At 41.3% G+C, this 71,092-nt stretch overlaps 4 protein-coding genes and 1 non-coding gene across 14 annotated transcripts in view; 4 read left to right on the top strand and 1 right to left on the bottom strand.

Annotated features, from left to right (window-relative positions):
- Positions 1-13,005, top strand: part of LOC135263003 (endoplasmic reticulum membrane adapter protein XK-like) — a 15,557-nt gene extending 2,552 nt beyond the window's left edge. The window contains exons 2-3 of the mRNA XM_064350526.1: positions 11,370-11,629; positions 11,748-13,005. Of these exons, the coding sequence (XP_064206596.1) occupies positions 11,370-11,629; positions 11,748-12,559 (1,072 nt within the window). The 3' untranslated portion in view covers positions 12,560-13,005. The remainder of the gene's footprint in view (positions 1-11,369; positions 11,630-11,747) is intronic.
- A 3,479-nt stretch (positions 13,006-16,484) lies between these two features.
- LOC135263002 (cytochrome b-245 heavy chain-like) lies at positions 16,485-22,937 on the top strand. Of its 2 annotated transcripts, XM_064350525.1 has the most exons (13): positions 16,485-16,953; positions 17,372-17,467; positions 17,580-17,690; positions 18,284-18,368; positions 19,057-19,184; positions 19,328-19,509; positions 19,609-19,732; positions 19,897-19,989; positions 20,128-20,369; positions 20,738-20,900; positions 21,131-21,277; positions 21,386-21,510; positions 21,766-22,937. In XM_064350525.1, the coding sequence occupies exons 1-13, from the start codon at positions 16,909-16,911 to the stop codon at positions 21,890-21,892; spliced, it is 1,668 nt and encodes a 555-aa protein (XP_064206595.1). In that variant the 5' UTR covers positions 16,485-16,908; the 3' UTR covers positions 21,893-22,937. The 2 variants fall into 2 exon arrangements, with proteins under 2 accessions (XP_064206595.1, XP_064206594.1); XM_064350524.1 differs by having other exon boundaries at positions 16,485-17,467.
- Positions 22,938-30,981: 8,044 nt separating this feature from the next.
- si:dkey-251i10.3 (uncharacterized protein LOC553498 homolog) lies at positions 30,982-43,942 on the top strand. Its single transcript, XM_064350523.1, has 15 exons — positions 30,982-31,169; positions 33,011-33,098; positions 33,249-33,319; positions 33,679-33,743; positions 34,078-34,223; positions 34,299-34,454; positions 34,852-34,971; positions 35,076-35,170; positions 35,634-35,757; positions 35,872-35,949; positions 36,126-36,528; positions 37,025-37,464; positions 42,072-42,256; positions 43,238-43,337; positions 43,450-43,942. The coding sequence occupies exons 1-15, from the start codon at positions 31,117-31,119 to the stop codon at positions 43,765-43,767; spliced, it is 2,442 nt and encodes an 813-aa protein (XP_064206593.1). The 5' UTR covers positions 30,982-31,116; the 3' UTR covers positions 43,768-43,942.
- An 893-nt stretch (positions 43,943-44,835) lies between these two features.
- Positions 44,836-44,908, bottom strand: trnav-uac (transfer RNA valine (anticodon UAC)). The gene has a single exon. It is a non-coding gene; the product is annotated as a tRNA-Val (tRNA).
- A 2,710-nt stretch (positions 44,909-47,618) lies between these two features.
- On the top strand, positions 47,619-70,656 carry LOC135263000 (BCL-6 corepressor-like protein 1). Of its 9 annotated transcripts, none has more exons than XM_064350517.1 (14): positions 52,104-52,244; positions 53,129-53,207; positions 54,515-54,689; positions 56,084-56,168; positions 56,469-59,045; positions 61,226-61,346; positions 61,614-62,075; positions 62,501-62,709; positions 62,956-63,225; positions 63,708-63,874; positions 65,694-65,839; positions 66,282-66,359; positions 67,852-68,011; positions 68,632-70,656. In XM_064350517.1, exons 3-14 carry the CDS (start codon positions 54,604-54,606, stop codon positions 68,906-68,908), a joined length of 4,638 nt encoding a protein of 1,545 aa, XP_064206587.1. In that variant the 5' UTR covers positions 52,104-52,244; positions 53,129-53,207; positions 54,515-54,603; the 3' UTR covers positions 68,909-70,656. The 9 variants fall into 9 exon arrangements, with proteins under 9 accessions (XP_064206585.1, XP_064206590.1, XP_064206587.1 ...); XM_064350521.1 differs by having other exon boundaries at positions 52,140-52,280; positions 61,229-61,346; XM_064350513.1 differs by having other exon boundaries at positions 52,140-52,280.
- Positions 70,657-71,092: the final 436 nt, after the last annotated feature.

Raw genomic sequence — 71,092 nt, 5'->3', positions numbered from 1 at the left:
CGTGAAATTTTCAATCAATCTGGTCACATCATACACAGTTTGAAAGTGTTAAAACTCATGGTTCTATGACTATAACTATTCTGTGATGCAAGTGTTTTAGCAACAACTGTTGCTTATTTTGTAATGTGTGGGGTGGCAAAACAAGCTTGGGGGGTCCTCACCTTTTTTGCGTTTTTTATGTTGTCATCTCCGGTTTGTATAGATTCTCTGTAACAAAACAAGCTCACCCATCATCCTCTCTGACCAGTACTGGCTAAGCAGTCCCTTAATATAGCCAATGGGACCCACAACGACTCAACATGGATAGTATAACTTCTCCTCAGTACACTGCCAGTTCGTGAAAAGCTATTATAGTGACAACTGAGAAACATTTTAGATAATGAAATTATGTTTCTAACCGTGTATTGGTTGTTAGGCTTGCATAAAAGGACACGCATAGATTTTCCTGCGTAAACAAACCATAACATTTTCAGTGTGCAAGCCTACAAAGGTTGTTTTACAACAAACAAGACTAGGAAACCTAGTATATGGCTGGACCTAACACACGTGATCCGTCCGACCAATGGTGTAACTTCATAACTCGGCTGACCAATGATGTAACTTCATCACTCAGTCACTCAGTCAGTCACAGACATTCGCGTTTGTAGGGCTGGCCCCGCTGTTGCGGTCCAGCCAAAAATTATTTTGCAATTCCTAAGTCTAAACAGAAAACTCTGGATTTGGCAGTCTTGGAAGAAAACACTCATCTGAGTGAATAGTTCTGAGGAGGACAGTGAAAACGGCTTTGACTCCACAGCATAGGCCATGTCCCATTTTATATATTGGTGAGCATCTAAATACATTCTCAATATATATATATATGTTTTTTATTCAGTACTCTTATAAATAAAGAGTAGGCATACTGAAGAATAATAAAAAATATTTAGAGAATAGTGAGAATTGAGAATATTTTGACATGTTGATGGGGTTGGGGTATTTGTTGTAAACTTCAATCAGTGGACCTCAATCAGTGGATTAGTAAACTAGTTAGCTAGTGTGTTTATTTTATAATAGCTTCCAGACCTGCTGCTGCAAGAGGTTGCGAGGCAAGAGCAAGGAGAAGGAGGTGGAGAGGGGGGAGAAGGAGCGGGAGAGGGAAGGTAACAGGCAGGGAGAAAGCAAGCCACTACTTCTTCCATGAGCATGTAGTGTAAAATATACATGGAATTTTACACCGGTAATAACCCATAATATCATTTGGTTACCAGGTGTCATTATGAAGTGTCCAAGTGGCTTTTTTAATGGATGGGGTTAAAGGGAGGGTATATGTAGAACACGTCTCCTGTCTGTTCTGGCCCCACGATGGTGGAATGACCTCCCCGTGGAGGTCAGAACAGCTGAGAGACTGACCCATTTCAAACGACGACAGAAGACACACCTCTTCAGGTTGCACCTCTCCCCATCCCTCCCTACCCCCCTGTAAATGACTAAGCTTAGGGTTGTAACTAGGCAGCTGTTTCGTAGGTGACTTAGGTGCATTAACTGTCTTAACTACTGCTTGTATTTTTTTCCATAGACTGCGTTGTTGCCATTCTCGTTGTGTTAGTGTTAATCAGTTTAACCTTCAGGGTCCAAGTTGAACTATGCGGTTGTTCCCTGCACTTGGACCAGTACTTCTCTCTAGGGGTTTCGTCATACTTGTTCCTGGTTATGGTTATACACTTTGTTGTACGTCGCTCTGGATAAGAGCGTCTGCCAAATGCCTGTAATGTAATATGTCCTTAAAGGAACTAGGCCAATTAAAAAAAGAAATATGCCCAGATCAGAGCATTGGCTAAATGACTAGCCTATATGTGAATGAGGACAAGGCCTTCTGTATAATAGCCTGTTGGCCTGGGTCCATGAAAATAGCCCACATGTGAATCGTAAGTGGTCATAACTAGCCTATATGACGGTCAGAGTCTACTCAGTTAAATATACACTTAAGCACATCTCTTTTGTCAGTAAGTGCTTTCAGCCATTTATTGCCAATGGTAAAGGGTTTCCTTTAAATGGAGAACTTGGAATGGAACGCTGCAAAGAAGAAAAAAAAAACTAAAATGCATAGAATGCATATTTGATTAAAAATCAAGACATTTATTTGTTGTAGTTCTTGCCCCCTGCCAACTAGCGGTGTGGGCACTGGCACCCACAGAATGGGGACAATGTAAAGGTCCACAATTCATTAAAAAATGCCGCAAATTAAAGCTCAGTAGCTGCAGACTCCTTTCTGGCCAACAACGCAACTTGTTAGTCATTATCAGTGCTCAGGGCAATAGCCTAAATGGCAGTAAAATAAAAGGAGCCTCCCCATCCCCAAATCACTTATTACACACAAACACAAATCTTAACCCATAGAAAGTATATTTAAAAAGTTTATTTGGTCTCCTTAATTTTTGCATGAAAAAATTATATACCCATTCAGCTTTCAGAACAGTACCTCAGATTAGCGAATAAATTATTCAGAAAAAAGTTTTAAATGTCCATGTGTAACACACTGCATTCACTTGCGGTATAGGCATTATGGATTACAGAAACATTTACTTAGACGAAAGAGCCATACCGATGCAAGTATTGGATACACCACAAGTGAAAACTGTTAGCTTGGTCAAGTGCTATTTTCAAAATTTAGAACATGGCTGGCTTATCTGACCACCCCATGCTTTCTTTAGTACAGTAGCATTTTGTATAGCAGGTGTGTGTTTATCTGAACAACTATAGGTTTAATTTTAAGCCAATAAATTTATGGAATGAATTAAACAAGACTGTACCCTTTCAGGTGATCAAGTGAGCCCTCATTGGTGTTAATGGGTCCAGCCATTCACTGGGGGGGGGGGGGGGTGTGGAGGGGTGTGTGCGTAACCTAGCTATATTGTGCTGACAAGTAGGGAGTGTGCACAGCCTGGAGCGAGCTGGGTCTCAGGACAAGTTACTAATGTGCTGTAAAATGTGTTTATAATTATGCCGGATCAGGGGAAGAGGTTTTACACTGTGACAGAACTAACTGAAGAGCTTGAAAAAGAGGATCTCGATTACAGGCTTTATTTTCATATGTATACAGTGGAGATTCCCTTGAAGAGGGGATGCTAGATAAAGTGATAGCCCCACTGGTGGGCATATGAGTTCACTGAAAAAGCAAGTTTAGTGTTCTCCTTATTATTTCCTTTTATGCCACACCGACATTCTGTACGCTACTCCCCCTTCAGCTTTTTAGCTAGACTTAGTTTGGCAAGTAGCTTCACTTAGTTGCTTGTGTTTCTTGTGTCAATGGCACGAAAATGTTAGTTTCAGATTTATGATTTCACATCGAAAAGTTTTCCATTGTTTGACACTCATGGAACGTTTGGAAGGTGAACAACACTCACAGCTGCAAGCTACAATCTGCTGCTGCAGCTGCCACAGATACAGACCATCTCTTTCTTTTGTAAAGCTTCTAACAGACTGGCAATGTGAGTAACATTCGCAGCAATAACGTTAGCAGCAGCAACACAAGTTCAACCCAAACTAATATTCATTTTCTGTTAACTCCTGCTAACATATTTCAGCATTCAACAATGCGTCAACAGAATTATTCTTGCAAGATATTGACACTGAAAAACATGTTAGAATTGATTATCTGTAAAAAAAAAAACAAAAAAAAGAAAAGTGATTTTGAGTGACCTGTTTTGTGGTATAGATAACGTGTTCAAAACATTATCCGAAGTGTGCAGTGGGGAGAGGTTTTGGGACATCTTGGAAAAACCCTGAAAAAATTTCACTGCACAATTCTTTTTGCAGTGGTGGGAAATAGGTTGGGGGTGAACTTTGTTTAATCATTTTGTCACTAGCTCATGTGAATTTCGTGAAATCAACCGTAGAGTTTCATTTTTATGTACATTGTGTGTATACCATGAATAATTCTGCACATATGTCCTAACAAAGTCATAAGGCTTTATTTAAGAGTGGTGCACCCAGATAGAAATGGCCTTTTTAAATGCATGGGGTTGTAAACTACACATTTCATGTTATTGTTAGATCCTGAGGTGCAACATTGTTTACCGAGATCTGGTTTAGACCTGTTCAGCTTGTCTTTTTACTAACATTTTCTTACTGCTTTAACAAATTTCCATGTCAAGAACCTAAGGCATTTTAAGGCTAGATTAACATTGGGTTTTATGAGCAAAGGGTTATGTACAAAACAACACTAAAGCAACCCTGTGACAGAATCATTATTTAGGTAAAGAAGGGATTATGTTATTGGCTGGTCCTTGCAAACATGTTGTCCTGAATTAAAACAGACTGATAATACAGGTGATTATGAACATTTAGCCAAGGAAATTCACCCAGTATGGAACTGCCAGCTTATGGCTGAATAATGTCCAGAATATTATCCCCTGATTCCACATACACTGTAGTGTGTAGACTTTGGTCAACTGTGAGCAAACAACTGTTTAACTGAGTCAGTCAGAGAAAAGGAGGGTGCGACCTCTGGACTATTTGCACTTCTGTGTAAATTAAACAACAGTGGTCCCAATTACTATTTGTGGCTGCAGGACAATTTTACTCTGCTGGGAGGGTGGACTGCTATAAGATAAACCAGCAGGAGTCATGGGACTTATTACTAACTTAGAACATTCATTGATCGATTTAAACATCAAAAAATTATGTTCTGTAATCTTGTTTCTTTGGATCCATTTTCTCACTTCTCTGACCTAGCCTATGTCATGCAATATAATGCACAGGCGGATGCAGTGGTGTTGGCTGTTAAACATGACGCCGCCCTTCTGAGTTATCTACAGAGTTCGGATCAAGGGTTTCCTCTTATCAAGCCGCAGCAGTTAATTCAGCTGCTTAACATTAGGGGTTACATTGCACGGGGAATTCCCTGACCCTACTGATGTTGTCATTAAGGGTGGTATCATATATTTTTTATATATGTATATAAATATGGTGCAGAGAACTAAGCACATCCAATACCTACCCTAATTTGGAATGGCCAATCGCCTGCGGCTGCAGCCATGTGCAAACCCCATTGCCGATTTGGAATAGTGTAGAAATCCACGGTTCTCCACTGAAACCTGCAGTAGTGCCAGCTGCTTCTTTTCACAATGCTTGCCGAGAGTGGAGTTGGAGGAAGACCTTTCATATCCGGCTTTGACTGCAATCTAGGGGCGCCTGATTGACTAGCAGAGGATGCAAGAGAGCGAGGAAATGTGGACCTCTAACTGACTGAACCCCCACATACCGTGGATAATGCAGTTACCAATTGTGTGTCACCCTATGGAGTCGACACTAAGGCTGTCAAAAGGGCCATGAAGTTGAGTTCGAACATTAGCTTTTGTAATTAGTTAGAGTTGGAATATATTCGAGTATCATTTGCCTATAATTCACAAAAATAAGCGGCTTGTTGTCGGGCGCAATATGCACGTGACGCTCCCTCTAAACTGGCCTACGCGTTATTTTCCACAAGCGGGCAGTAGAATAGAGGACATCGGTGAACTTTAATACTAGGTTACTACATCTGGGGCCTTATTTATAAAACGTATTTTAGACGTGGGGCATGCGTATAAAATCACGTCAAAGTAGTGATTTATAAAATTTTAACATGACTCGATTTGACCGAGGAAACGGTCATGGCTCTACGTCTGGTCTTCACTTGACGTATGCACACATTTTATAAATGAGCCCCCTTCAGTTTCTATAGCCTAATGCGCAAATGAATAAAGTACTTTCTTGTGGATGTAATTTGCCACAAATCGGCATTTATTAATCACAGGGAAATGATTGTTTATAGGAAATCCCTGTTTATTTCTTAACACAAAAACTATTCAAACGGCTAATACCTGTAGCCTAAAACAACATAAATTACTTACTCTGTTTAGTTTGTTTAACTTCTTTCATCATCCAGTTTTATCAAAATCTTCAGAAAAGAAAGGAAACAGCCTGCCATGGGAACATTATTTAGCCTAAATTGTCAGCTGACCAGATCTGTTAACAAAGTGAAAAAAGAGACTCACGAGGCTAGCTGACTAGTAAACCAGACGATCCACTTGCCCTGACAGAGGAAGTAATGTTAACACAGGAAATGAACTTTGCGTGCATGAACCAGAGGCATGAACATGATTCGCCGCATGAAATTAAAGCCTGCATGTTAATTACAATATGTGGGATCCAAAACTAATATTCGAATGCTCAAATTTAGGTTCAAACTTTAAAAAAAAGAAAGATTTTCGAATAGTTTTCAAACTTTAATATTTTTTGACAGCCCTAGTTGACACTGTCACAGACTGGATCGGACCACAGGCTGTGAGGTTCATCCATGCACCACAGTGTCGTGCCTTAACCAAATGAGCCCTCCAACAGCCAAGAGTGGCATCATCTTTAATAGCCGATACCACTACTTGTGGTAGCATGGCAAACTCAATAAAAAAGGACTTTTTATGAAATATTGCAACTGTGGTCAGGGGTAGGATCTGATGACACAGATACAGGCAGGCATGTGATGAAATGTGGCAAAGTAGCATTGCATAATTTATAAAGTTTGGCCAAAATAATTTAAGGAAAAAAAGGACATTAGATCCTTAGATTGTGGAGATCAGAGAGAAAAGAATTAGCTGATTTGCACTTTGATGTGATTTCACTTTGGAAACGGCATGTCAGGCCAGTGTATCTTATACTGTATTGAAAAATTTGGCCTGACATCCAAGCATCACCAAGCCTTGCTTGCTATAGGAATCAGGTTATGTGCACAGGCCTACACATGCAGGCATATAGCATATTCTCTGTGACCTTGATAATTCCTTAAACCAGGATTTTCTGAAAATAAAATATCTGCACTACTGGTAGGAAATTATTGGCTCCTAGAAGGATTGTGGTCAATATCTTTTCAGTTCAGTTAATTCAGCTCCTTTATTTAAAAATCCCCTTTATATTTGAGTATTTGTGGAATTTGTGAATTGAATTCCAATTAATTTTTTAAATGTACTGAATGTAAATGGAATTGGGCTCCAACCCTGGTTCGTCTGAGAAAGATAGCTTGGCAGTGCTTTGGCTACTTGTGTCCTCTGAGCATTACAGGAATTGAGTCTCCATTCACTGTCCTCACCACAGACAGAATCGAGGTCTGACTACCTCCTCACCCCTTGCAGAGCTGAAGGAGGGAGTAGCGTATCTATCATGGAACATATTACTGGCGTCTGTGAGCACAGAGCATTCTGCCTGAGCAGTGGGAAAGAGTTCAGGCTTCAGCCTTCCGTCTATAATTAGCCATCCGATGCTAGGCCGCCAGTGTCAGAATGTCATTGGTGGACATCGGGGATACTGTTCTCCCCGGTGGGAAAAGCCATTTCATTTGTTGGTACTTGCCATGCCAAAGATATAACATTTTATTCAACTCTGTATTGCATTCATCCTCAGGCTTAGTTATGCCCATTAGGTCCACTTTCTGAATACATTGTTATACATTCATACATATGCATTTCTCTTTGCTGAAAATTCTCTAGGTTGAGACTGTAGAATACCAAGGAAATGCCGGTCATTGGCGCCAGAGTAGCCTACCTCTTCTATTGTTCAATGAATTACATTCTCCATAGCTCTGAATGGTATAATCAGTGGCTCATTACAGCATTAGGGACATCCACTTTACTCAAGCTGTAGTGGTGATGACTGTCAGACTCAGTAACCAACACCGGTTTCATGATTGTGGAGCAGCTGATATAATGCTTGTACCAAACACAGTAAGATAACTGAAAACATAGCACACGTTACAACTCAAGGCATTGTGACGAGTGGGTGGATTTAAAGTCTGATGTCATCCTGGTCTTGTTAAAAAACATTGCTTAATGTGTGTTGTGCAGGAAGAGGGTGTGTTATGTTGTTCACAGGGTAGGCTTATGAATTGTTTTGATTACACTGTTTATTTCTGAAGCCACTGTCAAGAAGTCTTAGCCTATGTGCTGCATATTTGATCTTTTGCGTAATTAGTTGCCGCTAGTGTAACTTTGCAGGCTTGTTCTTGGGGACGCTACATTCTTTTGCTTTTCAAGGTGCATTTGTGGGGGCCTGTATCAAAGCAGGTTTACTGAGTTAGCAGGATCACTGCCCTGTGTAAAAACCCAGAACAGCTCTTTTTTACTTCAAGCCATGGTGCAGATTTGGTAGGGTTCTGGGTCTTAACTCAGTGCTGTTATCCAGCTAACACAGTTATCCTGCTTTGTGATACAGCCCCCGGGAATGCAAATCCACCTTGAAAACATATCAGAGCAGGGCAATTCCCCAATTATTCAAGTGAGGGCAATAATTCAATTTCAGCATGAAGACATTTCCTAGCAAGGCTTTTTGTAATTTATTTACAAATTAGGCTGTGTTATGCAAACTGCAATTACAAACTCATGTCAGGTCTCTTGCATTGGAAACTGTTTGCTTTTGTTGCCCGCCAAATGTGCAGTCAACCAAAACTGCTGACAGGAAACAGGAGAGCACCTCTATCATAGAACCACAACAGAAGTGTACTGCCTGTATGAACCACTTCCAGGCTTATCAAGGGAATTGTGTAACTCTGCTTTTCACAGACTGACTCACCGTGCAATGTATTGCCCTTATTGTCTGGCTGGATTTGTGTGTTTACTTCCCCTACTCTCTACAGTTTCTGTGACTGTTTCTACATCCCCCAAGCATTAGGTTTGCTTTAATCTGTAAACAGGCCTAATGTGAGAAAACAAGCAGAGCGATTCAGCTGGTTGGGGGTTCAGAGCTAGCATTGCTGAAATAGTTTGCATAACCAGGCTTCTGCTCCAGCTCAAGGTTTTCACAGACCCGCCCCAAAAGCACTTACATTACCCAGTGCTGGTATGGATACAGTAACTGTTAGTTCAGGTCATAACTGCACAAACAACGACTGCCGTACAGGGATCTCTTTGTCTTTGGAGACTGGAGTCGCTATGCTTTAAAACCCTCTCTTGCAGTGTCATAGCAAAGGGAAGGTATGGTATAGACAGGAACAGGGCACAGAAAAATGAAGTTGTAATTGACATGTCTGCTGTGTTTTTTTTTTCCGTTAGGGTGTGACCTCACACAGTTATGATGTGCGAGGCACAGACAAGTGCAGCCTTGTTCTTGCAGTCTATTTTCAGTACCACAAGGTTACCACAGCAACACAGCAACAGCCAGCCAGATGCCCACATTGCTTTGAAGCATGGGTGAGGGCTGTTGGGTGAAATTCTATCGACCGAGGAGCACTACTACCTTTGTTGCTACTTATTTAAACAATCATTGGCCTGAAAAGGGTTTCATGATAATGGACAAAAATGGGCGCGGTTGTTTGTCTTTAGCCTGTTGCTTGGAAATTGAGCACAATTAACTGCTTATATTTGTGCATGCAATGCATAACTTCTCCCTCAGCAATATTTCTCCCCTGTCTTCTTCCTTTCTGCTATTTTGAAATTGTATCTGGAAAAAACTGTTCTGAACTCATTTGAAATAGAGATTTTAACCTAAATATAATCAGAAAGCACTTGTCAGAGATATGGCTGTTGTGTCATGCTGTGATTGCATCACATAGCAATTGCCTGTTTCAAAAGCCAGACATCCCGCCCCTTACTCAAATTAAGATACATCGCTTCTGGAAAATGTGAATCGCTGGTTCAAAAAATACATTCTGTCCAGTAGCGCTTGTTCTGTAGGGGGTGGAATTACTCTTGGACTGCACCGTTCCCTCTCTGTGTCACAAACCAGCCACAGTTGGACAGAGCTATTCCAGCCAGACAGCCAGGACATGCAGCCACAAACAGCCACACACCAAGACACCAATGTGTTTAAGGCAACTAATTTGAATATGGTTAAAAAGACTATTCTTAAATTGCGTATACATAATTAAGTAATAAATCAATAGTGCACTGGTTATTTAGGCTAGTTTATGTAGGCGACGTAATGCAGAATATTAGGCCTACATTTAAATGTCAGCATATATTAGAACACATTATGCTCGTGAAGCAAATCACATTTTGTAGGAAGATTTTAATGTAAAACACATAGCCTATATTGATATAGCCTATATTAGAACAAATATTTCCTCTTTTATATTTTAACGCTTGTTGAGAAGTACATGCCTGGGGACTGCCCTAGTGCCTTACAATAGTCTCCTTGTGTCAGCAGTCTGTGCTCTGCATGGCATGAGTGAAACAGTAAGTTTGCTGTATATGACTCTCAGGCGTAGCTGGCTGTGGAGGACTTTAATGGCGGGCAGTGCATTCCATGCACTTCTATGGCTCAGGGACTGTGGTGACACACCGCTGTGCGAGGCACAAAGAGTGTTTACATGCATCCGGTTCCTCGCGGTCACATCATCTCGGGAAGATGATATCGCGTAGATCAACGGCTAAGGATTTCACAAGAATGGCAGTCCCTTGTGAGAATAAATATATTTGTGTGCAGTTTGCTGCTCTACAGTTTTTTTTTTTTTTTTTTTGAACAGTGAACTTGTTTTTCCTGTCTGTTTTTTTAAATGAGTTGAAACGGCACTGTTTTTTTTCTTCAAAACAGGAAGTAGGTTGCTCACTGGAACTGTGATAAGATGGTACTTCTGGTACTTCTGCTTCTTAACAGAAAGCATTGATTTTTAAAGTTTTTTTTTTCTGAATACAAAAATAAACCAACCTTTTACCAACAGCAGTGTGTGCATGTCTGGAAAAGATCACCACACCCAGCCTTTTGATTTCACTGTCCGCAGATGCTGATTTCTTGCTTGTTTGAGAGCACCATCTGCTGGGGATTACACATTATATCACCTTCTCAGTAGATTGCTGAACAGTAGATTTTAATAATAGTTAGAAGAATGTAAGAACGTGGAGACATTAAAAAGCTGATGACGTTTGTAATAGCTTAAAGTATCTGTCCAGTTAGCTAAATCCGTGATGGGCAACGAGGGCCATATCTGTTTCTGATTTTCATGCCAGCTTCTGGCCTTAATGACTTAATTAGCCGTAACATTTACGCCATCTGACATTTTTGCTACATTTTTTGACAAGAGTATGAATGACAGCTGAAGACTGTTTTTGCGTCCCTGTAGGAATTGGTCTAATGCGATAATCTATGAGTGAATCAGTGTTGGTGTATACAGCCAGTTATCCAGGGTGATTTGTGGAGAAAAAACCTGCATACACAATGGCCCCCAAGGAGTAAAATTGCCCACCCCTAAGTTAAACGATGGTTCTATTTATTTTTTATTTTTTGTAATGTTGTGGAGACATTTGAGAGCTGGATTGACAGATTTGCTCTCTCTTTCTTGGTCCTTCTTTGTGTCAACTTGCCCACTCTCTCTCTCTCTCTTCCAGTCCCACTTTTTGCCAACCTGACTCTCACCCTCTCTCCGGCAGGTGTATCGAGGCCTTGGGGATATACTTCCAGGCCGGTCGGAAGGAGGAGCCGTACGTCACCATCTCCCGGAAGATCAAGCTCAAGAATGGCCAGGGAACACCCATGGAGTGGGAGATTGGCCACTCGGAGCGCAAGCTGGCCGCCCACCGCAACGCCTTCAAACGCACCGCCGTCATCCAGGCCTTCCTGGGCTCCACCCCTCAGCTCACCCTACAGCTCTACGCCACCATCCAGGAGAAATACTTGCCAAATGCCAGAGGTGGGCCCCCCCCCCCCCACCCCCACCCCAACATCCAGCTCTCGCCATCAGGGCAGAGCAAGAAGACCAGCCTGTTTTCACTGCCTGTAAACTGCTGTCTTCTCCCTCTGTGTTGCAGTGGTCCTTATCGCCATCACGCTCGTCTCCATCACCTACGGGGCCGTGGTGTGCAGTGTGCTCGCCATCCAGATCAAGTACGACGACTACAAGGTGCGGCTGCGCCCTGTGGCCTACGTGTGCATGGCGCTGTGGCGGGGGCTGGAGATCGCCACTCGAACCACAGCCCTCGTGCTCTTCAGCACGGCGCTCACCTACTGGGTGGTGCCCGTGGGGCTGGCCAACCTGCTCTTCTTCTTCTTCCTGCCCTGGGTGGAGTTCTGGCGGAGGAAGGCCTCGCTGCCCGAGAACGTGGAGAAGAACATGAGCAAGCTGGGCACCACGGTGGTGCTGTGCATGGTCACCTTCCTCTACGCCTGCATCAACATCTTCTGCTGGTCGGCGGTGCAGCTGAACCTGGCCCACCGCGACCTCATCGAGAAGCAGATGAGCTGGGGCCGCCTGGCCCTGTACTACTCGGCCCGCTTCCTGGAGAACGTCTTCCTGGTGCTCATGTGGTACTTCTTCAAGACGGACTTCTACGAGTACGTGTGCAGCCCCCTGCTGGCCGTGCAGCTGCTGATAGGCTACAGCCTGGCCGTCCTCTTCATGATGCTGTTCTACCAGTACTGCCACCCCTGCCGGCGCCTCTTCAGGCACAACGTGGCCGACTGCCTGCGCTGCGTGTGCTGCAGGAGGGGCGCCCGCAGCATCCCCTCCACCCCCAGCGACGCCGCCGCCGCCGCCGAGACGCTCCCGCTCCCCCCCGACCTCACCAGCCAGCTGGGCGACTACGAGGCGGCGCTTTTCGAGGAGGTCGAGGCCGTGGACTGAGCGGGCCGCTCTTCGGCGTCGCACGGAGAGACGGGGAGAAGAAAAAAGCTCCCACGGATGAGCTTTTCTTACTGTAGGGATGGACGGTCAGGAAAACTGTCTGGCCTCGTTCAGACATCTGCACTACGGACACTCGGGGTGATTCCTAAAAGCTGTCATATCAGATCCAAGCAGTGATATCCTAAACTGATTCTTAAAAGTAGCATCCAAACGATTGCTGTCAGCTTATTAACACATACTCTTTGCAGTACATTAATGTGCAGGTAACAAGAACAAATAAACTTAGAACACGCGCGAGTGCTATTATGGAAAGAATTGAAGGCAGGTTCTGCTGATGCATGCATGTATACACGGGGGGACTATGTATAAAAAGGGCTGTAATTTCTACATGGATCACCAGATATGGACGTAAATTAAATCAAATTAAAGGTCACTCTGCACTTTAACCTCATATTCATTGTTTCATTTCAAATCCAATGTGGTGGAGTACCGAAACCAAAACAACAAGAATAGATTCACTTTCCAAATACCTATGGATCGTAATGTATGTGATGTGCAGGCTGTCACTAGCTAAGCTGTTAGCATAAATTGCAAATGGCAAAGCTGGTACCATTGATTCTGTTAATCAAATCATGAAGTGGTTAAAGAAAGCTAACAATGTCACTGAATTTCATATTTTAATAAAAGTCCATTTATAATCAAATTAAGGGGTAAATATATACAGCAGAGATTCTCTTCCGGAACAAAATTACAATTTTAGCGTGTGATGTTACCATAATGGCTTACCAGAAGAAGACCCCACTTCTCCACAGATATTTTTTTGCATTGTGATTCAAAACCAGAAAGCACAATTCAATCTGCCAATCATGATTCAGGCAAGTGAATTGATTCATATTTATTCATGTAATCAATATCCCTTCTGCCTGACTACATAGAAGCAGTTGGTATTGTTACGATGATCTTGTCCATTTATTTTTTTTATCACCTTAAGAATGTAAAAAATTTAGAAAGAGGGAGGAAGTTTTTCTGACAACCAAAACAAAAAATAGCCCCTGTATCTGATGTTTACGAATGGGAAAATACTAATAGAATGGTGTCCATTTCTCCTTATATTTAAATATACTTTTATGAATCACCCTCTCTGGATGGCCTTGACAGGTAGCGGTTTGTAAATACGCCTTGTACTGTATCTAGATTTGCACCATGTGTCTTTAATTTACATTTTGCTTGTACATGCTTCAAGCAATGCCTGTGTATTTTGTTTTAAAAGGGGATGCACCAATTCCGTACTTTTCAGCTTCTGCCAGATGCTAAATTCAACATAAAACAGTTGGCTGTACAGCAATTAAGTCCAATTAATTCTCTGAATGCAAACATCAAATGTCATATGTGCTTGCATTCACCCTGTTCTCCTGGAAATGGATGCTTTGTTGATCGAAGAACAGACTGTTATACACGCCCAACTGGATTGTGTGTGTGAATCCTACATTTTCATGCATGTCCTGGCTTCACTGTCTTTCAGCAATGCGACATTTTAAAGAAAGTTATCTTTATTACAGTAAAGAACTTCAATTTGTCTTCTGTCTGCCATGAAAAACTTCACACTGTACATCTATGCTTATCATTCTCATAAAGCGTGTGGTCAATGTACACCGTTAGGATTGGGTGTCCACTTGCATGTCTGTATGGCACATCTAGATGCTCCTGATTCACCAGTGGCTGTGCTTACTCAATAGGCACATCATTGTGGCTTTGTATATAATATTAGGTACCATTATCATGTAAGTAGCTGTAGCAGACATCATTTTCAATGGAGCAATGTTACCATCATGTTCGTAATAACGGCCTGCAAATTATACAGGCTGCAAATTAGCATCATTGCAGTTATTCCAGCCTTTTCTTTCTGTGTTCAAATAAATGTGTGACATTTCCGCTGTAGGATCAGGATCAGCTGAATCATAGCTGCTTCCTAGTGCATTGCATTTTTTAGCACCTTTCATCTCATGATCTGAAAGAACCTCCTTCTGCAACTGTAACGACTGTCACTAGGCAAACAAATGGCCCAACAACATGTTCCAGGTGCAAATGGTTCACAGTTATGCTGTGTTACCTCCACCTTGATATTATTCTGCATTGCAGGATATGACTAATGTCTCTTGTTTTTCTGGAGTCATCATCTTGCACAGTGAAATGTTGTAATGCTGGGCCTTTATAGTTTTTATTTGTCAGTATATGTACTTTTCAGCCATGACATAATTCACCGTGGCATACAGTGAATTATGCCAATGTTGCATGCCACATTTCCAGCAGCATTAATCAGCATTGCTGTTAAGCACATGAAATTCAGGCTTTGCAACTAGAATCTCTCTTTTTTTTTTAAAACAGGTATTCAAATTCGAGCCAATTCCTGGATTCGGTGCATCATTAACTTTAATTTTCGAGATGTTTTACAATTGAAAGAAAAAACTACTTTGTGAAACCAGTGCCTTGATAGAAAAGGACAGTCTGTGTATATCATGAAGAATGCATTCTTACTGTGTCGCAATAGCAGGTAACAGCTTATTGATGGGGGTGTAAGTGGGGCTTAAACAGGAAGAGACTCAGGGATACAGAGCAGGCCACAGGGAAGACGCTTCAACCGAACTTCTGTTCGGAATCTCTAAGAGCGTCCTCACAAAATCAAGAACCAAGTTCCTCAATCAAACCAGATCCACTAAAAACTCTGCCAACTCTAAATGAACCTTGTCACTAAGAGAACACAAACAACAAAAAGGCAATAAAATTAAACAGCACACGTGTACAAACCAAATATTCCAAGAACAAAAAAGATAATGCTCACCTACTGAACTGCATGTGTTCCTCCTTCCTTTGTGACATCACCTGACTAGGTGACTCAGAACTTACTTCGTTTCCTCACATGGTTTCTCGTACAAAGTGACATGACCAGTCATTTTGTGCCTCTGTATGCTAGTACAACAGAGATACACAAAGGCAGGCGTCACACTTGAGCGGTTATAGGTTTTAAAAAATAACTTCAGCCACAGTTCTGCACTATACACACATTTTAACCAGAGTGATAGTAATCAACTCTTTTCTTAGCATTTAACATATGAGATTTGGCCTAAGTCACTCTGGAATTTAGGAATGCATTTTAATTTCTTTAACACTTCTGACAGTTTTTTTATAAGAACAGAGTTGAATAATGAAACCTGTGACATGTTAGATGTGAAATTAGTTTCAACCTATATACTATACTGAACCCTTAAGATTTAAATGTGTTTGTTTGCATTGACCCTGAAATATTTGGAAGCTGAACAGACTATGATCGGCATAAAGCAGGTCTGTCAGTGGGGAAAGGAAAACCATTTAGCATTCATTCATCTGTGGCGGGTAATTTTTTATTTTTTTTGTAAACATTAAATATTTAAATAGTATGTGCTGTTTGCTGTTGTTTAATGCAAGGCAAGATGTTATGTTGGACACAGCCGCAACTGTATTGTTCATTAGCCTACATCAATAACAATCATGTGAATGTGCTGCTATAATTCCTACATGGAGCCTCAACAGTGACTGTACGGTTGATCATAGCGCAGTTTTGTTACCTGTTACACTGAAGTGCCTGTGTGCTGCTGTACCTTTGACTCTATACTTGTTTTAAAAACTTGAATGACAAACTTCTGTGTGGCTAGAATGTTTATTATCTGGTACTTAAAGTAGCACCGATTGTCCCTCTAGTATGTGCCACGATGTATTATCTGATTATTAAAGAGGGCTGCTGATTTTGCTGCATTTCAAAGATACCTGGTCATGAATAGTCAGTTCAATCCTTGCTGCCAGTGTGTATTTCTTTACTTGAAGCTAAAAGTCAGAGGAACTAGCAATATTTCCAAATGTTTTGTGTGGTGTTTAGTGGATGATTTTCAGCGCAAGCCAATGTGTTAACAGTAAGCAAACATTTTCTCTCTGTTACTATTAATTTAAAATGTAGGTGCCTTTAAGGCCCTTTAAAATATTACATATGGCCCTAATTAACTTTCTTTGTACGTGGTACAGTGATAACTGTTGATACTTTGACACTTACAGCGATAACTGTTGATACTTTGACATCATGGTATGTACCAACAAAAGGAAGTGTTTTATTACTTTCAGAACATTTCCTGAAAATTGCTGTTTCCTGCTGCCACTGGCTTGACCTCTCCTGCCATTCCCAGGTTTATTACACCTTTTTACGTGCCTATGGGTAAAGGCGTGGTTTGACCTGTTATCATATATAAGTAAACCTTGGAAGAAATTCTCCCATAGTTGATCAGTGAGACGTGTTGAAAGTGTGTGACATACTTTCCCCAAAAATGAGTAAATGGATTATTAGCCATGGACTGTCTGCTTCTATACTGGTAGGTAAATTCTTTACTATATATAACAGCTTTCATTTTTCAATATAACACACCATATGTCAAAATTGTATTTATATATCCTCAAATGCTTGTTTAAAAATTATATTGTGTTGTTTAATCTTCATGTATAGCTACACCTCATGCGGTATTTTTTATTTACATCAGATCTATGTTCATTAACTACATTCATTAAGACAACCTACAATGTGTTCAAAGAAAAATTAAAATAAATAGTGAAAGGGACAGTTGTACGTTAAAATTACATTAATATCACTTGTAGCTTAATCTTCAATATCAAAGGTACCAAACATAGTTTGTTCAATATAACGACAATTTAAATGTGATTAACTGCATGACCAGATTAGTAATCCTCTTAAATTTTACATTGTTAAACAATCCTGAGTGTCTGTTCTCACAGGGTGTGTGGATGGCCATCAATACATTTCTTTTTGTCTACTACTATCGTCTTTATAATCTGGAGGAACGATTCTTCTACACACGGCATATTCTCGGGGTGAGTGTTACCAACAATCTGGGCAAAATGGAGCACACTGCGAGAGTCTTGTTCTGGCTGCAGTGAGATTTAGGAATACTGCATTTCTGCATTTTCTTTATTGTCCTTTTAGTCTGCACTGCCGTGGGCCCGGGCCCCAGCTGCAGTTCTCAACTTCAACTGCATGCTGATCCTGCTGCCAGTGTGCCGTAACCTACTGTCACTCGTACGGGGGTCCTTAATGGTGAGTCTTCGGTTTCACACTGATATTCCAGCGCCACTGAGAGGCAGCAGCCACACAGAATGTCTCCGGTGTGTGGGGCACTGAGTTAGTCATTATCAGTCATAACATTGACATTGCTCAGTACTCAAGTGTGCACAGTGAGCTCCATAAAGTTTCTGTATTTGGCTCTATACTTGACAATTTTAGATGTGTAATCAATTCTCACACAGTTCAAATTCTCAGCTTTTATTAAAGGCTATTTTTATACATTTTATTTTCACTATGTATAAATTGCAGCACTTTTTATATGTAGCCCCCCCCCCCCCCCCACCATAATGTTTTGGAAAAATGGATTCACAGGTATTGTTGTCAGGTGTGTTCAGTTACTTCCTTAGTGCAGGTATAAGAGAGGTTTCAGTATCTAGGCTTTTGATTGCCTTTGGAGTCTGCTATTGGTATTTGTCAATGTGAAGAATAGAGTTGTGCCAGTGAAAGTCAAAGAAGAGTGAGAAACAAGAAAAAACAGTCATAGAATGTGACATAGGCCAAACCTTAGGCCTACCAAAATCAACTGTTTGGAAATCACCATACATAACTGCAGTTACCCTTTCCAGTGTTGTGGAACCTCAGCGAGAAAACAGCTGGACCAAAACCTCACTTTCCACAAACTGGTGGCTTACATGATTGGCTTAATGACAGGTATTGTACACACCTCATTTACTCACCACCTCAATTGTTATAAAATCACTCTAAATTCCAGTTTAACAACGTTAAGGGGGGGGAGTTGACAGCAACACGTTTCTTGTACAAATGGATGGAGCGAAAGCAGGAATGAAAAGTGTTAGGATTGATAGTGAATTCATCCACTAGCTGGCTCAGTTCAAAGTGACAGTTATTGAGTCAGAGGGAATTTACACATACCAAAGATTTAGCTTGGCTTGTAGATGATTGCAGACTACGCACAAAAAAACTGATATCAATGTCTGATAAAAGTCCTCCAAATAGAGCAATAAGAAAGGAAGTTTGTCTAGTTTGTCTGTAGTTTGTCTAGAGGGAGGAACATAAAATGAATATACATTTGTTATATATTTCATGAATTTAGTGACTCATTTTTCTATATTGCTGCATTCATTCATATGATTACTTAATAAAGGCATATTTATTTCATTTTGACAAAAATTGGGTTCTATATTTCTTAGCCATGTCAATGAGTTATGAGCTGCTGTAGTGTGATATGTAATATTAAATAACAGATTCATCTTTTTCTTTTCTCAACCCCATATATTAATGAACATACTAGAAAAGGAAATATTCCACTCATTATGCAGGTGCAAATGATGGAGATGACTTGCTTATTCATTAATTTTTTTTGCCCATCTTTATGTAGCAGTGCACACCATTGCCCATTTATTTAACGTGGAGTGGTACAACAACAGCCGACAAGGACAGTATGATGACTTAAGCACTGTCCTCTCCAATCAAACCAACCTGAATCCTATTCTCTCAGCCTCTACCGTGAGTGTCCTCTAGTTTAAAGTGCGATCATTCACATTGAATGCATGGCAGATTTGTACTTCAGAGCAAGCTTGGCAGTGAGATCCAAATGACATGAGAATTGCACAGTTGTAATGCTCTGTGCTCGGTTCCCCGTGCCCCAGACGCCGACTATCGTGGCGTTCACCACCATCGCGGGGCTCACAGGCGTTGTCATCACTCTGGCGCTCATCCTCATCATCACCTCATCCATGGAGGTCATCCGCCGGAACTACTATGAGGTATTCTGGTATACCCACCACCTCTTCATCGTCTTCTTCATCGGGCTGGTCATTCATGGAGTCGGGTATGACATTTCTCAGCGAAGGCTTGTACTGTAAAGCTGTGTTACCATTTGACTGGCCAGGCCAACACTCTGTCTTGCTGTCCTATCTATCCTCTCTAGGCGGATTGTCCGTGGTCAGGTGCACACTGATGATCATGATGTTTCCCTCTGTAAGGCCCAGCCACTGGCCTGGGGGAAGAGGCCCGAGTGTCCCATTCCACAGTTTGAAGGGGGTTTCCCGCAGGTAATGTGTGCAGTGCTTATTTTGTCCAGTGCTGTTTGTCCAAAAATTAGGTCCTGATGGTATCAGTTCCAAAATGGCCTGTTACAATAATGTGTTGGCTGGGTCATTGATCTTGGTGAATCTGGTCATTGATCGTAGATCTCTTGCACTCTTTTCTGCTTCAGACTTGGATGTGGGTAATTGGTCCCATGGTCCTGTACCTGTGTGAACGTGTGCTGCGCTTCATTCGTTACATGCAGCCTGTCAGGTACAGGAAGGTGAGTGAGCAGTGGTAACTATGACTTTGCAAGGCAACTACATAACCTCAACTAATCAACAAGTAGACAACATCTTAATATTCTCTTTTCTGTAGGAAACACAGAAACTGATACCATTGTCTTGCTATTTTCTGTCAGATTGTCATCCATCCTTCGAAGGTGCTCGAGCTCCAGCTGGTGAAGGATAGTTTTAAGATGGAAGTGGGCCAGTATGTCTTCCTGAACTGCCCTGCCATCTCCCAGCTGGAGTGGCACCCCTTCACCATGACATCTGCCCCAGAGGAAGACTTCTTCAGTGTACACATTCGCTCTGTGGGTGACTGGACGCAAAGCCTCATCGATATTCTGGAGAAACTGCCAGAAGGGGCTGAGGGACCCAAGTAAGGCCGATGTTTCTGACACTCATATATTTCTGAATAGAGTCTTTAGCAGGTCTAAAAAATGGCTCTGTGAAGTCAAAGTGATTTAAGTATGGGACAGAGCTTAGTAAGCATGTGTTCATAATGGTTGTGTTTTAGAATATCATGGTTCACAGGCGCTACACTGATCCCCCCTCCCCCTCCAGGAGGCACACTCCCCCAATGTGGGAACCGCATAGATCACTCATTCCATTTACCTTGCATTGTGTGTCAGCTGATCCATAAATGCTAGGGAATCTTCCCTGCACCTGTACAACAACATACCATAAAACATTTCCAACAGTAGGTCATATGACCTACTGGAGGCTGACCTATGGATTCCTCTTTAGAATGGCAGTGGATGGCCCTTTTGGAACTGCCAGTGAGGATGTGTTTGACTATGAAGTCAGTATGCTGGTTGGCTGCGGAATTGGAGTAACGCCCTTTGCATCCATTCTGAAATCCGTCTGGTACAAGTTCAAGGAGTCAAACCCAAAACTAAGAACAAAAAAGGTACTTTTGGAAAAAGTGTCTCAGTTCAAACTCTCTTTGTTTGACAAATAAAAAACTACCAGTTAGTTTAGTTAGATTAATTTTACCTACTGCATTGAAGATGATGAATCTGCTTTCTGAGTTTGCTTTAGACAAAAAATTTTCTTGTTGTGAAATTTAAATAAATTAACTGACATACATTTAAAAATATTCATGGGTCTTTAAAGCCATTCATTTTTTCCTGGTTTTAGATCTACCTCTACTGGCTGTGCAGGGAGACACATGCCTTTGAGTGGTTTGCAGATCTCTTGCATTTGCTTGAGATGGAGATGGAGGAGAGAGGAATGGCAGACTTCCTTACCTATAAACTGTACCTCACTGGATGGGATGAGAGTCATGTGTGTACAGGCAGGCTCCACACTATTTGAACCCAGAATATTAATAGTCATTTGGAGCTGAACAGACAGATTCATTTACAGCCCAGGTCTTTCTTTCTGTCTCCACAGATTCACCATGTGAATGTTAACTTTGAACAAGACACTGACATCATCACAGGTCTCAAACAGAAGACACACTATGGCAGGCCCATCTGGGACAAGGAATTTCAACAGATTCGTAAAGAGAATCCCACGTGAGTTTTGATATGTCCTTCTTCTTTTCATAGTATATCAATTCCTTTGTTGCTTTCAATTTGCGTGATATGCCATCTAAATTCATATTACTAGAAGCAATGTTGTTCAAAGTTGCTTCGTATTTTGAATTCCTTCAGAGGAAAAAAAACAAATCTTAACATTATCAGGTAAAACTAACAGTGTTGGTGAAGGTATGCTGAAGGCCCTTGACAGTTGTTTTTTTTTCTTCATTTCCTGGTTACGGATATGTACAGGTCGGTGGTTGGCACGTTCTTGTGTGGTCCTGAAGGAATTGCTAAGACCTTGAAGAAAAAATGCATGAAGTTCTCAGATGTGGATCCACGAAAAACACAGTTCTACTTTAACAAGGAGAACTTCTAATTGGAATCACAGCAAGTCATCCTCAAAAAGAAATCCATGGTTCATTCCACCAAAATGTGACATTGTGTGGTAAAGCATTTTGGCATAATCTATTGCGGAAAGCATTCAACATCTTTACCAGGGAACCATCATAGAGCAGGTGTTTCCACTCCTAACCTTGGAGGTCCACAGTCCTTTAGATTGTCCTCTGATGACTGACCATACCAAGTTTCATAATGCATCAAAAGACCAAATACAACAGTTGTGGGCACAACACAATGCTAATTTTCTTGTGACTCGCCACCTTTCTTTTCATTTGCATGAACATGGGCTCTGCCGAAGACACAACCACATAAAAGGAAGTGCATTCTTAATTTCCGTATCAGACTGAGAGTAAGTCACCCAACCTAGTGCGTGTGTAACAAAAAGAAGCAAATTATATTGTGTTTTTTGAGTGAAATTGCTGCATGGAAGTCAACCATGATTTAGAGTAAATAGGAATAAATCATTTATCAGTGTGTCTTTTCAACATGCAGATCAAAGATATAGATAAGAGATATAAGATAACTATTGCATAATGGCCAAGTGGAGCTTGTTCCTGTATTTGTGAACTGAGAACACAAAGGCTATAAGCCTTTGAGGCTAATACAATATTTACATACCTCAAAATCATGTCTTTACCAGTTGAATGCAATGTTCACCCAAAGGCAGGTAAATACAGGAACTGAGACAAGCTTATTCACCTGTTCTTGCTTTAAATACAAATTTAATACGAAATAAGAAATATATTCAGATATAAAAAATGCAACTTCATATTTTCAGAATCATTCCAAGGATTGATACTGTTTTTGATCACTGTTGTTTTAATAACATCCACTCAACTCAGAGTTTCTATATTTCAATGAAATACTACAACATTCTGTATATATTGTAAATACATTATCTAGTCTTTTGTCATTTAAATACATGTAAATATATTTGGGAAATCTTTTTCAGTGAAATTGTGTTGCTTTTGTCATTTCACTTATTAAACGAAGGACTATTATGGAGCAAGAGAAAATCTTTACTAAGCGTATGCGCCTCTGCTTTTCTCACCAACTTAAACACTTGAATGAACAGTATACAATCCAGATTGTAACACTCTACTAACTTTTATACTTTAATTCTTGGCCACTGGACTAAAGTGGTCAACTATTACACAAGATATTCAATTCAGATTCAGTGAATGAGATTGTACTTAGTGGGGTACTTAAAGGAAACCTTTTCCGTTTCCTTAACTGGACCAAGATAAAGTAAAATGGGGAAGGATACAGGTCATGTAGAGTTGTACAGTGTCAACTCCACATCTCTTTGTTACCCTAGCATCACTCCTTCGCTCCTTGTGAAAAAAAGCCCTCTGTATAACACTAATACAAATGCACTAAAAAAAGTGAGAAATGAAACTTTCCTGAAAATTAAGTCAGACTTGTCAGGCACTTATCAGGCATGAGCTGGAGCAAGTATCAGTGGCCAAACTGCAAAAACAAAAGGAACATGAATGGTTACGTTTTCCAAAAGTTTCCATGGGAACACCAGTATTGCAAGGGCAGGTTTGCAGCACAGGGAAATGGAGCAGGACAGGACTGATCATTCCAGCAAGGACCCAGAACTGCGGCTGCCTTGCTCTGGCTATGCATCATTACGGCAGCGCTTACCGTACTAAACTCTGCAGCATCTGGGTCAGTATTTTCAAAGCCCTCAATTCCAAAACTGCAGCCCTTTTACGGAGCCAAACACCACTGGCCTTAGTGGCTCTTTCTATTCAACAGAGAAACTTCTAAATTACTTTTGTAAGAAACCCCTCAGATACACTAAACAACAAAGTATGTGAGTGGCCAAGGAACGCGTGTAGTCATACCCAGTGCTTCTGGAGCAGGATTAATTGAATGATATCTCGGTTATCTGACTCCGAAGTATGTAATGTTTTAACCTTCCCTCTGTGCTAACAGTTATGCATAGACGGGGAAGACTGCTTTCCACCAGTAGTGTGGCTGTATACGGATCGCTATCTATCTTGGTCAAAATAAATAAGCCTTTGGCTTGTGTAGCCTGCATAAATGCAATTGTGTATCCTGTTACAGCACTAGTGTATAGACTAGTGACTACGGAGTGCAGACATCCTAAGTTCTATGTGCATGTTAGGACCTTAAAACTACTAGGTGTGCAGTGGTAAGAGTCAAAGAGGAATGCCTGGTTAAAGTGAATGCAATTTATTGTACATTATGTTAATAATGGCAATATACAATAGTTGAAATATGTGTAGTGAGATGGTTATATGCATATGATATGCAGGAGATTATTACACTATTACAATTTTCCCTTTATATACCTAAATATCAAAGTAAAACCCCAAATCATCAAATAAAGACACAACCATAACAAAAGAGTACATCAAGGATCCTGCCTGCACTATCTCTGTAAGCATACCACACCGGGTTCACCTTTGTATCTGGCTGGGCGCTGACCCATTGGCATCAAAATCTTTAGTCAACACGCCACCACCAAAGCCACCAACCTGTTTCCCATGACATTGGCTTTCCAACAATAGCAAACATGATTACACTGTATTATGAAGAACCTAAGGTTTACAGAATGCTGATCCAGTAGGATGTTTTGCAACTGAGCAGTGTCTCTTTATCACCCCTGCTGACCCTGTCAGAACAGGTTCTGTTTTCCTTGATTGGATTGGATGAGGGGCACACTTCTGTAGACCACCCTACACTTTCCAGCTTTTTCTTCTTTTAAATTGCCTAAGAGGAGCTGGCCCAGGTAGATATTAGAGTCATTGCCTCCTCAATACTGAAACAAAACCATGAAAGAAAACAAGGTGTGGAAGGAAGTCAACAAACTTCAACAAAATATCACAATTGCAACATATCAAACTTTACACCCCTGCCAGACCACTCCACTCTGCATCTGTACTGGTCGCCAACTGTCACATCCCAAAGAGGTCCGTGCCACGAGTCTGGCCCCCCAGTGATGGACAGCAGGGTCAGTATAAGTTTTCCAACTCAGACTGAAAACACACCTGTTTAAACTGAATCCTGACTCATCTAATGCTGGACTCTTAATATTTATAATGGCCCCACCTATGATACATCTAAAAAATATATCCTCAAAGCCATTTTCTTCCTTGAAGCATTACATTCTCAGTGTCCCTCTTGCACGTACGATGGCACTTACAGTAATTTTACGGTGCAGGTTCATGTATTTACTACTTCTGAGTAACTCATGTGTTATTGATTAATTTTTCTTTGTCAATGTTTCACACCGCTTAATATTAGGTGCTGCCCAAGAAAGATCATTCCCAAACTCTCAGGATAGCATGTAAATCAAACAAAAAGTGTGTAGCATTGTTTTACTGAGAAAACAAAGTGGCAACGATGTTTTGCAACAATGCGCCCTTTTTCTTTGATTTACATACTTTTGGTTTTGAGTGACCAAGTAACAGACAGAGGCTGTAAAACAACAGCCACTGTGCATCACTTGGCTGAATTTTGAAGGAAATTGTTCTGGTGGCAGCACTTCCATCTGTTCTGGGCTCTGCTGCAGCACCTATCTGTTGCAGCCAGGGCAGGATGCAATTATGTCTATAAAAGGCTGTTAACATTCCCTAGAGTAACTTATCATACTGTATTTTCCTAGTACTTTACTTCTCTGTACCAAGAACACAACTTAATTTGATGCTGTTATTTCTAAGAAACAAGAAACTATGCCCTGCTTCCCTCAATTGGCCAAATGCTTGGCACAACTTTTTCCTTCTTTTGCAGCACTGATTGACCATGGCCATTCTTTATCATGAAAACTTATCTGAAAACAACCTGGGGTGTCTTATTCATTTTGTATTTGTTTATTTGTAGAGGACAATGTGGTTTACCACTGTTGCAAGTTAAACCAAGGAACTGAGGAACTAGTCTGCCTCAAACGTTTACACCTATGGCTCATTTCCTGTCAAGCTAATGAGCTTATTCATATACATATTTTGGAATACAGTTCTTCAATTACACAAAACCAAGCATGGTCAGGTTCATTCCAGTTGAATCATATATATAAGCTCAGCTGGCTGTGTGCATGATGCATGTTGTTCTGTCCAATAAAATCAGATATTCTCCATTCAGAAAACCAGTCATCAAGGCAACAGAATGGGCCGCAGAAGCATGACTTAATGCAAAGCAAAACCTTTAACCATATCTTGATTTCTGGATCAAAGGATAATTTCTCTGCGGAGATAATAACCATCGCTATGACAGTCCGTGATTTAAACTGGCATTCAAAACTTGGATGTTTTTATATGGACACATTTCTCTCTTAACTCTCACTGGATCCACTGAATTCATATGCTGCTTTCCAGCCAATATAATTATTTTGCTAACAGCAAGCTAACACTGCTGCAAATGTTATTTATGTCGCAGCTAGCCTGGTGACTTTTCAAGCTGGTCAATGCTACCTTTAGCCAGCTAAGAAATGTAAAGAAAGTACTCTGATAACTTAATGAAATTATTAACAATAACAGCAACAATGACAATAAAGACATTCACAACAATACATACAGTACAACTGAATAAAAGAAAAGAACATATAATTTATTACTCTAATGAGTAACAGCACAAGCCTTACGCGTGTGAATGGTAGCTGGAAATGTAGCCCAGTGTGTTATGTTGTGTGACGGGTCTCTAACTACTTAGCCGTTAGCAATTTGGCTTTTTAAAATTGTCATAAATTATTTTGAAGGAATTGGGAAAATCATTCCTCCCATAGGCCATCTATTTCTTTTTTGATCCGGAAGTCTCGAAAATGCTAACAAACCACAAGGGAATGATGACATGAACAAGTGGCCAAAATAGAGATGAGCAAGTGACCAAAACATAGATGATAGAAACAAATATGGACACCCATTGACTCTCCATGGGCTTGGTGAAATGCGTTATGAAGCCTGGGATGTGCAAATTGTGGGCGCCGCCATGTTGTACAAATTGGAACCAGAGACTGCATAGCAGGGAAAAGGGGGACCTTAATATGGGGACAAAGTCCAGTTGTCCGCAAAGCGTGTGAAATACAGTGACTCGGCAGTGATGCAAACTGTCCCTGATCCTTTCACAAAATATTACATTCTTGTCCAAGTAACACATTAACTTCACAAAATCGGCACATGGGGAGACATTAGATAAAGAAAAAATATCTATGGTGACTACACTTTGTTGTGGGAAAAAATGATTGACTTTGTATTTTGACCGTACTGTTACCGTATAGTTGGCTTACATTGAAACAAGTAAAAGAGTCTTATTTTGTTGGGCCTTATTTACACAAACTGGAGTTACATTGTGCCTTCCAGAAAACTGAGTACAACTCGACATTATAGATTACAAAGTCAATAAAACATTATTACTATATAAATAATAAAGTACTAAATAAACTCTGATAAGTAATACAATATAAAACAAAAACTGTTCAAGATTAAGTGTAAAAAGTGTAAAAAAGTTGTGTAAGTCGCTCTGGATAAGAGCGTCTGCTAAATGCCTGCAATGTAATGTAATTAAAGAGTAAACACCTTCCTTGTGCTCATAACTTCCTTGTGCTGCGTTTCCAATGAAATAACTGAAACCACTGAAGCAGTTGTCAAAATGTGTATCCTGTAAGCATGGCTTACTTCTGAACTGTACAATCACAAATAGACCTCACAGTATTTGTGGCATGTTTCCAAGGAAACAATGAACAGATTAGTACACCGGAAATTACTCAATATATCAGACTTTGGCCTGACTTCAATCAATATTTGTTCTTGATTTTGGCCCCAAATTAAAGTATTTGTGTCTATCTTCACAGTTTACCAAAATCAGCAATCACTAATATTAGCTCCCTAAACTGTGTTTGTGAAGAAAAACAGCTACACTTAAGTTTAATTTTAAAATAAAGTTAAAGGTGCAGTATATACTGTAAGTACATACATTACTGTAATTCTTTATAAATTGGAAAATAATAAGATTACGTCAGCCATCTGGTTTATTTTTTATTTTGTCTTTATCAAAATCGTAATGTGAATATTATTTAGGGTGCCAAATACAGTACTTTTGTTGAATATAGTCTCAGAGCAAGAAGATCGTGGGTTCAAATCTCGGCTTGGGCCTTTCTGTGTGGAGTTTCCCCTGGTGCTTCGGTTTCCTCACACAGTTCAAAGACACAGAGGTAGGCTAACTGGAGACTCTAAATTGCCCATTGGTATGACAGCGTGAGTGAATGGTGTGTGTGCCCTGCGATAAATTGGCAGCCTGTCCAGGGTGTATTCCTGCCTCTTGCCCAATGCACACTGGGATAGGCTCCAGCACCCCCCGCGACCCTGCTCAGGATAAGCGGGTATAGATAATGGATGGATGGATGGGCTGAAGTGTAATAGTGAATACAGTATGGGAAAGAGCAAAAGCTTATGTAAGGGAGAAACTGATTCGCTTTTCTGCAAAACAGAGAATAGACAATAGGGGTCAAGCCAAAACACTAGAAAATTAGATACATATCATAGAAAAAGAACTGGTGCAAAACTATTCATGTTACAACTCAAGAAAATATACAACTCAAAGGTAGAATATTCCCTGTTCAGAATGTGAAGTAATTTTTATGAAGAAGGTGAAAAGGTGGGAAAACTTTTTGGCACTGCACCTAAGGAAATGACATACTAGCATTGTCATTCCCTCGGTGATTAATACATATAATAAAATAATTACAGGAACAAAAGGCGTTAATAAAGTATTTTATGACTTCTATTGAAACTTATATCAATCAGAGGACAAATCAGATAAGGACCATAATACTTTTTTTTGTTAATCTAATACTGCCTAAAATATCCCCAGAACAAGCTGAGGCTATGGATGCCCCTATATCAGACACAGTGGTTAGAAAGGCCATTAACCAGTTTGAAAATGGTAAATCTCCTGGGTTAGATGGCCTTCCAACTGAATATTACAAAACATATGTAGATATATTGGCTTCCATTTTGACAGAGGTATATACGGAAGCAGATAAATAAATAGTCTCCCAGAGTCATTCAAGGAGGCCATCACAACTTTAATTCCCCCAAAGGGTAAAGATATGACAAATCCTGAGAATCGTAGGCCTGTAAGTCTTCTTAATGTGAATGGGAAGATTTATCAAAGGTTATTTCCCCTAGACTAGAAAGAATTGTACCGGATATCATCCACAATGTTATCAAGTTAGCTTTGTTAAAAACAGGAACTCACTGAATAAATTCAGATGTTTATTACACCATTAGTTGAATAGATCAGCACCCCACCCTGTGGCTGCTTTCTTGATGCAGAGAAGGCTTTTTGACAGGATGGCGTGGAGGTTTTTCAGATCTACACTGAAAAATTAGGCTTTAGTTCAGGAATTGCGAGTTGAGTCCTGTATTCTGGCCTAAGGGCAGCTGAGCAAACTAAAGGAACGATTTTTACTTTATCAAGGCACAAGACAGGGATGCCCCTTCTCTCTTTTATTGTTTTTGTTAGCATTGGAGCCATTAGCTATCTCTATAAGGGGAAACCCATATATTAAGATTGTAATGGGGGAGAGAAACCTAAATTATTTTAATATGCTGATGACAGTTTATTGTTAATTAAAACCCCCATGTCTTCAATCCCACCATTGCTTAAAACAGTTCAGGACTTTTACAAAGTGAATTGACGTAAATCAGAAGCCATGCCAGTATAAAAATATGCTCCTCAGCTATGGTTACCCCTTGTAATTTCAAATAGATGCAGTCTGGAATGGAATACCTTGGCATTTCACATCTGCAGACTTAGATAATGTAGTTCAAATTTATTTTACTTCAGTTCTCCATAAGATAAAACTAAATGCAGGTTAGTGGAAGACACTGAAGTGTAATCTATGGGGCAAGATAAATACAATTTAAATGATGTATGATGACTATTTATAGGTATTGTATCAATGTAAAGGCTGGTTCTCAAGACACTGGCAAAGTACTCCTGGACCAGCACTCAAACAATTGTTGGACATTACAATAGAACTTTTTTTTTTTTTTCAAAATCTAGCTCTCTCTTGCTTGTTTCTCCAAACTTGCATACTGCACCTTTAAGAACAAATGTTGATTGAATACAAGGCTCTATGTTCTTGCACAAAATGTACCAGATAAATCATGCAGAACCTGCATGGTCTCTGTAGTCATTAGTAATATATAAAAGATCTTCATGATATTCAGGACATTGAACAATGTGCAAGCACTGGTGGCACCTCGCCTGCTGAAATCGTGCATCTTTGACTTCAAAATGGGAGGTAAGCAAATGCTGCTCCTGCAGGCCAATGCCAGGGATCACTCCATACTTTCACTTGTATTCTCCAAAACAACAACAACAACAACAACAACAACTAACAATAATAACGTATGAGGTTTGAATTCACAACAGCTCATTTGCGCGATAATCATCAGAGGATTCCATGCATAGTTTTGTGGGACGACAAACATTCAGTCCTATGCCGCCTTCTGGCGGCCAGCAGGAACCATGACAGTGCTCAAGGAAAGACAAAGCCTACTGGCATAATATGAAAACAGATATTTAATTGCGAATAAACGCTATACAATTAATTTGCTTTATCCAGCCTCTAGAAACATAATTTCATTGTACAAGCTGCGTTGACTGTATTTAGTGCATTCTATTGCCTTATTCAGACCACGAATTCCCATATGTCACTATAACAGACGTTCCCGGCTACTCATCAGAAATTATTTAAGTATATCCTGCATTGCATAAAACTCATAAAACTGGGGCTAATCGGCCTGGGCTGTTTTTTTGTTTTTTTTTAATGGAGGGGTTTTTGGTCATAAACTGAAAACAGACAGGGTCTCCAGACCCCACGCAGAACTTAAACACCCTCTACGCCCGACTAGCACCAGCACTTCTGGGAACCAAAATGTTTGAGTGCAAGGACTCGACTGGTACTCAGAGTTAACGAGCTATATCCTTCACTGTGTAAATATATATCTATAATTGTTCTGTATCGGAAAGTATTCTTCCCTTTATCCTGGCTGAAATATACGTGTTGACAACACACATTTTAGACTCAACCTAACCCCATAGACCGTACTTACCGTACGGTTTCCAAATTCAAACGTGTTGCGACAGTTCTGAGGAAGAGCGTATCTAGGTAGCGTCGGCATACGGCACATTGGCTACACACGTGGGTAACAAGAACGAGTCAACATGGCCAAGAAAAGGAATGTAGAGAAAAGTGCAGACACGCTAAAAACGCCAAGGTTTGTGGCAGCTGTGCCGATTATAAGCATATTGATCAGTAACGTACTTGAATGTATGTATTTGTACTGATAGCGAGAAATATATTTTTGTACTCAACAGTGTTTTGTCAGCGCACATAATTAACTTAGCTAGGTAGCTAGCTACGATTAGCAAACCCTGTTAGCTAGTTAGCAAAGGAGAATTAAAACTTTTTCGTAGCGCTCATCGAAGTATGTTTACACGATGTCATAATATACTTAAGATTAGATTTCTAGTTCTATTATCTGTAGTCTTGAAATTGATTGGTACCTATTTGAAGATCGGATCTGCTGGCTGTAACTTAGCTGATCGATCGATTTGAATTAATTAATTCAGATTTTTATGTCTGACTCTAAAAAGAGGTCCATAACAGGACCGAAGAAAAAAAATTAAACAACGAAAGACAGGTTACAGTAAATTACAAAGGCTTCATTTATGATCATCTAAAAAGTTTACATAAAGCAGTACCACTGGAATCGAACACAACTACTAACGATGAATTAGTACCTCAGTTGTGATATTATTTGACTTAACCAGTCGACACATACATTTATACATTATATTTCTAATAACTGATTGGCAGGTAGGTACTCCAATATTAACAAACATCTGGTTAGCAGTGAAATCTTGGCACATGCAGTAATAACCGCATCGCATTATCGTACGCCACTTTAAGTTTCTTCATACAGCCTTTTGTATAGGTACACCGCAGGTGTGATCAGTTTATCGGGGCGTACAGAAAGCTCTAAACAATGAAGCTTTGACATCAAGTGTGCACGTGAGACATTTGCGTATCAAAATGTTAGCCTGTGCATAGTATTTGCGATATTCTATATAAATCTCTCTTTCATCTGTTAAATCGTCTGTGATAGAATGACCGGGGTATTTAATCGCATTACGTACCTTATGAACATTATCACTCAAGAGAAATTCAGGAAATACTAATTTCCTGTCCTCTTTACATCTAACAATCACAATTACTCTTTTTGACATTATATTTGATGTCAAAATCTTTACCATACTGGAGACATATCTTCAACTGTTTTAGACCAGTACTATAAGGGCAAAAAACAACCAAATCATCTGCATCCATAAGGTGGTTAATAACAGCATTTCCAATAATATAGCCAGTTTTACACGAAAAAAAAGGGGATAAAATCCCACCTGGCCGGACCCCATTGCTGACAAAAAGGAGCAGATACCGCGCTGTCCCTTTTAACCTGCATGGTCTGATGAGCATACCATAAAATTAAGGTTCTTAATCAATGCTTGGGTACACCTCTATGGCACATTTTTTGGAATAATTTCTCATGATTAATTCTATAAAACACATAAACATTGTAGAATTTTGTCTTCTATGTTTAGCTGCTATTTCCTTCAGGGCAGAAATACACACATCAATGCCATGTTTTCTTTTAAAACCAAACTTATTGTCAGTGGTAAGAATGTACAATTCAAGCCTGTCCAGCAAGATTCTCTCCAATACTTTAGAAAGAATGCTGGCTAGGTTGTATGTGTTAGCAATCGTAAAACGTACTAACAAATGTTTGCTTGTGTTTATTTTTGCCAATTTGAAAAGTGTTTAAGTTACTACTATACCATTTTAACTGATGGTTAAATCTTGTTGTGTGTAGCTAACTACGTTGGCTTTATTAACCAGTCTGCTAATTGGTATCTGTGTAAGTTAACGGAACATCAGTTGCGTATTCACAGTGGCTGGATTCATTTGATAAATTTCCTGTTTAATGGTGGTATTGTTATCCAAAGAAAATTGAGCAGTTCTACAAGTGTCAAGTTTTTCTGTGTCAATTCTTTGTAATAGTTTGACGGTTGCTCAAACGGTAGAAGATGAAGACGAAAGGGAACTGTTTAAGGTGGACGACGCTGTCATCAGTGCCAGCGAGGATGAGGTACGAATATCACATTCCTAGCAAATGGACCGTTTTTGATTGCACATCACCATTTTGACCAAAAGTAAGAACCCTTTTCGTGCTTGTGTCCCATATCGAAAGGGTTCATGTGTACTGTCCTCTGATTGTGTTTTACATTCCAAATTTAAGGGTGGTAGTGATGACGAGAGGAAACACCGTAAGCTATTGGATGCCATCAGCTCCCTGGGTGGGAAGAAAAGGTTAGTTTTCAGAAGGGGAATCACGTTGCGTGATTTGTTGTCAAAGGTAATTGCAAAACTAGCCTGACTTCTCAGGCTAGCTACCTTATGGTGTGATGTGAGGGAAGTCTGCTTCGCTAGGAATAGGAATCGTCAGTTGGTTCTTCTGATTTTTTTTTTTTTTTTTTAATGTGGCGACTCAAACAGACTCAGAAACTGACCTATAACTTAATACTTCCTCAAACTTGCAAGAATCCAGTTTCAGGAAAACTGTCTTACAAGCTGCACTTTACATTCCAGATTCTCAAGAGATAATGTGTGGAGTTGAGACTATTCTAAAGTCTACATAATCGCAAAATGTGGTTTATTCATTCTCACAGAAGGAAGCTGGCTGAACGGTCTGAGGCCAGTGCACAGATCTCAGAGTTCTCCGTCAGTGCTGAAGGTAGTAACATATTTATTTCTGTCTTAGCTTAGCAGCAGTGAATGTGTCAGGATGCTCCTCTCCTTTTAACCGCCACGGTCAAGACTCAATGTTTTACTGTGCTGATTGTTTACAAATATCTGGCACCACTGTGGGGCCTTCTCTTTGGTCAGTCCTATCTTCAGAAATGTTGTTAGATGTAATGTTTTGCTGTACGAACAGAGTTCACATTACTGTGCTGTGTTTGAAAACCAAATTTGGGCCGGCCACCCTGATAAATTCATTTTAAGGGAAATGCTGGAGTAGACTTTTTAAAGTCTGAATAGTGTTTCTGATAAATGTTGCGGTTTTTCAGGTGCGGGGGAAAAGATAACCCTGGGTGACCTCCTTGGCACCATTGAGAAGACTGCCGTCATCACCAAGACCAAGAAACAGCTGAAGAATCTGCAAAACCGCAGTGACACCCTTGAACTACCCCTGAGCAGGAAACAAACCGAGAAGGTTAGGTCTGGCAATAGTATCTGTATGTAGACTAAGTTGTGCAGATCCTGAGTAACTGTTCCTTCCACCCTCTAGATCCAAAGGGAAGTGGCCTATGGAAAGAGCTCAGAAGAGATTTCCTCCTGGCAAGGTGTTGTCCTGCGAAACCAGAAGGCAGAGCAGCTGGTTTTCCCTCTGAACCAAGAGCCATCTGGGCCAAAACGGGTGGAGCAGGTGGTGGCAGGATGGAAGGTGTGTGCACCCACATTTCCAACTGCAGTTTTCTCTTCTTCTTTTTTTAAGGACTCTTTCTATGACAAAAAATGTTAAAAATCACTAAGCACAATTTTGAAGCGACTGAAGCCTCTGAGAATTAAGTGTGTTTCTCGCCAATTATTTAAATTGCGAAGTGAGTGAGAGAAAAGACACAAATGCATAGGTGGTTCCTATCTGCCGCCTTCTCAATGAATTTGTATTTAATGAGTTGCAAAGCGTGGTCTTATGGCATGTGCAGTGTAAACATTGTTGTCTTTGTCCTAGAATGTTGCATCAACATCTATTTGTGTTTATGTATGTGTGCGTGCTCGCGTGCGTGCGTTTGTATGTGTGCACATGCATGTTTGTGTTTGCGTGCTTGCGCGTGGTATAGGCACAGACACCGTTAGAGCAGGAGATCTTCAACCTCCTGCGCATGAACAAGCAGCCTGTTCACGACCCTGTGCTGACACCCACTGAGGAGGCCTCCCTGAAGGCCATGAGCCTGGAAGAGGTGAGACTGCTGGCAGACAGTGAGCATCAGGCTTTAACAACCTAGTGAATGTCTCTCCTATTGGCTTTTTGAAAAGTTCTAACAGAGATAGTGCTTGTTTGCAGGCAAAGATCCGGCGTGCTGAGCTGCAGAAGGCAAGAGCACTCCAGTCCTACTATGAGGCCAAAGCCAAGAGGGACAAGAAGATCAAGAGCAAGAAGTGAGGCTGACCTCTGACCTTTTTTAATTGACTCAGTATTTTGTCAGGGTAATGAAATGCATACAAGTAACATTTTATTTAATTTGTTCCAACAATGCTTGGTCACAATACATCTCTGTTCTGTCTTGCCAAAAAAAAAAGGAATTTGCAACCTCAGTTCCACGCCTTTACTGGCCCTGCAAAAATGGAGCTGCTAGTTAAGGTCCCTTGTATTCAATGCAAATTGACAGAATTGGAGTGAGATCTTTATTGTCTCATTCGCAGCTGTTCTGTAGAGGCAGCATGTGTACTGTGGGATATTTCAGGGGGTGGCAGTAGAAACAGTGAAGAGCTGGAAAAGTGTGGGAGATGCTGGTGGTGTATTGAAAGCAAAAAATAGTTTTTGGTAATGTAATGAAGAAATGCAACAGATGTAATTAAGGGGAAACAATGCTGAACATCTGAAATGTCTTTTTATGCACAGGTACCATAAGGTGCTGAATAAAGCAAAGCGCAAGGAGTTCCTTAAGGAGTTTGAGGAAATGCGCAAAACGGACCCCGCCTCTGCCCTGGAGGAGCTGGAGAAGATGGAGCTGGCCAGGATGCAGGTGCGGCCATAGTGCATCCTGCCCAGAAAAATGCACCAACTCTCACCGTGTTTAACATTTCTAGACTGGCAAGGGTGCCTGTAACAAAGTTCCTGTTTCCCCTGTGTCCTGTAGGAGAGGATGTCTCTGAAACACCAGAACAGTGGCAAGTGGGCCAAGTCAAGAGCAATCATGGCGAAATATGACTATGAGGTAAATTTTGACTCGTCTTTCACGTATCCAGAGGGTGAAAGTTCACCCTCGTCATCTGTATTTATCTTTATACTTCTTGAATCCCAAGGTGAAAGCCAGACTGATGTCTGCTTACTAATTGGTTTGTTTTACGCGACAGTGGGGAAAAAAAGTGTGTCAATATTGTCTATCTTCAGGCTCGCAAGGCCATGCAGCAGCAGCTCGAGGTGAACAAAGAGCTAACGAAGAAGCTGGTCGTTCCTTCAGAGAGCAGGGACGAAGAGGGGTCTGAGGAGGGGCCCGAGGAGGCGGCAGTGGCCCTGCCGGATTTTGTTAACGATGTTCAGCCAGCAGACGCGACCAACCCCTGGATGATGGGTAAACTGACAGCAGAGGCCCCCGAGCCTGCTGAAGGCAGTGACATAGAGCCGCCAGCAGAGGGCGTCCAGCAACCGGAAAATCAAGAGGACGGAACGGACGAAGAGGAGGTAATAGAAGAAGAGGAGGTGCTTCTGAGGGAGTTTGAGGAGCGACGAAAATTGCGCCAATCGGAAAAAGGAGACCGGGATTTGGTGCCAGTCATGCCAGTGGAAAGAGAAGGTGAGGTAAAGGGTGGGTTCTGAAGTGGGTTCTGAAGTCTGCAGAGGCAGTGCTGCTTCTCTTGCCTGGTGTTTCCCTTTGCTGGTCAGCACCGCAAATTTGATTTGATTTGCTTTTTAAATTTAAAAAAGCATGGAGTCATTTGTAAAGTATATGCATTCGATCTGGATCCATTGGTAAGACTATTTTCATTTTTCTTATAAACTGTGCACTGTGTGCACAAGCACTGAAGATTTCTGTTGGTCATAATAAAGATAAAATTTAATGTACAGCATTTAGCTCACTTCATATGGAGTGCATTACACATAAATATATAATCCAGGAAATTAATTAATCGATAAAACATATTAGCAGATATTTGCATTCAAGTCTCAAGGATGGAAGCAGTTAAATGCTTATTACGGATTTAGTTCTGGAAGCTGCTCGGAACAATCAAATTTGGGTTTCTTGGGTAGTATTGTGCTCATTTTGTCTTTTTTTCTCTTTCACATAAAAGAAATAGTGAATGAAAAAGATGCATCTGGGGTGGTGGAGATTTCCGAGGATGAGGAGGAAGAGGAGGAGGAAGAGGTTTCAGAGTTCAACAGCCTCTTTCAGAAGCTGGCAGAAAAGGAGCAGGAAGCTGCAATGGATGCCGAGACAACAAACAGCGCAAAAGTAGAGGACCATGAAGAGCCCGCCCTGCTGGAGGAAGGGCTAACCCGCCTCAGGACCTTGGAGGACATGGACCTCCTCAGCCAGGAAGTCTCCGTGGAGATGGATGAACCAGCTGCGCTGAGCACTGAGACCCCAGGCTCGGAGGAGACAACTATTCCACAGCCCAGCAAGAAGAAAAAGCGAAAGAAAAACATGATCGACTGCAATGAGGTTTTGACAAAGGAGGCTAAAGTCATCAAGATACCCCTGGCGCCCACAGTCATCGAGGAGGAAGAAGAGGTGAGGATGTAACTAACGCCTCCATTTTCTCATTTCTGTGCACTGCTCAGCCAGTAGCAAACTAACCATACAAATGAGGCGCTACAGAATAAAAAATAAAGCATCTCTTGTGTTCTCTGTAGGGCTGTCACTAGATTGAAACAATGAATCTAGTTAATCGCGTGCTTGGCCGTGATTAATCACAATTAATTGCAATTAACCCCTTAAGTCGCACCAGCCCGTATTTGGGCTGGAGTGGGTTTATTTGCATTCATTCCATTTTCTGAAGGAAAAAATTTCAATCAATCTGGCCATACGATTGAAAGTGTTAAAACTCACAGTTCTGTCTCCATAAGCTGTTTCACAATCCTAATGTTTTAGTGACCACGGTTCCTTATTTTGTAAAGTGGTGTGGCAAAACAAGCTTGGGCGGTCCTCGTCTTCTATGTGTTTTGGAAATCGGCAGACGACACAAATCATTGTAAAGTCTGTTGCTTTGTCATGGTAAGAGAAACCAGCAAACAAAATCCATTGTAATTTTTAGTCCCAAAAATGTGTGGAGAAACATCGACAGAATGTCCATTGTTTACGTGGCAATTCTCCAAAGAAATGATTGTTGTCTGTTTTGGTGGATACGTAGAAAAATTATTATCTACGGTTTGTGCAGACTCTCTGAAACAAGTGGGGCCACCTACAAGCTTCTCTGAGCACTGGCCAAGCAGCCCCTCAAAATCGTGTACAAGCAATGACTTGACCTGGAGGGTATAAGTTCTGCCCACTGCACAGCCAGGCAATGGCAAGCTATTATTATGACTAAGAATCGTCTTAGCCGATGAAATTGCACTTCTGTCATTTTTTAGTTTGTTAGGCTTGCATAAAACGACATGCACTGTTTCTCCTGCGTAAACAAACCACAACTTTGTTTTTCACGATGAAAACGTTACATGCCTGGAAAAAAGTTCTTGAGACTATGCCTAAAACATAAAGTTGTTTTACAACAAAAAATGATGTTGTGATGCCTAAGCCTAGAAGACTTGGCATTTGGACACCTAGGAAGAAATCACTCCTCTGAGAGAATATTTATGCAGAGGACATGAAACTGCTTTGACTCCACAGCAGAGGGACAGCATGTTTAATGAAGGACTCGATCCCATTCTACATCAGTGAGCATCTAAATGCATTTTCAAAATATTATTATTCAGTATGTATATAAATAAGGAGTAGTCCTTATTTTTAATAATAAATGGGGCATGTGAAATTGTGGGATGTGTTTGACATGTTGGTGGTGATGGGGTATTAGACAAAAACTTTAATCAATGGATTAGTTGACTAGATACCTAGTGTAGTTATTTTCTACAATCTTCCAGACCTGCTGCTGCCAGCAGTGGCAAAGGGAGAGCAAAGGAAGGGACAGGGAGAGGGAGGGGGAGGGTGACAGGCAGGGAAAGCCATAGACTTATGTACAAAGCGAGCTAATTTCACCACTTCCTCCACTAGCGTATAGTATACAATATATAGTAATTTACACCACTAAAGACTTATAATATAATTTTGCTACCAAGTGCCCACTTGGAGTCTCGAGACATACGCAGAAAAAACAATGCAGAATGCTCATTTTTGGTGCTGTTGTCACCAAATTTGAACCAGGATTTGTCCAGCATTGTGGCTGTGGCTCCATTGTGTTTCTAAGCCACAAGCATCTGTGTCTACTCCAAAAAAATATTTTAGGTGAGGAAAAAATACTTGTGTGTTTGAGCGTCTGTTGCTTTCTTTCAGTAATATTTAGAGTACACTCTTGGAAAACTCCCAAGGGTTATCTTTCTGAGGGGACCAGGATTATACCTGTAGTCAAAAGGGTTCAAGAATAGTAACCATTTTATTTTGGGAATGTCATTTCAAGGTTTGTGTTAAAAAAAGGGCACTGCAGAAGGGCACTGCAGAAGCAGTCAATCACATTTCAGAATTTGATTGAAGTCAATCATTTTAATTGTGTATAAAACACAAAATGAACGTCTAGTGTTCTGGAAATAAATAGTACATTATAGAAATATTTAGAATGCAATGAAGTTTTTTATTTATACTTTTATTTAGAATTAATCACAATTAATCACACAACATGTGATTTGCCTTGTTGGCTTGTAGGCCATCTGTTGGTTAAACTTTTTTTATTTGCCAAAATTGGCCCACAACAAACAACCTGGAAATGAACTTCAGGGCATTATTTGGGTATAACGCCATTTAGCCTTTACTTGAATGCAACTCCATTTAGCCCCTTTTAGCAATTTATCTCCCCTCGTTTTTTACTTCAGTCTGTTGCTTAGACAGACTAGCTTATCAAAATTTTCAGATGACAAAGCTGAGCACTTCTTTTGTACAGTGTGGCCTGCAAGTGAGAACCGTCATTCGCATTGAGACTTGAGGGAGGCGTACCTGAGTATTTCCATGCATCGTAGGCCAGCATGTCATAGGTTCCTGTGTGAGCTGACCACCTCTGTAGTGGACATTCATCCGTACTGATGCTTGGCTCTGACATGTAGCAGTCCAGAGTGCTGTCAGCCACCTCGTCATCATCGCCACCTGTTTCATGGAGAGTTGAGGATAGGCCTGGTTTCTCCCTCTTTTATCGTGTCCCCAAGCTTGGTCCACATGTCTTCCCTTTCGGCTCTTGGTAGGCGCTTCAAGTCCTTGAACCTGGGACCAAGTGCAGTTGCAGTTTTCAGCCATGGAATGTTGGTGGCTGCCTTGCGAGTGGCTAGGTCCTCCTTGAATGCAGTCTTGAACCTCACAACATAGGCTGGATCATGATCGGAGACCTCTATCACTCAAGTGGCACACAGCACCACTGTGCAGGAGACAGAGTCCTCTCCCCCTAGGAGATCAGTCACATACAGTATCTGAAGTGGAAGATTAAACAAAAAAACTATTTTCATTTTAATTAATTTACATAATTAAATTTGGAAATTCATCAGGAGCACTATGTGACATGGCATGGAAGTATGATTCTGGCCAGGCAGCCACGATCCTGTCAATCATGACGAGGCATGAGTGCAATCGATGCTCCTTTGTAGTGCCCTAATTGCTCCAAATAACTCTGTTAAGTAGCGTTAGCTAACATTTCTTCCATATAGCTACAATAGCTAAGCATTTGGCAGTTATTCTTATGAATTATGGTGTGTGTGTTGCTAATACACCAAGTTACCAAATTATTTGCCAGTACAATTGCATTGGGGTGTAATATCAGGCTAGCCCATTATAATAACATGACATTTGCTTACAGCCTGTTATTCATCAGTATAATGTGGGATAAACCTACCTGCAGGGTTCAAGAGGGCCACGGAAGTTTGTCCCACTCAGCTATGGTCCACACAACTAGCTTGCGGTTCTGTTAGTTCAGACTAGTCTTCACTGCTGCTTTGTTCCGTAGCATTCGTTTGACCATTGCCCGTGTTAAATTCCATCACATTGGAATGTCTGGACTAGTAGCTCTGGCTGTTGTCCAAGGGTAGCCTGCTTTTATTGGAGTTCAGATGTGTTTGTGGGGTTATGTTTAAAATGTCCGACTATCTTGCAGCACTTTGTGAGGGCATTTACAAATCCGCTGTCATTGAGGATTACTGTGATCGTTCGTAAAATGTGAGCAGTACAGGGCATGTGTTCAAAGGCTAGGCGTCTTGCTGCTGTAATCGTTGGGAGCACTGTCCGTTCCCACTGTCCGACACCTTTTCTTCTGTTTCCCACATCTGTGCAACTGTGGATTTGTTCAGCTCATGCTTCAACATAGTGCCTGTCCTCCATTTTCATCATTGTTAAAGCAAACAATAGCATTTGCCATTTATCATCAATTACGTGTGCTGTTACATCGAAGTAACTATGATTGCTCACCAAGGTCCAGTGGTCCCAAGTCAGTGCAACAACAGACATTGCTTGAGCCAACAGACCGTGTTTCATTGTCTTTTCATACAGTTTGTGTACTCTTGTAATAATGGTCACTTTTGAAGGTGGCTCATATGAAGGGTCGGAGGACGCAATCTGAATAACTTCCGTCTGTCCCTGATCTTCCGTCAGGCTGATGGGCCTTTGGTCCATGACAATCCATTTCACAATTGATTTGGTTAGCTTCTCTGAGGTAGATCTGTTTATAGTCTTGCCCTGAGTGCATTCAACAATTGTGCTCTGTCGAAGACCCCCCGCAATGTTAGCAGGTCTGCCAGCTGCAGCACTGCTAGATCCACTAAATATATGCTTGGGGTGCAGATGGTATTTTAAACTTGATGTGCTCCTGTGAAATGAAAATTCTTCCTGACAGTGAACAAATTTATTATTATTTTATTTATTTATTATTATTTATTATTTATTTCTTTTGTCAAAAGACCCGTCTGGAAGTTGTTTGAATATGGATTTCCCATTTAGAGGGCTGAGAGTATCACTGTTGTCATTAATTCTGATAGCAAAGTAAACTAGCAGTGTGGTTGGAATTATGGGACGGCAGGAGTCAAGGAGGACATGGATTAATTTTTGTACATTTTTTGACGTGTTAAAAATAAATAATTGCATGCATTGACACGTTAACTCTGACAGCCCTAGCTCTCTGTATGGTCAGTAAAATTAATCTCTTCCCTTTCTTTCAGAATGAAGAGGTGCAGAAAATGATCATTAAGGAAGCATTTGCTGGAGATGATGTGATATCTGACTTCCTGAAGGAGAAGAGGAAACTGGAAGAGGCAGGAAAGCCTAAAGTGGTGGACCTGACTCTACCAGGCTGGGGGGAGTGGGGTGGTCTCGGTCTCAAACCCTCCCGCAATAAACGCAGAAGGTGAGGGAAAATTTAACACTACCATCACCAGACCTATCCTGAAATACTTGTGAGGCATTGCATTCTTGTAGTTTGTCCACATTCCCGGCTTACTGAAGGTTTAACTCACAGAAGGTCGGGTCTTGCTTCATAAAAAATATACAGCATTCTTTCTTGTTGGTAGGATGAGTTAATTGCAGCTTTCGGTCTTCTCAAAAGAGATGTTGTTAATAAGAATATAAAATTATGCCGGCCTTATACTTGTATTTTGCTTCTTTTTTGTAGGGGGAAATCTCACAGTTTGAGGATTCATTACTTTGTATTTAAAGTTTAGGCTATCAGAAATAGGCTTAATATTTTTGAGAATCAAAAGTGCAAATAAGCCTTAAATGATGAGATATCTAGGCCTATTGATCCGAGTTACCACTTACCGGTTCATTTTTATGACTCTTAGCAAATGGTGAAATATTAGCCTATATAGGAGGAAACTGACAAACTGAGACCAAATTTCTATATCACCATTTGCTGAAGGAAGTAAGAAAATTGAACTTATTTTGCAACATTCCTTTAAATCGCCCCTTTTGGATAGACCTTAGGGTCACTTGATCGTATATCCGGTTTAACTGCAGTCTAGCAGCGGTTCAACTGAATCCATGCTTGTTTTGACAGAGCGATCAAGTTAAACCTAGCATGCATAAACCTGCATGTTAAACCTCTGAAAGCCCTGGATTTACCTGAAGCTGTCCTAAAGCGCAGCTAAGCTAGTCAAATGCTAACTGACAAAGCAACAGCCCCAAGGAGTTTTGAATATATTTATTATTTGAATCGTCTTGATAAATGTGGTCTGTGGTCAGTAATTAGAAATGCACATAGATCCCATGGGTTTTCGTTCCCCGACTGAACTTTTTGATTTTTGAGCTTTTTATTAAATGCCTTTTGAGTGTCATTTGACTTTTGCTACATTTTATTTATCCTTCTGATGCTATTTTGTCTGAACTGCAGGTTTCGTGTAAAAGCTGATCCTCCCCCTCCAAGACAAGACAAAAATCTCCCCAGTGTTATAATCTCTGAGAAGAGGAATTCCTCCATTACTGTGCACCAGGTGACACGCGCACGCGCACTCACACTGTCTAACCTTTGACTCGTCTTTCCATCGGCTCTGGCATATGCATAGATTTCACATTTGCCGTTTTCTCATTTTCTAAATCCTCTAGGTCGGTCAGCTGCCATTCCCCTTTGCGAGCCCTGAACAGTTTGAGAGCTGCATCAGAACACCCATTGGCAACACCTGGAATACCCAGCGCACTGTCCAGAAGCTGACCGCCCCGAAGGTCGTCACACAGATGGGTGCCATCATTGAACCCATCACCAAGGAGGACTTTATCAAGGGCAAGACACTGGCAACCACAGGGAAGCAGCCAGATATCAGTCTGTCGGCAGGCAAAGGACCAAATAGAGGCAGCAAAGGCCCTCAGAAAAAAGGACATCCAAAACGCTCCCAGCAGAAGAAGACAAAAAACAAACCGAAATAGTAACACTGGGTTAACACATCGCTTGGTTACTCATCAGAAAGGCGTAAACATACCCACTCTTGTCTGCCCGTCAGTAGACTTCCTGCTTCCCTCAACGAATCAAGCCTGAAATGGAGATGAACAAATAACTTCAACATCATTAAACCTTAAAATAAAGTGAAATTTTGATGATAAATCTGTGTTTTGTGTTTACTTGGAAAAGGATTTATTTGGAGAATTCAGTTCTGTGTTTTTGATTTCAAGGTAAACATAGTGTTTAGTGGTTTAACAGAAATATTTTATTCAAAAAAATATTTTGGTTGAAAAATGTGACTTGTTCTGTATCTTTGATCATAGAGCAATATTAAGTGAAGAATTGTTAAAAAATATTAAAATCTGTATTTTTTTATCTCATCCTTATTTGCCATAGTGAGTGAAATACTGAAGTCCTTAGGTTTTCTGTTTTGAATATGAGGAGAGGGTGGGGGTGGGAATAATGGATAACGAGCATGTTTGTGTGGTAATGCTGACTACCTTGCCTTCTGTTACGAATTTGATAAGCTGAGCTTATATGTGAAAAACATCTCACGGCCATGGTGTGCCATTTTATGTGTGTATGGTGGGTCACACTTGACCATATTGGATTTAAGACATTTCCCCTCATTAACTCTACTTATTGGAAGCTTGGTCACATTTTCTAAGCATGATCAATTTGAATTATTTAATGGAAACCAACCTGAAAATGTCCCATTACGAGCCATTGATAACACAATGGTTGGCAAAATGCATACTGATTATAAATAATATTTAGGAAATGTAATTTATTTTATTATTATTTCATTGTTTTTCTCAGTTGTACGACTGATATTGGTCACATTGTTAAAATTATGTAAAGGGACAAGTGAACTGTCAGTTATTAGATTTTACACTGGCCATTGTATTAGGATAATAAACGTGAATACATGGTAATCTGTTAATGTTAGATTAAATGCGTAGTTTATGCTGATGCGTTCGTGCAGTCAATATAGCGGAACGTTTTACGTCCTATTACATAGGCTAAAACGAAAATGACGAGATCGTCTAAATATATGGTTCCACTGGGGCTCGAACCCAGGACCTTCTGCGTGTAAAGCAGACGTGATAACCACTACACTATGGAACCATTTCCTGTCCACTACCTCGAATGGGTGGAAAATGAAAGTTACTGTTATTATACGCGCATTATAATAATGCATTTAATATTATAATGATATTTTCATTTATATGTTAGTACGCAAAACGCAACAGCCATCTATAAGATTATGTTGCCATCAGTTGGTTTTGGTTCTGTGTGTATCCGGCTTTTAAAATTCGTTTATCGTCTTTTCGCTACTAATCCATCTCAGAAATAAAGTAGCATAGCCAAAGTAAGCCATTAACAATAGGCCTACTAGCTAGTATCAAATGAATCAATGCGGCGTCAATAGTCTTTTCTGATTTTTTCCCCTTTTGGTGCGTTATCTAGCCAACCACTTACAAGCACGTGAGAGATGAATGGGCAGAGGCGGCGGTCTTTAAAAAAATAGCGCGCAGCAAGAAATACTTGATGGCCTGCGCAAACTGGATAAACAAAAAGTGAAACGTAGGACATGCACACACACGCATATGTGTGTGTGTGTGTGTGTGTGTGTGTGTGTGTGTGTATAGCCTATATACACACACAGGCGCACGCACACACACCCAGCCTGGCCTGGTGGAAGACCCCTGAAGAGAGTTAAGCATCAAATGAAAAATGGTCAGACACACAATATGATTTTTTAAAAGTAAATTTGAGTTGGGAGCTATTATGTTCCAAAAATGTCTAATTTACACTACACTAGCATCTAATCTAATTTGTACAAGAAGACTTTTTGGTTTTGTTGACATATGGATCAGAATTTCCACCACAGATGGTAAAATACAAAGAATAATAACATCAAACATCTCCAAGCTGCTTCACGAAACAGGATAAGGTTTTGTACCGTAAAGACACTGTAAACAATTGAAAAACAGTTATCACATGTATACATCCCCTGTGACATGGAAAATATGTATTTATACTTTATAGAAGAGTTCAGAAAGAATTCAATTAGGCAAATTAAATATCACTTTGTCTTTAAGAGTACATGTTTTGCCTTTTATTGAATAAATTGAGGTTAAATACCTTGGTAGCTAAGGATACAAAAGCTTCATCTTCTACAAGACTTGACCCTAAACTGTGCTTTACTTAAGTCTTTCTCAGGAAATACAAAATTGGTCAGTCCGGCACCTGCAATCCGGCTTTTCCATCTGCCCCAGTTGCAAAGTGACAGCACCAAGGGACTGCACAACTGGTGGATTGGAAAGTGAAAAAAGAAGCTGTTAGATCGTCTGTCTTATAGGGCAGATGTTTAATGAGCGCTCCACTGAATGACAAGACATTTCAGAACTAAAATGGGCCTGAATTAAAAAAATAATTAAAAATGTATTGTCTAAGTTATGTTGACACCCTTGGGCATCCCGTCATCAATTCAAATGAAGTTGGTGGATCCTCACTTTCTCTGTAATTTGTCATATGCATGTGTTTCCAACAGGGACAACAAAGGAAAGAAAGGTTAACATTTCTTGTTTTTATGTCACATCCTTGGTCATAAAAATGTCAGTAGAAGAACTATAGCGTGGCGGTAATAGCAGGTGCAAATTGTGCTCTATATTGACAACAGAGAGTCTAAGAGAAACACGTGTGGCATCTGGACGAAAGAGGGGATGAGCAAGGTTTCGTATTGAACATTCAACAACAGACTTAAAGTGACCCAAACCTCATAGTTAATTATTTATTAGTGGACTATAGCTCATGAAAACTACATGTGTTTGTACAAAATGGGATTATATAACAAGAGAATTAAATTTATTAAGCTCAAAAGTAATAACATTGATCTGTCGATTTATCTGATCATTTTTATAATCTGGCGGCACAGTGGTGCAGTGGGTAGGACTGTTGCCTCCTTGGTTTGAATCCCGACTGGGCCTTTCTGTATGGAGCCTCCCCATGTCCGCGTGGGTACTCTGGTTTCCTCCCGCAGTCCAAAGGCATGCAGGTTAGGTTATCTGGTCTAAATTTCCCGGAGGTATGAATGTGTGGGTGAACAGTGTGTGTGCCCTGCGATGGACTGGTGACCCGTCTAGGGTGTATTCCTGCCTCTCACCCAATGCACGCTCGGATAGGCTCCAGCACCCCCCTCGAACCTGACCATGAATAAGTCGGTTAGATAATGGATGGATGGGTAGATTTTTATCATCCAGGATCTTTGCATCCATATGCTAAGTGACCTCATACAATCAGCTACAGAAAAGGAAAACTGATGTTTGTTAATATAAATAAAATAGTAATTTTAGTGTTATAAATCATTTTAAACACCTTTCAATCAGAAATATTTCAGCCTATATAGAAGATGAAACTTGTATATAAAATTGAATTAGATTATATTGAAAAACTCCATATAGTGAATAAATGTTAGGCGATTTTTCAGAGTGACATGCTGACATGTTGCCTATGATATACTGTATATCTTCTACACTGCGCAAAACCGTGGCCGTCGCAAAGTTTATGCAAAAGAAAGTTAAAAACTAAACATTCGGAATTCAAACTATAATATAAAAAATATTATAGAAAGCTATCAATGTCAAGCTTTATCGTGACAGGCTTTATTGTGACAGTCGTGATCCGCATTCCGATCTTGTATTTCGTGTGCACGGACCTCTCGTGCTAGCTTGCCGTGACAACCTGTATTATTCACCTGTAGGAAAGACAATGCTGGCATTAGGACCCAGGGTGCGCGAGTTTTCTCTCCAGCTGCTGCGGTCTGAAACTGGCGAGAAGATCGCGGGGAGAAGCCCAGATTTCACCCCGTGTTTGCTTGCTCCTCGTTAAAATCAGCAGTGAGCACCAGGGAGGAAGTCACTTTCGTGAGCTACTGTGTCTGGGGCGGAACCTCACGTCTGAAGCCGCTCAATCAGTTCGTTTCCAAAGGTAAGGCGGTGCAAGACCAATTTCCACTTATAACAAAGGCACTGCCGCCGAGTGAGAGGGCATAACGGGGGTATCGTGCAACGATCAGGGGCTACAGGAAAACTAAACTTTTTGCACATATTTCAGTAGCCGGTACAATAGTTTAGATGTTGACGGTCAACAAGCATGTCTGCGCTTTAGGCTACCCCATTAACTGAGCATAATACTTTATTATGGGCTTGTATGTTTAAGATTCCAATGTCCACTCCATAGTTACCATCTCAGATAAACGTCACTCACTTCAGAATGTGGTCTTAATTCCATCAAAATCAAACCGTGCTAACCAAGTTAACAAATAAATACTTCCCTTGTGTGTCACAAAGCAATATCGAGCGGTCGCGTGTCCCATACTGTAGCCTAACAGTTGACTGTTTTCTTTGATTGGAATTCTGCGCAGCTTTTGATTTACTTCAATCTGGTTTTCCGGCGTTGTAGTAGGCAAAATTCTTTAAAAGTGCCTTTCTTAACACGCTACCTATTGTCTAAGTTATTCTTATAATCGCATGTTGTCATCTGCTTACACAACAAGTTTACCCTGCATCTGTAAACAATGCAGCCTCTGATTCTCGTGTCAGTCCATTTTGACACAAATATATAGTTTTCTTTACACAATCGACTAGTGATGGAACTTCTGTACTGGAGACCATGTTACAGCGCTGTGCATAATAGCAAGGCACGGCTTTGTTTCGAATACATAACCCGGTGTTTTGGAAGACTGGCGTAATAGCCTGACTCGATTATACAGTTCTCGATTACAAAAATACTACATCAAATGCATTGAAGGTACAAGGTCACGAAAGCACACATAACCCAGCTAATTTTTTTTTTAGCTTCCGAATGGACTTTTCTGGGGATGTAGCGACAATAAACAACTGCACTGCCGTTTAAAAGATTCATATTTGTCAGTGTGCTCGGTTTAGCTTAACGTTTAGTCCGTATAAAGGCTGGGTTTCATCATAGGTTGATCAGACTGGTAGCCTACTGCTGGGATACGGTAGCAAGCCGTGTTTCGAGCTGTCTGTTGTCCGGCGATCTCCGGGATAAGCCTGTGCCTTCCTGTCTTTATTTAGACCACACGATCAGCGCCTTGCTACGTGGAGATCGCACCCTGTCGACAGCTGTCCACATATTCTTAAGTTATATTTTATTGTAAAAATGCTTTCATTTGTTAAATATGCTGAGCATTGGGCCTCTTTAAAAACATGTGCCTGATGACTGTAGTGTAGGTTATATGCATAGAATGATAATATTTAGCTTACCATGCATGCATATTTACTAAGCCATCGCAACCACTGCAGTTCAAATTATTTTCGATGATCTTAAAGCCTTTCCAAGATCACTAATGTGAGAAATTAGGTATACAGTAATTGGTTGTGTAAACCACCATTGCTGCATTTATTTTTTAATAATTAGCCTACCTTAAATGGGTCATCGTTTGACATTTTTATTTTGGTTATTATTTACATAAGTGTATTTCTCTGAAATGCTGCGAGATGCATTTCAAGTGCAATTAAGCGGTCTATCAGTGCTACGTTTTTTGAAGTTTATACTTAAACCAGTGTCAGATAAGTAGGATATAGCCACGGTTCCTGACGAATACATTCAAGGCAAATGTAACATCTGAAATGGAAATATAGGAAATCCCAAAGATTTGAAGGGCGGCGATATAAATGAACGTATGAGCAACATTCCACTATGCCTAGTCTACCTGGTTGTCTAGTGTGTCTGCAGACCGATGCAGCTACCTGACTTGACCGTGCGGAATTCTTAACACCTCGCTACATGATCTGCATTGCCTCCTTCTAGCGTGCGTGACTTAAATTTTAGCATCACTCGTGTGTCACCGTCGCTTGTCTAGTTTACTGAGGCATATGCATAAAATCGCTGTGGAGTGCCTGGTAATTATAATAATTGTAATTAATAGAAGCAAAGGAAGGGCAGCGATACTGCATATTTCCTTTGATGTACAAACTTTCACGACACAAGGCGCAATTATAATGGCGCATGCACGGTCTAGAGATTTTGTGTAGACATATTCTAGTTTCAAATTTTGCATAATAGTATCAATTAACCGACTGGCAGTAAAAATGTTTGTAGATTGCTTTGAATGCTAGAAGGATAAAGCTTCGCATCCAGCGTGTAAAGATAACACTAATCTGTTAACATAAATGCTCCGATCATAGAGTAAAACTATTCATTTCCTATTGTAAAGGGTATGTTGCAGTACTGTCACTATAGCTAGGGAGGGGTAGCTGACATGATGAAGAAAGGAAACGAGTAAGCATGCTATTTGAAATACGATGGTAACCTCAAAGACAAACCAAAGTTTTGTAACTGCTATAGGAAGCTACAAGAAAGTGTGACTGATTGCCTTACAGCCAAACTTCAGATTTCATATGAATGTTCGAGTTCACCAAAATATATAGGCCTGTTGTACCTGGTTCAGAACCCTGATGAATGGTAACCAGCACTTTTAAAATTTGATTTAGATATAAGTACATAATAACTTGTGACATTTCTGGGTTGGGGTCTTACTCAGAGATACATGGCAACATTATTTGTATGTGTACTCATCAGTAGAATAACAGCTGGCTAATGCACTGCAGAGGGAAACTATGATTTGAAATTATTTCCTGTTATTATAAAATGGCTCCCTAAAGTAGGCTAAGGCACACTTAAACTTAAACAGAAAATACAGTATCATCTGAGGGTGTACCACATAGTATTATACAGAAATTGACAGGACGGAAACATTATTGGCAAAAAAAATTATTTTGAGGCAAATAAATGGCCATTTTCCTATCATGAGCAACTTGAAACAAAAGTTGTATGGTACTGTATGGTACATGATTAAAAGGGCCAATGATGAAAAGTTTAATAAATAAAGGCAGCCACTGCCTAGTCTTTTTCAAGCATTACATTCATAAAACATCAGAATACAACAATATATGTAATCAGATGACAGGTGTACAATCACAATAAAACACACAAGGTCAGCTATTTCACACTAAATTTGAAGCCTATAATGATACAGAAATTCTCTTTGTGCTTGGGAGTTACTTTATGTGGTTCTTCACTGATGTAGTGGACAATTTCACATTTTCCATATCTCAAGTCAGACAACTTTCTCAACATAATTTGATATTTTAACATAGACAGTTTACTGCTTTCAGGTGGGTGAGTATAAAACTGTATCAGTAGATCAATATACAACATGCCACTAAAAATGAAAGCAAAACTTGACGGATTTGAATACCTAAAACTACAAATATTTAGTTCCACCTTCTCATAATTATTTTGCATAGTCTAGTAGACAATATGATAGGATACATAAACCTCAAACAGTGAAACAAGCCTAAATATCTGTTGATTACATTTTAACAAAGACTCAAATACAAGCGTGGTCTAAATGATGTGCGGACTTATGTACGCGTCAAAGTCAAAAGTACAGAGCTACCTGTTTGACTTCAACTTAATCATCGCGGGTCCAGACTCCTTGTGTTCGAGACGTCCGATTGGTTACCTGTAAAATGTAAGACGTCAGTCATAGGTTATTGCTAACTAATTTTACCTGACTGTGTGTATGTGTTAATGTTTTTGAAGTCAGTATGTTGGATTTCCAGATTAGATCAGTTCGTTTCTTTGTTCTGGAGGTGAAATGTGTATTTTTTAAAGAATCACACATAGATTCTGAACGCATCTGGCTGCTTTGTGATGGTCTTTCCGTCATAAGTAGCCACGTTTTTCTAACAGGTCGATGCCCAATCTGCGTTCACGGCGCAGTTCCAATTATTTTCGTCTTTTTTTCCTTTTTTTCACGTGGAGACGCCCAAATTATGTTTGCTTGTCATTCCTCAGCACTTTGAATCATTCACAATAGTTATTAGCTAATTCTTTCCACACCCGCCAGGGTCTCTGCCCCTCGTGTGAATTCCGCTGCAAATGAGCTAGCTACCTTCTTCGTCCTCCTCCTTTGACCACTTCAGTGTGACTTTTGTGCATCAACATCACTTGCATTGGACGGCATTATAATAAGTCTATACATTGTGGTTTTATGGGCCTGAACAATATGACAGAAGATGTCTTTATTTTCCTAATCTCTATTTTCACTTTGCCACTAAAGCTTTTTTCAGTTTAGCGCACCGTTGCGATCCCCTTTCCCCTTGAGCGGCTTGCGCCTGCGTTGTATGCTGGGTCCTGTAGTCCCCACTCCTCCCTTTTTTCGAATGACACCGAAAGGGCGTTGGTACCGAAACACTACAAGTCCCACACTGGCAGCTCTCCATCTGCCCCTCTCTCCCATCGGAGACTGAGAGATACGGTACGGGTTGTCTTGACGAAACCCCCCTGGACTTTCAGAACCGAAAACGGCCGAAATTAGTGAACTGCAGCGGACCATAGCGAAAGACACGGAATTGACTCATCTTTTATTGTAATTGTTTCCTTTATTCACTGAACAAACGGACTGGTAATTATTAACACAATTTGTCTTTGCTAGCGAGCTAGCTAATTTTACGAATTATTCAGCGCCGGAGTCGAATGTAGCCTAATCTGTTCGGGTCCGGCGTGATCACATTTTTTAACCCAGACGCTGTTTAGAAAAGGGCCGAGCCGAGGACTGTCTAATGAATATTGGAGGTCCATGCTCTCGGGTACAGACATCTCAAAATTGTAAAGCAATGTGTAAAGCAGACTTATATATTGTCAACCTACGGTTGACTTTGCTGCGAAGGGACCTTAAATAGCCTGTTATTTTGGACACATTCGAGAGTAACGTAGTTCACATGTACAACACCTAGCTAAGTATGAGAACAATAAGTTGAGTTAGTGGTTGTTGTTTATTGTCTTCCTTGTTTCAGAGACATTCGGTGTTGTCACAATATAAAATAGAGTGGTTAAAAAGTGTTAGTTGTCCTCTTGCAGCTAGTGTATCATTGGCCACCGCGAATATTTTTCTAAAACATGATTGTCGTAGGCTACTATTGCTATTTTAAGCCTCCTTTAGTGAATTGGTGAAATATTGTGACTTGGAGTAGTCGACCCCTATTTGTTTAATGGTAGTCTGTGTTAACGTCGGTTGATGTTTCGATGTAGGGATGCGATTTGAGTAATCTGGCTACATTGTGGCCGTGTGTGTACGTCGGTGCCGATTTAGGGAAATGCAGTTTTGACAGTTATCCAGCAGAAAACGTTATCTGCTCCCCGTGGATTTTTTGTATTCAAGATATAATATCTCCAATGTTTTCAAATTGGAAGGAGCATTTAGCAATGTCACTAAATAAAACAAGCGAGAAATTCGTTTGTATTGTCTTCCAGAGCCTCAACATTCCGGATCACCTGAGCCGGAGTCGAGAAGCAAGCGTCCCTTCGTGTTGTGCTTAAAAGCGTGTAAATTGTGGGTACTTCTGAACAAAAACAATGACACTTGTTATCAAGCATTTAGCCAAATTATACAAGATATGGTTTTTAGAAATATAAATAACCAAAAATTGGTGAAAATCTAACTCGGTTAGGCTATACGCTTTCAATTTGATCGCGAAGACTCGTGATATCATTCGCACGCCTCTCGTGGGTGAATGTGGGCTTTAGGCTGTACAACCGAATGACCGGCGGGAGTGAGTGAAGGATTGGCGCTTCGTGAGCGTGAATGTTTTATTTTTGCTATATTGCATCATGATGAAAGTATAACATCATCGACTTGGGCCGGGAGTAAAACATGACGCCCACTTCAACGGTCCGTGGCCGAAGTTTACCTAATCGCTGTTGTTACGCACGCAGATATTTCAAGAAGAGGAACTGGAGTTAGGAGCAGTAGGCTATGTAAAACGAGAAAGACATATCCAGCTAGATATGAAGCGATATGTGGCCGTAGTACTCTACTTTACCGGAACAGAGCCAATATCGGCTTTGTGATGCGCAAGTGTTTCGAAGTGACGAGCGCGGGGTAACAGCTCCTGAAGATAACTAATTGTGTTCCTTTTCAGTAAAATAGTATCAATGGATTTGGGTTTATGATGAGCACACTGTAGGCTAGGCTACATTTTCACTAAGTAGTGTATATCGCTATACGCTAGCCTATATATTCCCAAAGGAAATGTCTGTAGAGTAAGCTACCTGTTCGTTAAATTGGCAATTGTTTATTTGAATTGGGGCGTGTGCACCTAATTACGGTTATTTCAGTACATTAAAATTCGAGTGTACCTATGTAGCCTAGTAAGTTATTCCCCATTAGTTAAATAGCCTACATCATTTAGCCTACTTAGCCTTTTGTAGTTCTTTTGGACGCGCTTTACGATGTGCTGGTAATGCATGTGTTTTATTTCAGAAAGTTTGAACGAAGAATGCTATTTATTATATTATATTATATTGTGCTACATGTCACCTTCGTGCTAAATTAGCGAACTGACATTGTAATCACGCGCGCATTGTGAATTCAGGAATATAGAAAAATGGTTCGGTAAAGAAACAAAACTAGTTACTCTTTTAATCTAATACTTCGTGTACAGCATTTAACTGGTTTATGACAGCTTTGCCAACTTGAAGTTGAAGGAGAAATGTAAAACAAGGTAAAAAAAATTGAATGGAAAATGTCTCAACACTATTTAAGAGGTGTGTATGGCAATAGGGAGTATTGATCTTCTTTCCCGTTGAATGCACCTCCTTCTCTGTTGTTCGTTACTATTTTCTGTGGATGCTTTACAGTTTGTGAGGCACTGTAGCAGAGAGGCAGGCAAGGCTCCCTAACCCTCCCCAAACCCCACCCTCTACCCCAACCACTTCTCCCGCCTGCCATGGTCTCAGCTTCCCCGCTCTGCAGCAGTGTGCGTGGCTGGGTCAGCACTGACCATATCCCTTTGTGCAGCATCAACGAAGACCGGTGAGTGGGGTCACAGAGGGGCGATGGAAACTGGGGTTCTGATTAGACAGAGTGAACATCCGTCTGTACTAGTGTGCCTGAGATAAAGGTCATCTGCAGCCTGTTCCCATAACTAGTGATAAGAGTATTTGTGAGTGGGCTACATCACTTGAACAAACCCTCAGATCCTATATTGACTGCTAAACCGTAGAGTCCTTGGTGTTATTTTTATTTTTATTTTTTATTTTTTAAAGAAAATACTTTATCTTTTTCTGTTCAGTTATATATTCATAAGACTGTGTGAGGCATAATCATTATTTGTGTAATATTCAAGCCCTGGGCTTATAAAAAGATGAATTACTCTTCTAAAACAGGCTCTGGTGTATAGTGAATTGTATGGCTGCGACATTGCGGATCATGTAAGCATACTGTCATTTTGAAGGACAGTGACATCAGTTAGTAACCTCAATGACACTCAGTTCCAATGCTCTGTACAAATATGGTTATTTCTGTTAAGGGCCCAAATCTTAAATATTGGTATCTCCTTTTAGGACGCCTTCTTTGCACACTAGGAGGGTCTTTGGGGAACCTAAAACCATAAATGCCTCTCGAACAGTTATTTAGTATTGGGGCACAATTACTGGTATGGTCCACAGTAATTGACTAATATTGTAAAGTGAGATTATGAATATCTCTTAATCTGTAGCAATCACATTTATTCTGATGTAGCCTTCCAGCACAATTGAAGATTTGAGAATATGGAGAACATGGGCTATAGATAGAACCATGCAAGATTAGATGAGTGGGTATGATGTCAGTCTTGCTTGAACAGATAGATCAGAATGGCAATTGCTTCCCAAATAGATTTTGGTGTGTGTGAGATTTACAATAGGAGCATTTGAATGTTATCACTGATATGTATGGCGATTGTATGATATATTAATGGATATATTGATCCGTTTTCTGAAGGCTTGCAAATATCAAAACCATATTGAAAGTTAAAAGAATATTTGGCCAGCCAAAGCAATTTTTTTTTGAGGGGGGAGTACACGTTTTTATACTTTGTATGAATTTGGCTCTTGTTTGCATAATTTAAATATGAAATAAACATTAACATCAGGCTACACTGCTCAGACACTGTATTATCACAAAAATTGGTGAATGTTAGTGAAAATACTTAACTTTAAACAAATATTCTGTGCAGTACCCTAATTAGTGTATCCTTTGCATATTAATGTTGGTAATGAAAATCAACCAATGAGATAATGAATGATAATAAATGAATGTTTTTAGGTCAGTATAGGATGTTATAGGATGGCAGAGGAATAGCTCATAAACATAAATGTACATATATGCTGGCAGGTGCACATACTTGGTATATATATACATATATACGTATGCTCTTGTTTCATTAGAGTATCCTATACTGAAGATTCTCCCAGTGTAAAACTGCAGTCGCCACTTTGTAAGGAATGTGGTGTTAACAGCGAGCACATGCAGGTAAGTTTTGCTCCATCATTTTTTAATTAACTTTTAGTACATTTGCAATGAATTGTACTGTTTCACAGGTCTATAGCGAGAGTGGAATATTTTAAACAGGCCTACATGCAAACAGTGGGATTTGTGGAATAAAAGACCTCTACCAGTTGTTCCCTAGGGAACTGCTATACTTTTCAGACAAGGGCAAAATTGTTTCAGTTTCCTCAAACACTTGCAGGTAACTTCTCTAAAGAGAAGACTCAGTGTTTACATTGCACAGGCCTGTCTTTGTAATCAGCAAATGCATTTGTTTTTGTACAGGTGGATCCCACACAGATGAAAGTAGGAGATGGAGGTGCAGTGAGCACAGGGGGCGGGACTCCAAGCAAAGTGCTAGAGAGCATGGTGGGAAACCCTCCACCTAAGACATTGTCTCCAGAGCTGGCTACAGATGTGAATCAGCAGTCTAAGCCAGCTCCAGAATCAGACTTCAGACCATCCCATGTCTCCTCAAAAACCAGTCATCTGCAGCACTGCCTTGAAGCCTCTCCGTCTGTATGCTATGATAGCGCCCCCTTGTTACGCACTGTGCCAGTGAACATGGCACTGCATGAGAAAGCAGAGATTCCAAAACAGAGCATGGAGGGTGCTGCGACCCATCCCAGGCATCAACGGCTAAGTGGGAAAAGGGACAACGTCACCCCCAACCCCAATCCCAGCACTGGGAACCCTGGAAAGAGGGCACCAGCACAGATTCAGTCTGTGATTAGTCTGTCCCCAGGTTTCCAGTGCTCCACTCACTTTAAACCAGGCCAGCCAGTGGCCTTTTTCCCCACTGCTAACCTCAGCCCTCCATTGTGCAAGATCACTCTTCCCCCTGCTTTGGGCCAGATTGCGGCTTTAAGAGAAGCTACGGCTAACCAGTTCAGCAAGGTTTGTCACCTACAAGGCTCAAACTCCAGTAGTACCCCTCAGCTTCGGCCACACCCTTACCATTTCTCCATTGGAAGAGTTATTACCCCCGAAAGCAAACCTTCCACTGCAGCAAAACACACTTGTGGCCCTGCTGCTTGCAGCAAGAGTTCCAAAGTGGGCAGAGACCATGATTCACCCCTGGACTCAGGAGCCTCACCTACCATTGCAGTCCCATTGAAGCAACCAACATTAGGCTCTGCCTCTATACCCCCTCTGTCCCTGCCTCCTTCCTCTCAAGGTGGGTGCAGCACAGCTATATCCAGCTTTTCTGAACACAGCAGACTGCAGAACTATGCAGAGAAGCATGCATCCCATCCCAGCCTTGAAAGTACATCAGTCACACATGCAAGACTGAAGTCCCCAGGTGCCACAGAGGAGAATGCTCTAATGTGCTCGGCTGATGTAAGGGACATGCCACTGGATTTGTCTGCAAAGTCAAAAAGACAGAAGTCTTCTGCAGCCCCTCCAAAGTCACCCAAAACAGAGGTCTGCAGTACAGAAGCAGGGAAGAATGATGCAACCTCTCTAAAGAAGGCTCCTTGTGCACAGACCTCCAGCCTTGGTCCTTCTGCACCTTATACCGTCTTTCCAGAGACACTGAAAAATGGTGCTCTTGCAAAGAATTCTACCAGCTTTTTGGATCACCAGGGCTCTGAAGCATCTGCTTCCTGGGGAAAAATCTCCTCACCGGGCTCCATAAACCCCCCAGGGACCTACGTGGGGGTGGCCAGTCCTGTACTTGCCTCCACCCTGCGCAGCAAGGATGGGAAGGGGACTTCTTTTGTGGAGGACCTGCAAAGCACGGCTAAACAGGAGACCATCTCCATCGTTGACCAAGGGGAGCACCTGGGCTGTAGGGGAAGGAAAGGACCTTCTGTGATCAAGGATCCACAGAAGTGCCCTACCTACAAACACTCGAGTGATATTCGTTTAGCTGGTCAACCCAAGGATGTCTTTCCCTTAGCTTTATCTGGCCCTGCTAAGTCGCATACCCATTGTACACTCAGCTGTGGGAAAGCAGTCATCCCACATTCTCCTAATGGCAGCAAGCCAGCATGGCACCAGCTCAGTCTTCTCCCCCACCAGGGAGCTTCTGCACTGCGACAGAAAAAATCTCATGGGGCCCCCCAATCACAGTTGGGCAATGGCAGTGAGGGCGTCCCTTTTCAGGATCCCCTCTCAAATGCATCCCATGCAAAAGAAGAAAAGTGGGACAAAACCAAGTTTCCTGTCTCCAACCTGGAATCCATAGTGAAACCTCTGGAGACATCTGAACTCCCCAGTGATGGATGCCGTAATCTGACAACCTTAGACACGGAGAGTTCTGAAGCTGTGGCTGTGCACGTCGGGTATCAAGATGCCAAATCATGGCAGGTCACATCCAGAGAGTTCCAACTGTTGAAGTCTTCCAAGAAGAGAGAAGGGAAACTTGAGAAAGATCTCCAAGGAGGGGTTCACACTCGGGTTTCCTGCAAGCAAGAGAAATGGATTGCTACTGAACAAAAGAAAAGAGAAAAGACCTCAGAAAAACGACTCAAGCAGGAAGAAAACTCAGGCAGCAATGACTTCTCAAACACTTCAAGAACTCATGACAAGAATAAAAGGAGAACCAAGTTTATCCATGACTCCAATGATGATAATGCTGAGGTGAGGTCTGTCACTGAAAGCCTCTCCCCTTGTGTGAAGTTGGAAGGCATTGCTTTCTCCATCCTCAAGGGTCAGTGCACAGGTGTCACAGAGCTAAAGGAGAAAGCAACTGGAACCAAAGATATGAAAAATGTTCATTCTAAAGCTAGAGCACCAGTCAACAAATGCAAAAAGCTCAGTTCCAGCAAGATTGACAAACTGTCAACAGAAAACTTGAGAAAGATGGTAGCATGTACCAAAAAGTCACAGGAAAGCAAGATCAAGAAGGCAAAGAAAGTAAGTTTTTTGATTTAAAAAAAAAAAGATTTATACCACATATCCTATAGAGATTTGTTGCATATTTTAGCCAGTGAATAAAGTATACAAGTGCTTGAGTTCTTTCAAATATAAAAGTAGTTTACTTTTTGTGAAGCCTCAATATGCAGTGTTGTGAAAAAGTATTTGCCCCCTTCTTCTGTTATTGTATACACTGAACAGTTTCAGATCTTTATACAAAATGTAATATTAGACATGAGTAAACACAAAACACATTTTAAAAATTATTTCATTTATTTAATAAATAAGTTATCAAACACCTATATCACCCATGTGAAAAAGTAATTGTTCCCTTAAACTTAATAACTGGTTGCATCACCTTTAGCAGCAATAACTGCAACCAAATGCTTCCTATAATTTGGTATCAGTTTTTCACATTGCTGCAGAGGGATTGTAGCCTACTCTTCTTTTCAGAACTACTTAAATTCAGACAAATTAGTGGGTTTTCGAGCTTGAATTGCTCATTTCAGGTCCTGTCACAGCATCTCTATTGGGTTTTAGTCAGGACATTGACCAGGCCACTTCAAAACTTCAAACATTCAGATGTGGACTTGCTTTTGTGTTTTAGATCATTGTCTTGCTGCAAAACCTAATTACACTTCGACTTCAGCTCACAAATGACCAGGCATTTTCCATGAGAATTTTCTGGTACAGAGTAGAATTCATGGTTCCTTCAATAATGGAAAATCGTCCTGGTCGCAAGACAGCACCATCAAACTACCACCACCATATTTGACTGTTAGAATAATGTTCTTACCGTTAAATGCAGTATTTGCTTTATGCCAGACATACTTAAAACTGAGTCATCCAAAAAGTTCCCGTTTTGACTTATCTGTCCATAGAACATTATCCCAAAAGGCTTGTGCTTCTTGTGCTTTTTTGCAAATGCGAGACAAGCATGGCTATTTCTTTTGGTTAGCAGTGGTTTCCTCCTTTATACTCTCCCATGAATCCAATTTTTCCCAGTCTTTTTCTTATTGTGGCATTATGAACACTGATCTTAGCTGAGGCTAGAGAGGTCTGCAGTTCTTTTGGTGTTCTTCTGGAATATTTTGTGATTTTGTGGGTGACCTGTTGCTGCACCCTTGGAGAAATCTTGCCAGGCCGGCGACTCTTGGGAAGATTCCCCACTGTTCCAAGTGTTGTCCACTTGGAGATAATGGCACTCACTGTGGTTTGGCTTTGTAACCCTTTCTAGGCTGATTTATTTCAACAACCTTTTTTTTAATCTCTTCCTTTGATCTTGGCATAGTGTGCTTGTAGAAACTTTGTGGTTGACTACTTCACTTTCATGGTAAAGTTCAATATGAGTGAGGTTTAGATTGAACAGGGCCAACAGTAGTCACAGTAGCCTGGCTGTGTTAACTCAGCTGAATCTACGTATTCATTGAATTTGGTTCATTTTTAGTTAATTGGTTGATTGAGTAACTAAGGGTGCAGTTACTTTTTCACTTGGGTGATATGGGTGTTTGATAACTGTTTTAAATAAATGAAAAATGATTTTAAAATATGTTTTGTGTTTACTTAGTTGTATACTATTACATTTTATCTAAATAGCTGAAACTATTCAGTGTTACACATATGCTATAATAGAGGTAATCAGGAAGGGGGGAAATACTTTTTCATGGCACTGTATATTCAATAGTTTAATCAATTTTAAATTATATTGATGTTTTCAAGTTAAGTTTAAAAATCAAAAGTAGCTGCCATAGGAAAGCTACAGATCAGGTACTTGATGTTACCTATATGGTTTCTTGCTAGCTGTAAATAATTAAATTCTCTCACCTCTAGCCAGCTGTAGCTACAAATAAGAATTTAGTTATTTCTTTTAACATGAAGTTTCCCCTACAACAAATCTCACCCACTGCATCTTACATTTTTTAGCAAAATCTGAACGCCCCATTTCCATATGCATGTGCAGTCAGCACAAGCTCCCTTCACTGTGTGGTGCCATCACCAACTGCTGGTGTGCACGTTTGTGTTGACTACACACCAGCCTTGCTTGATTTTCATGGCACAGGAGACGATAGTGAATCAATAGCAGATTCCCTTATTAGTGGTCCAGTCACAGTAATGTATTCTTGCTATTAGCAGTAGAAAAGCTTATTCTACGTGCGCTAACAGTGCCCCATATGTTGCAGCAGAAGAAGCAGCCGGTACCTGGACTGGAGCTCAGCCAGCCAGAGGCAGAGGAGGGCAAGAGGAAACGTGGGGGGAGGGGCAGTATTGCTTCTGCAGAGCAGCTCTCTCACAGCCAAGCAGGTATCGCACTTTCATGTACTAAACAAATGGACACGCATGCTCATTCTGGACAATATTCTTCAATGGTAAATTAACAGTTATTTTGACGTGCCGTTTTTTTTAATTTTCTGTGCTGCAGGCACATGTTATCGTGAAACTGAACAAAAACCGAAAAAATGTTGTACCCTCAGTCGTTTCTATGATGAAATGTGTGTGCCTGTTAGGATGTTAGCTTTTTGCAGAGGTCTGAGCATTGCTGTTTGTTGAAACCTGAACTGCGTCCCGCAGGTGAAGTGAGCAGTGACTTTATGGCCCGACAAAGCACAGCAAACCAAGGTTTGCAGCAGAGCAGCCCTGGTAGACCAAGAAGGGAGGGGCAGGGCGCCACCCCCAGGTTGAGGAGAGGTCGCCGGCCGACAGAGAAGGTGCTTCAAGAGAACCAGAGCCCCTCTCCCTCCCCCTCTCCCCCTCCACTGCCTCCACTTCCTCCACCTCCGCCGTCGCCCTCCGCCCCGTTCCGCAGGCCCAGAGGCCGGCCTCGCTCGAACCCGCTGCCCCACCAGACCCAGGGGGCCGCGGCCACGCCAGCCACACATGGCGGGAATGCAGACACGTGTGCGGGAAAGAAAAGGCGCCGTCGCTGGAACAGGAAGTACCAGAACGGGGAGTACATCGTGGAGCGCGATCAGACCAGAGAAGAACCGGAGGAGAAGTGTGTGACCACGCGACAGGCCGCTCGAGCAGAAGCAGGTACAGATCAGCAGACTGAGCGGGTTTCACAGCTGGAACTCACCTGGAAGAGAGTGGCAGGGATTGCCTGGGCACACATCACAGGATTTATCCGTCTATCTGCATTTTGCCAACATGTCATGTACAGCAATGCTGTCAAATAACTGCAGTATGATTGAAAGCATTTTCATGTGTGTGTGTGTGTGTGTGTGTGTGTGTGTGTAAGTAAATACATCTTTGGTTTGCATGCTACCGGTTATTCAACATCCAAAAGTATTTTATTTTTTATATTTAGGCAGAAGAGTTATTTTATTATATGTTCATATTAATATTTAGTCTAATTAAACATGTACTGTGGCTTTTTATTAGCCATAGCATCTACAAAGCAAAGAAGTATCACCACTGGTGTTGATTTGGTAACCCCTTTGTCATTTGTATCTGAATAGACCTGAGGACCACAGGTGTCTACCCGCGCCAGAGCGCCACCCTTCCGTGTGTGGGCACCAGCCCGGAGAGCGGCACCAGAAGGGCTCTCCTCACCCGCTCAGGGTCGGCGCGGAGGTCCGAATCCTGTGCCAGTCCAGAGCCCGGTGACAAGCCCGCAGGCAAACGGAAGTTCAAAAGCAAACACTTGTCCGACACAGAAGAGGAGAAGGTAAGGAGATTTTTTTTTCCCCACAGAACTTCCTGAAAGCTTCGGGAGAGCGAACGCGCAGCTTCGCAGTGCTGACAGTGGTTTCAGTGGAGTTACACTGCCCTCCTATGGCTGGAAATGTTACTGCAGGTTGATATTTTCGAGAGGTCGTTGACGACGGTGGTGTGCAGCCGGCTGTTCTCCCTTGCACCGACGCCTGCGGTGCTCAGGTGTGTTTCTCCTCACGCTGTGAGTTCTGTATTTCAGCTCAAGAGTAAGCGCGGCCACCTCGGGAAGCGCGCCGCTCCTGCGGCCGATGCGGACAGCCCCCCAGCGAAGAGGCTCCACCCCCCTGGCTCCGTTTCCACCCCGAAGGGTCTGTCCTCGCCCCTGGCTGGCCGGAGAGGGAGCGCTGGCAGGGGGGGCGCTCCCGAGTCCTCCCCCGTCCGGCCCGCCCCCCCAGAGGTGCGCAGGCTAATAGTGAACAAGAATGCTGGGGAGACCCTCCTTCAGAGAGCCGCTCGATTAGGCTACCAGGTACGCCCTCACCCATTGGCTCGCGCTACGACTTTAGCTTTTCCTGATAGCATAGATGGTGGGAGCCTACTTCGTTTATGAGTTACAGCTTGCAGTTTAGTCATTTTGCTGATGCTTTGAGCCAAGGCAACCTTACAAATAGTGCATTTAAGTGCATTAAGTTACAAATCGTATGAGTGCAACTGTCAAGGTACACGGAGTGAATATGGAAAGAAGAATTAGTTCTTTCTTTCCTTTTTCTTTTCTTTTTTATAATGGAAGCATTTCGGACTATACAGGCATAGTCTAAAAATGTGGGTTTTCAGACAGCTTTTGGACTGTGCTCACAATGTCGCACATGATTCATGACTCAGAACTGTCACTGAAAACAGCAGTGCTGGAAACGGTGATGGTTGACACGCCATCACAGAATCCTCGCATGACCTTTCCCTTCCTCTGTCTCTTTCCTGCTCCTGCCCCCCTCCCCCCCCCCCCCCCCGAAGGAGGTTGTCCTGTACTGCCTGGAGAAGGACGTGCGGGAGGTGAATCGCCGTGACAACGCGGGCTACACCGCTCTGCACGAGGCCTGCTCGCGCGGCTGGGCTCACATCGTCCGAGTGCTGCTGGACCACGGCGCCGACGTCAACTGCAGCGCCCAGGACGGCACGCGGTGGGCAGGGGGCCCGTGGGTAGACTGACACTGAGACTGGGGAGGCAGCAGCCCAAAAATAACAGAATAGACAGGCCTAGGGGTTGGGCGGTTTCTTTTGTATGCTCAACGGTACAGTTTCAGCCTAGATTTTTGTGAGAAGCTACTCTGGCTATGATTGCTACCCAGCTAACATGGTAACCAGTGTTGCTTGGTTTGAAAAATCTTGATTATCTGTGGTGGATTTGGTCACGACACTGAACTTGGACTGCAGTAAAGCCATGTAGCATTTTCCTCCATTATGGTTTTTTCTCATTTTTCTTTGTTTGCTGGCTGCTAAGCATACAACAACATGGGTTTGTGATGGTATGATAATCATTCTGAAAAATTGGTATAGACAGATTCACAGTGTCAACGAGTAACAAATCCACTACTATAAATGAGTGAATGAAACAATATTAGATTGTAAATACCATCAAGATATACAAGACTGGAGACAGCTTTCGCTTACCGGTTCCATGGATTCCTATGGGAGCTGCTCATGGAGGCTGCTGTGTTTGACTATGGGGCTATTTGGCACTAGTGCATGCCACAGTGGGTACATAAACGTGAAGGATCGCGGTAAACACAGAGCAATAACGTGAACCACTGAGCACCATGGGTTGCGCTATGAGAATTGAGAACTTGTCCTTGGGGGCAAAAACTTTGAGAACCACTTCAGCCAGCGTTAGCCTGATCTCAAATAAAATGCATCAAAGTCATCATTGAAAAGCAATGGTCACAGGGAGGAACAGCTAATATAATTAACTTGGATTCATCTATTTGCTTTGTCTTGAAAGCCTTCGCAGTGCCTGAAAGAAAGCTAAAGATTTCATCAATATTATTAGCTTTTTTATTCAATTGAATCAGTGTTCTTTACATTATTGCCAATGTATACAATCTGTAGTAATAAAATGAGCTTGTCACCTAAATGCAATATTGGCTCATTTTCATTATTTACAGGAATCAAGAACATGACATTATTGTAGATAACATTATTATTAAAGTCAATAGTAATTATATAAAAATAACAACATATAATCAAAACAATAATGACACTGAAGGTGGATTCATCTTAGATCTCCTGGATGGAATGCTCGCCGCATTCTGGTACATCGATTCTGTGCAAGCAACCTGATGGTTCGGCTGGCTCCACCCCCCGGCCCATTGTTGTCACAGCCTCATGCTCGTTAATGCACTGGTGTGCCCATGCAAGCAATTGCGCTAACTGTGTGGTAGAAACATTCTGATAAAATAGAAATGGAAAAAAGCTTATATCTTCTGTGGAACTCAGAAAAACATTCTTCCCTGGAGAGTAATTAGTTTGGTTTGGAGAAATTTTAGAATTTAAAAGTGCTGTTAAAAATAGTATATTTGGCCACAGTACGTTTGTAGTTTTGAAAGAGAAAATTTGCTGTTTGGCTTACAAAACTGCAATACATCAGGTGACCACTGGAATTTTATGAAAATCCCTGTCTGTGATCCCCTGGCATATGCTTTCACCTTTGAAATCATATGCCCCATTGTTTCCTCTTTATGTAGAAATATGTTAATGATAGTTATTGTAGGGCGTTGCAGTGTATTTAGAGAAACTTAAAAAATGACATCAAATGTGTTATTTTTTAAAAAACAGACTTGCGAAAAACCTTTGTTTATTAATGGTGTAATCATAATTACTGTATTAATTATATTTATACCAAATACACTATGACTTCCCATTATTATTTGCATTTTTCATTTTTTACATTTATCATTACTTGGACCTTGTATAATGTGTGTAATGTCATTGTTTTTTTTTCAGCCCAATTCATGACGCAGTGGTTAATGACAACATGACTGTGGTGTGGATGTTGCTCAACCACGGGGCGGACCCCACCCTGGCCACCTACTCTGGGCAGACGGCGCTCAAACTGGCCCAGAGCAACAGCATGAAGAAGTTCCTCATGGGTAACTGAACGATATGCTGCAGGGAGGCTCTCGCTGAAACAAACGCTGATGATGTAGCCAGTGCACCCATCTGTTTTGCATACAATAAAGTCTGTACAGATACCATGGTAATCATTGTTTCACTAGAATATAAAAACTGGAGTAGCATGGAGAGGTTTGGGGAATACCTTTTGGCCTGTAATTATGACCTGTTTTTAAATCAACCTCAAAATCACAAACGGGTAAATAAGTTGCAACTGTTCCAACATACCCTTGAGCAAGGTACTTAACCTGAACAGCTTCAGTAAATATCCAGCAATATAAATGGATTGCATGTACCGAAAGTAAGATGTCACTTTGGATAAGCGTCTGTTAAGTGCCTAAAATGTAAGATACAAAGTCTTTTCAGAAGACCTCCGCAGGGGTGCAGCCGCTCTGTTTGATTCTTTCCGCTCCATTTCAGAATACTTTGCAGATCTGGAAGGACGGGATGAGCAGGATCCCGGACTGTGCTGGGATTTCTACAGCAGTGCTGTGTTTGGTAAGAGATCACAGTGACCGAAACCATGAAAGTCTGTTCACAAGGACATTCTTGTAAGCCATGTGTTTATGGTAGGTCATTGACAATAGCCCCGGTTTCAGCTGTACCTGTGCGGCAAAGGACACATTTACAGTAACCGTAGTGATGGCTTGACCCTGGCCAGGTCCCTTTCAGCTCAATGCTCGACACGTGCACATGCAGATTAAACGGAAAACGGCTTTTTTATTGCGAGGCTATAGATTGAGAGCTTGCATTCAGTTTCCAGACATGGAAAGAAGCAGAAACATTCATTTAGAAAACTGCTGTTCTCATTTCTAATGAATGACAGTGTTGGTGCAGGGATACGTACAGATGAAGTCCAGAGTTTGAGGCACCCAGTGTAGTTGAATTCTAGGGAGGAAATCTTCATTCTCATGCTGTTGAATGGTGGTGATGGCTTTGTGTTTGTATAGTGCCTTTAGTCTCACAGCCTTTCACAGTGAATGGGGGAATTCACTAATACATCATCTATTAAAACATGTTAATGAAGTTTAGTTAACTTTAAACCTTTAAACTACTACTATCAAGAATCACTTCACAGCTTAGGCAACTAGACTTTGAGTATGGAAACAGTATTGACAAACAACTATTTGGACACATGCAAATTTCGTTTTATATGAACGGGTAGCACAGTTTGGCTGCCAAGTGTTTATTTTTCCAATTCAGCTTGCAAATAGTTGACGTGCACTGCTCTGCTTTGATGTAAGAGCTGGTCCGTGGAAGCAGAGTCAGAGACATTTGGCCTTTGAAGCTGAAGAAATGTTGACTCAAAATAAAACAAAAAATACAGAGAGCCGTTTGCCCCAGGCTGCCAGGCTCTGTAAGCCTTCCCTGGAAATGATTAAGAATAATGAATGTATTAGTGCGTCATGGTGTTCATTTATGTGTTCATCCAGGCCACAATAATTATCATATTTATAATGGCTGCCAGACTTGCCATATTCCGTTGAGACATCCCAGAATATAAAGATGAAGGGAGATTTGAACTCCCCTAGTAAAAGCAGTGTTGTTGGTTTCAGTAGTTTTGGTGGAACACCGTTGACCCATTCTCACCAAATAAAATCTGTTTGGGACGTCTTGAATCACTATAGATATCTGAAAGTGAAGGCCTGGCATAAACGCAGATGGGTTTTTTTCAAACTGGTCACAATACCATGGTCTAGGTTGTCAAAAATAAACCCTTAAATTACATCCTCAGCAAGCCAAATGGAAGTTAGTAATGAGCTTGTCTAGCTCAAGTGTAAATGAGTCAAACAAAATCTGCCAATGTAGTAGTAGCCCTCAAGAATGTGTCTGCAGAAATGGTAACCTGCGTTTCCAGGAAATATTCATTTTTAATTAAGATGTTTGTTCATGAAAACTATTCCACTAGAGGGAGCTCTAAGCCGATGGCAAAGAAGAACAGTGGAGCTGAGAGCAGAGCAGATCCTTAATTCTCCAGTTTCATTTTCAGAGTCTGAAGAGAAGGCATGCTGGGATTTCCTGCTCTCACTCCCCAATGAGGAGGAGGCGAAGGAGACTGAGGAGAGGACAGAAGGGGACTGTTTCCTGTTTGAATTCTCAGCTGAGCCCCTTTTACCCTGCTACCATATTCAAGTGTCACTGACCCAGGGGTATGTGTGTTGTCATGGTTTTGCTTATTGACACAATCAGTTTGCACATATTTTGTGACTGTCTGGAGGTCAAGATCAGTGCAGTGTCCATTGCATAATGCAATGAAGGACTTCATACCAAATGACTTTCTTTATTAAACCTCCTGATGAGAAAAGCCGTTCTGTGTGATAGCCTGTGGATCTGATTTTCTTGTGTTGCTAGAAAAGAATGATGTTGAGAGCAAGTGACTGCATCTGTTCTTTTTCAGAGAGGCTGATCTTGTCTTGAGATGATCTTTGTTAGCACTAGTCATTTCTGCCTGTGGAAGTAATCCAACATACAATCCTGTGTCATACACAGTACAGTGTTTTTTCTTGTACTTTCACTGAAAACTTTCTTTCTGTTGTTCAGACTAATTGAATACTTACTGTGTGTGATTTAGGCCTGGACCTAAGCACGTACTGTGCTCCACGTGGCTCCAGAGCATTATTAGTTGTACTATGTGATATTCAACCTTGGAGACAGCAACCAAAACTCAGTGGCCAACCAGACTTCTGCTGTGTGTGCAAATGCAAATGAAACGGTAAATCAATAGCTGGCAGGACATTCGTTTCTAAATCCACACTGTTTCCTTTGGCAGCTTCTGCAACTGGTTCCTCCTGTCAGACGTTTTGAGGCGCCTGAAGATGTCCACGCGGATATTCCGCGCGCGGTACCCGCACTTCGAGGTGGTGGGGATCTCGCGTGCGGAGCTCTGCCAGCAGGCGTCCGTCAGCCAGGTCACGCCGGTCCCGGGAGAGCTTTGGGCGTCCGGCGGGGAAGGGGAGGGGCCGGTGGAGATGGTGCGCTGCGTCCCGGACTTGCAGGGGCTGCTGGGTTCCACCATGCACATCCTGGAGGAGGCGCAGAGCCGGTAGCTGCCACCGCACCCCCCACCCCCACCCTCCCCCAAAACTCAAACACTTTTCCCTACACCCCCTCCAGTCTGAACTCATCTCCCTCAGTGGACAATCGAATCAGGACAAAGAGAAGTACCCATGAGTCCGCAACAGAACCAACAAAACCAGCCATTGGAATTCAGATGCTCAGAATGGACTGGGTAATCTTCTCTGATTTCTATGTCTGCACTTCTATAGTGTTAACTGTATTTTTTAAGGCACACGCCACTTGACTGTGGCATCCACGGCATAAGCTTTTTATCAACTACCACAGCCTGGTCCCCTGAAGGAACGAGAATTGGACACAGTGGGATGAAGAATTCAGAACTGAAGCTTGCAGTTTCCAACTGCAGGCATTTTCAATGTCGGTTAATAGTTTTCAGCATTTGAAGAACCGTCAACAGCAACAGGGTTAACACAAGTGGGTTATTTATATATGAGGGTGGTGGAAATTAATTTTGTTTCATCGTGTTCTGTTGCACACCTGCTTAATTGTGAGAGAAACCAAGTTTTCAGGCTGAGAAAATTTCTGACTTTTGTCTTGGTACATTTTTGCACCCAGCTAAGAGGCCAATGGGCCAGATGGTTTAGATGGTTCAGATGGTTCTGCAAACTAGCAAACCTCTTCTACAGACCGTAGAAAACCCACCCCCGACCCCCCAGTGGCCTCATAGAGACTAATGGCCTTGCACTACACCCCTACACCACCCCACCCTAACCCACACCAGTTCAAAGACTCAGTGTTCGTCTACAAAAACATCCACTGTACAGAGTGAACAGTGGTCAGTATTGTTTCACCCTTTTGTGTGGGGTTAGGGTTTCTTTCTGTTGTGGGTTTCAGAATATGGCAGCGCTTTTCACTAAAATGTCACATTTGATGGTTTTTGACTGGTCTCACCAACTCTAGGTTGACCCTAGTCATTTGCAAGTTCTGTTTTATTTTTGTTTTTAGAGGGTGGGGGGTTCACAGTTTCTTTCAGCTGCTGACCTGTTTGTAGCATAACCCTTCCAAATGATTACCTTTTCAGACATCGACTCCAGCCATAACCGGTTTGGATCCTTCTGAGACAGTTTTTTCTTTGAATATCTTTATCTTGTGGAAGGCCGCTTACTTTGCTTTAATTTCAGTTAACTGCCAATGAAAAGGTCACAAGAGATCAAGATGGCGTGGAAATGACCCAGGTCGTAACCCATAAGGCTTGTGAGAATGAATCCAGTTCTCATTGCCCTTCTTCAATGAATTCACCTTTCCCACTCTCATGAACTAATTAATTCCCCATTCTGTGTTTTATTTACAGTGTTTGATTTGTATCCTTGCTTAATTTAACAGATGTTATGATTAATATATTTTACCTTGTGTATTTGGCAAATGATTTAATATTTCTTTGTATGGTTGGTGCTTTGTTTGAAGTATTGTATATTCCTTTATTCTCCAAGTTGTTGGTTTGTTTTTCCTTCTCTGCATATTTTAATACGCCAAAGTACAGTTATATTGTACTGGTGCTACCCTAGATTTTGTGTTTGACAATCACTGAAGTTTCGTTCGAAGTTTAAACCAATAAATTATATTTAAATAGAAGAGAAAGAAATGTAAAGGATGCAAAGTCGAGTTTCTGGCTGCAGCATAATTATGTTGATGGGTACAAGGTACGTTGAGAACGTAGGGAAGGACACCTTTTTATTTATGTCTTTTATAAGAAAAGCAAACCGAATAAACCTTGATTGTCCTCTGTGTGTTCATCACAATATCTCGCTAATACAATTTTTTTTAAATGTATTTGTCTATTTTAACATTAACAAACTGAGTCAAGCAATCCAATTGACAAACACCAATAACATTAACAAGGCAAGACAAACCATGACAAAAAAAAAAAAAAAAGTGTGCAGCAATTTAGTTACCTGCATACCATAGTTGTGTTGCTGGTGTGCACTGCATGCTGCAATGGGAGAGGGAGACAAGCAGAGAGTGCAAGGTCCAGTCCTTTGTTCCTCCCAGCCTAGCACATGCACGCCTGAGATCCTAACGGTCCGGGAGCACCAGCGCATTTGCCCCTCTGGAGCAAAAGTGCGGCTCTGAGTTGCCGATTTTTTCCCCATTCTTTTTCTCTGCCCATCGTTGCCTTTCTGCCTGTTCTGTCTCTCCCACAAGTGCTCATGCAATGT

Source organism: Anguilla rostrata, chromosome 9 (assembly GCF_018555375.3).
Source record: "Anguilla rostrata isolate EN2019 chromosome 9, ASM1855537v3, whole genome shotgun sequence".
Lineage (NCBI taxonomy): Eukaryota > Metazoa > Chordata > Actinopteri > Anguilliformes > Anguillidae > Anguilla > Anguilla rostrata.
This window is presented reverse-complemented; position numbering and strand designations above follow the sequence as displayed.

What these genes read in the sequence shown, in the direction of transcription:
- LOC135263002 (XM_064350524.1), top strand. Translation starts at nt 17,306, where the DNA reads ATGACCAGATTAGTAATCCTCTTAAATTTTACATTGTTAAACAATCCT. An exon ending in GAAGGGGCTGAGGGACCCAA is followed by an intron (nt 20,370 to 20,737) that starts GTAAGGCCGATG and finishes ATTCCTCTTTAG; the next exon opens with AATGGCAGTGGATGGCCCTT. An exon ending in ATTCGTAAAGAGAATCCCAC is followed by an intron (nt 21,511 to 21,765) that starts GTGAGTTTTGAT and finishes GGATATGTACAG; the next exon opens with GTCGGTGGTTGGCACGTTCT.
- si:dkey-251i10.3 (XM_064350523.1), top strand. Translation starts at nt 31,117, where the DNA reads ATGGCCAAGAAAAGGAATGTAGAGAAAAGTGCAGACACGCTAAAAACG. An exon ending in AGGCCATGAGCCTGGAAGAG is followed by an intron (nt 34,972 to 35,075) that starts GTGAGACTGCTG and finishes GCTTGTTTGCAG; the next exon opens with GCAAAGATCCGGCGTGCTGA. An exon ending in TCCCGCAATAAACGCAGAAG is followed by an intron (nt 42,257 to 43,237) that starts GTGAGGGAAAAT and finishes TCTGAACTGCAG; the next exon opens with GTTTCGTGTAAAAGCTGATC.
- LOC135263000 (XM_064350515.1), top strand. Translation starts at nt 54,604, where the DNA reads ATGGTCTCAGCTTCCCCGCTCTGCAGCAGTGTGCGTGGCTGGGTCAGC. An exon ending in CTACAGCAGTGCTGTGTTTG is followed by an intron (nt 66,360 to 67,851) that starts GTAAGAGATCAC and finishes TTTCATTTTCAG; the next exon opens with AGTCTGAAGAGAAGGCATGC. An exon ending in CAAGTGTCACTGACCCAGGG is followed by an intron (nt 68,012 to 68,631) that starts GTATGTGTGTTG and finishes TTCCTTTGGCAG; the next exon opens with CTTCTGCAACTGGTTCCTCC.